The following is a 72089-nucleotide window of genomic DNA, read 5'->3' as shown; positions in this document are numbered from 1 at the left end:
CCGAGGGTACCCATTCCTGTAGCAATGTAAGACGTAACACCGTTCCACTCAAATGTCATACCATGGGATTACACAGCTGAAGTAAGGAGGAAAGGAAAGACCAAGACGGGAGAAGCAATTGCTGCACAGGGTATGACCAGAACAGGTAGGGTTTATACTCCAGAGCACCTAGCTGAGTCCAGTAAGCAAGCCTCGGGACGAACTACTGAAACTTGTCCCGATGATCTTTGGAGGAAAATACAAGCTAAGGAGTATTCGGTCGTTGAACAGTTGAACAAAACACCAGCACAGATCTCCATCCTAGCTTTTCTACAGAGCTCTAATGCACACAAAAATGCCTTGATGAAGATATTGAGCGAAGTTTATGTTCCCAGCAACATAACTGGGGGCGAAATGGCAAATATGGTAGGACAAATACTGGAAAGCCACAAAATCACCTTCCACGAAGATGAACTGCCGCTGGGAGGACTGAGTCACAACATGGCCCTACACATCACCGTGCAATACGAGGATTACTTCGTCACTAGAGTCTTGATCGATGGAGGCTCCAGCCTCAACATCTATCTATTGGTAACTCTTAGAACATTGGGAAAGAGCCTGCTTGAGATCAAAGATGGGCCATCAATGTCAAAGCCTTCGATAGGTCCCAAAGGTCTACTATCGAAGAGATCAGCCTATGCTTGCAAATGGGGCCAACCTGGTTTGACGTTGACTTTCAAGCGATAGATGTCCCAGCATCCTACAATTTGTTGTTGGGACGACCATGGATCTATGCCGCTGGAGCTGTAGCATCGACCCTGCATCAGGCAGTGAAGTTCGAATGGAATCACCAAGAGGTGATCATTCATGGCGATGGCAGCAACCCCATATATAGTCGCCAGACCATCCCAATGATTAGAGGCAGAAGGAGGATAGGCGGAGAAACATACCACCACATTGAAAGAGTCAATGCTGTAGACAAAGATAAATAGTGGGATAACAAGATTGAAAGTATCCTGAATTGGTGTGGATACAAACCTGGAAAGGGACTCGGCAAAAACCTCCAGGGAATCACCAAACCCATCAAGCTGAAGAAATATGGCACTACATTTGGTTTGGGGTATGAGTACACTTGGGAGGAGTTCAATCACTGGTCGCCACTATGGCGCGGTCCCTACTACCCACTAGAGCATTTGATACCTCACCTGGAGCAGACTTTCCAGCCGGCAGATACTATATATGGATCGGAGGAAGATGAAGCATTGGCAGCCGTGAAGAATCTGTTCCTGAGGATGATGATATGGACTGCTATGTTATTTTCGAGGAGGAAGGGGAGGAAGGCCCTTCTATACAAGTTGTGAACCGAGGAGATCGCCTCAGCAATTGGTCAATCAGAACCACCAGGGCCTGGAAAGCTTCGGGGTAGCAAGGCTAAACAAAAGCACCATGCATCACATTTTACTTTTTACTAGTTGGTTTTACTTCCGCAATGTCTTTAATTCTGAAAAGAGCTCTGATACTCAAAACAATTATGAATTTAATTGAAGCATTTCAGTTTATTATATATCTCGCTCTTATTATTTTTCTATCATTCACTTTATTTTACACAGCATTACTATTATTTGTCTTGATGATGAACCAACGATCGTAACTTGCAACGAGACAACGCAACAAACGGATAAGGACCCAGAAGAGGATGATATACTAGAAGAGGTCGTCAGAGGAGTTGAGAATTTTGAAAATAGGCCTAAGTCTAACTTGGACAAAACTGAGGTCGTTAATCTGGGAGATACAAGGAATGACAAAGAAACACGCATCAGTATTCACCTGTCACCATCAGAAAAGAAAGAGTACACGGAGTTCCTAAAGGAATATGAAGACATATTCGCTTGGTCATATGATGATATGACTGGTCTCAGCATATCCATTGTAGCTCACAAACTGCCAACAGATCCAACATGCCCGCCGGTAAAGCAGAAGCTCAGGAAATTCAAACCCGACATGAGTTTGAAAATCAAAGAAGAGGTTACCAAGCAAGTCAAAGCCAAAGTTCTCAGGGTAGTAGAGTATCCGACATGGTTAGCCAACATCGTGCCCGTGCCAAAAAAGGATGGGAACGTTAGAGTCTGTGTTGACTACCGGGATCTTAATCGGGCCAGTCCCAAAGACGACTTCCCCTTGCCTAACATACACATTCTTATCGACAACTGCGCCAAGCATGAGTTGCAATCTTTTGTTGATTGTTTCGTTGGGTATCATCAGATACAGATGGATGAGGAAGATGCAGAGAAAATGACTTTCATCACGCTATGGGGAATGTACTGTTACAAAATGATGCCATTCGGTTTGAAGAACGCTGGTGCTACCTACATGAGAGCCATGACTACCATATTTCATAACATGATACACAAAAAGATCGAGGTATATGTGGATGACATCATCATCAAATCCAAGAAAGCCAGGATCACATGGCAGATCTAAGAAAATTCTTCAACAGAATGAGGAGGTACAATCTGAAACTGAATCCTGCCAAGTGTGCATTCGGGGTTCCTGCTGGAAAGTTATTGGGTTTCATCGTGAGTCGTCGAGGAATAGAATTGGATCCATCAACGGTCAAAGCTATCCAAGAATTGTCGCCGCCAAAGAACAAAAAGGACGTGATGAGTTTCCTGGGAAGACTCAACTATATTAGCCGGTTCATAGCTCAATCCACGGTCATTTGTGAACCTATCTTCAAAATGTTGAAGAAGGATGCTGCTACCAAATGGACTGATGATTGTCAGAAAGCTTTTGACCGAATCAAGTAATACCTATCAACACCGCCGGTCTTGGTTCCGCCTAAGCCAGAAAAACCCATATTGCTTTACCTTGCAGTATTGGATAGAGCATTCGGTTGTATTCTAGGACAACATGATGAAACAGGGAGAAAGGAACAAGCCATCTACTATCTCAGTAAGAAGTTCACATCATATGAGGCCCGGTATTCTCTTTTATAATGCACTTGTTGTGCTCTGACTTGGGTCGCGCAGAAGTTGAGGAATTACTTCTGTGCTTACACTACTTATCTCATATACAGAATGGACCCTCTGAAGTATATCTTCCAGAAGCCCATGCCCACTGGCAAACTCGCCAAGTGGAAGATCCTGCTAAGTGAATTCGACATTGTTTACGTGACCCAGAAATCAATCAAAGGGCAAGCCTTGGCGGACCATCTCGCCGAGAATCCCATGGACGGAGAATACGAGCCCCTAAAAACGTATTTTCCCGATGAAGTGGTATCTTTCATAGGAGAAGATATTGCAGAATCCTATGATGGTTGGAGGTTGTTTTTCGACAGAGCTGCAAATTTCAAAGGAGTTGGCATAGGAGCAGTCCTAGTATTAGAAACCGGCCAGCACTACCCGGTATCCGCCAAGCTCAGGTTCCCTTGCACCAATAATATGGCCGAATATGAAGCCTGCATCTTGGGGCTCAAAATGGCCATTGACATGAACGTTCAGGAGTTGCTAGTGATCGGGGATTCAAACTTGCTCATACATCAAGTTCGAGGAGAGTGGGCAACCAAAAACTCTAAGATACTTCCCTACTTGTATCATATACATGAGTTGAGGAAAAGGTTTACAAAGATAGAATTTCAGCACGTCCCTAGAGTCCAGAACGAGTTTGCTGATGCATTAGCTACTTTGTCGTCCATGATCCAGCATCCAGATACAAATTTCATTAATCCCATCCCAGTAAAGATTCATGATCAGCCAGCTTATTGTGCCCACGTTGAGGAAGAAGCGGATGGAAAACCATGGTTCCATGACATCAAGGAGTATTTGACAACAGGGGAATATCCAAGACTTGCCAACGCTACTCAGAAGCGCACACTTTGTAGGTTATCCAGCAACTTTTTTCACAGTGGAGGAATCCTGTACAGGAGGACTCCCGATTTGGGTCTACTAAGGTGTGTCAAAGCAAAAGAAGCATCCAGGCTATTGGACGAGGTGCATGCAGGGACCTGCGGGCCGCACATGAATGGTTTTGTCTTAGCAAAGAAGATACTCCAAGCAGGGTATTTTTGGATGACTATAGAAACAGACTGTATCTAGTATGTTCGCAAATGCCATCGCTGTCAGATACATGCAGATATGATAAAGGCGCCTCCAAACGAGCTTACTACAACAAGCTCACCATGGCCATTCGCCGCTTGGGAAATGGATGTTATCGGACCTATCGAGCCTGCCGCATCAAATGGGCACAGGTTCATCTTAGTGGCAATCGATCATTTTACCAAATGGGTCGAAGCAGCATCATACAAGGCGATCACTAAAAAGGTTGTGGCGGGTTTCGTCCGCGACCGCATTGTTTGTCGGTTCGGAGTTCCGGAATCAATCATCACCGATAATGGTTCCAATGTCAACAGCGACTTGATGAAAGCAATGTGTGAAACATTCAAGATCAAACACAAGAACTCTACAGCCTACAGGCCTCAGATGAATGGAGTTGTGGAGGCAGCCAACAAGAATATCAAGAAGATACTAAGGAAGATGGTCGAAAGGCACAAACAATGGCATGAGAAATTATCATTCGCCTTAATGGGATACCGTACCACAGTCCGCACATCGACCGGAGCAACTCCCTACATGCTGGTTTATGGTACAGAGGCGGTCATCCTCGCCGAGGTAGAAATTCCCTCCTTAAGGATCATACAAGAAGTAGAGTTGGATGATGCAGAATGGGTAAAAGGTCGCTACGAGCAGTTAGCCCTTATAGATGGGAAAAGGATGAATGCGGTTTGCCACGGTCAGTTGTATCATAATAGAATGTCCAGAGCCTTCAACAAAAAGGTTAAGCCAAGGAAGTTTACACCGGGGCAACTGGAATTGAAGAAAATATTCCCACATTAAGATGAAGCCAAGGGGAAGTTCTCTCCCAATTGGCAAGGTCCGTACATGGTTCATCGGGTTCTAACTGGAGGAGCCCTTATTCTTGCAGAGATGGATGGAGAAGTCTGGCCGAAGCCAATCAATTCAGATACAGTGAAACGATATTATGTGTAACCACTTATGATTTCCTTAATTATGTAATTTGAACTATGCCTGACCTGATTCCCGTTTAAGAGGGGATACGTAGGCAGCCCTAAGGGTTCGGTCATAATTTAATAAAAATTCCATTTTCCCCCGCTATTGGAACTGGGGCAGAATTTTGAGGAGGACCCTCAAAATTCCGAAGTTAATTTTAGTTCATGCATCGCCAGAAGCGCCAGCCTAGCAAACTGGGGCAGAATTTTGAGGAGGACCCTCAAAATTCCAAAGATGTTTTTTAGTCATTTAGCATAGCCGTCAGAAATGTCCGCTCAGCAAACTGGGGCAGAATTTTGAGGAGGACCCTCAAAATTCCGGAGAAAGAGAGGTTGCAATATCTTGAACCACGTCGCAATCGTTGGATCATCTAAAGAAAACTATTTTCGATTATATACGTTATATTTACTAAATCATGCATAGCTATTATCCGAATTGCTGTTGTTTAGCGACGCTACCCCAATGACACACAACGCCAAGAGCCCGAGGAAGATGAACTAACCTTTCCCCTTACAGAACTCATGATTTTCTTCGGATGCAGGCACTCGACTTGCAATATCGTCAGGTATATTTATGTACGCATACTTTCCCTAGAATACAACTTCTCAGAATCATCACTTGCCCGCAATTGCTATCCGTACACAATTTCCCCAGCAGTCATATTGTCGTAATCGGCTATCAGCTAAGAGATCTTACTACTAATCATCCTTTTACATTCTTGCACTGCATAAGGCTACCTTTCTGCCTTTCGAGACTAAGCTTTGTCTCCATCATCATTTGCATAAGGCTACCTTTCTGCCTTCCGAGACTAAGCATTGTCTCCATCTGCATTTCTCTACATTGCATAAGGCTACTTTTCTACCTTTCGAGACTAAGCTCTGTCTCCACTCGCATTTTTTGCATAAGGCTACCTTTCTGCCTTCCGAGACTAAGCCCTGTCTCCATCTGCATTTCGCATAAGGCTACTTTTTTGCCTTTCGAGACTAAGCTCTGTCTCCATCTGCATTTTGCATAAGGCTACCTTTCTGCCTTCCGAGGTTAAGCTCTACCTCCATCTGCATTTCCTGCATTGCATAAGGCTACCTTTCTGCCTTTCGAGACTAAGCTCTGTCTCCATCTGCATTTTGCATAAGGCTACCTTTCTACTTTTCGAGGTTAAGCTCTACCTCCATCTACATTTTGCATAAGGCTACCTTTCTGCCTTTCGAGACTAAGCTCTGTCTCTATCTGCATTCTGCATAAGGCTACCTTTCTGCCTTTCGAGACTAAGCATTGTCTCCATCTGCATTTTGCATAAGGATACTTTTCTGCCTTTCGAGGTTAAGCTCTACCTCCATCATCATCTGCATAAGGCTGCCTTTCTGCCTTCCGAGACTAAGCTCTGTCTCCACCCTGTATGGCTGAAATATCGCCACTTTATTTTCTTGCATGGCTGAAATATCGCCACTTTATTTTCTTGCATGGTTAAAATATAGCCACTTTATTTTCTTGCATGGCTGAAATATCGCCACTTTATTTTCTTGCATCGGCTGAAAGATCGCCACCTTATCTTTCTGGCATCGGCTGAAATATCGCCACCTTTTATTTACGTCTTGCATCGGCTGAAAGATCACCACCTTCTGCATTTTATGGGCTGAAAGATCGCCAAATTGTCCAAAGGCGTCATTGTTCGGAGGTACCATTTGCATAGCCCGAGAACGCCATGCCATGGCCTGAGGACCCCATTTTATCTTTTTCATATCATTATTCAAAGGCGTCATGGTTCAGAGGCACCACTCTCATAGTCCGAGAACATCATTTCATAGCCTGCGAATCCTTTATTATACGCTTCATGGCCCAGGACATTATGGTCTGAGGACGTCATCCTAACCATCCAAAGACAACATTCATGGTCTGATGGGAACTTGCATCACGTTTAAATTTATGCACAATGTATGTTGGTATTATTCATTTGCAGGTACACCGTCTATCAACAGCCATCTCAGCAGGAGCGATCCTGCTCCGGTTCCCGCGGCCTATCGATTCTTCAGAAAACCACTCTTAATCTAAACACGCGTTCGTCCGTTTCAAATATCCATCGGCATATTCCGTCAATGGTCCCTAAACTACATATGGCCTGATTCCTGTAAGACCAGGGATATGTAGGCAGCTCAAGAGCCAGTGCTCGGTCAGAATTCTTTGCAAATCATTTCTTCCGGTCAAAATTGGTCATCTTATCTTTACCCGACAACTCTTTCATCCTTTTTTATACTCAAAATACTTTCAAAATAGCATGTGTATGCATATATAAGCATGCCCAAGTATTTTTGTATTTTTTCCAAATTTTTAGAGATTTTCAAAACCAATTTATTGTCTATTTTAACAGTACAAAATCCAATAATTATTTTCAAAATTATCATTTCGGTGAATAATTTATTTCCATCCTCATATTTACACCAAAATATAATTAACGTGATTTTTGCATATTTTTATAAATTCATTTGATATTTTTTAAGCTAAATTACATAAAATTGCAATTATGGCCTATATTATGATTAATAGCATTTTGCAATCATAAAATCATTTTCAGCATTTTTAGATTAATGTTTATATATTATTAATTATCTCAGTGCTTTTAATTTGTTTTTGAAATCATTTTGCTATTTTTTATAAATGAAAAGGGTAAAACTGGCTATTTAACATGTAGCCTCAGTTCATTTCAATTATAGCCCTATTACATTTCAATTCTAGCCTAAAAGTGACCCAATTTCAAACCCAAATTCGGACGACCCAATTCTTATTTTTACCCGACCCCTTAACCCATTTCAAACCCGTCCAGATTTTCTTTAAATCCTGGTCGTTGATCATTTTGATCAACGGCCCTGATTCGCCCTTTCCTTTTTTAATCCCCTAACCCCTCTAACCCAAACCCCATTTGCACAACGACTCCGGCTCTGAATCCCAAAACTCTCTCAAGTTCCTTCGGAACCCTAGCCTCCTCCTACCTTGTTCCATCGTGTTTTCACCGGAGTCCATGGCTTCTCAGGCCATGGACAGCCTATACTCACCTCCTCCGGCTCTTGCATGCTTGATGCTCGAAGGTTCGAGGCCAGACCTCGAAGGTCTTCACTCAGACCTTCACCGATTCGAAGATTCTGGCCATTTCCGGCCTTGCTCCGGCATACCATGGTGTTTTGAGCCTGATTCTGACCTCTCCGACTCAGATCGGTGACCTTTTCAAAGCTTTTGCTAGGGTTCTTCTGAAACCCTAACCCGTCGAGGTCTTCCCCGATTTTTCTTTTAGATCTATTATGTATCTATGCTCTACTTGAGTGTTCAAACGATTTCCTTAACTTTTCTTTCAAAAATTACTTTCCGAAGCCTCTTTTACCATCTAGGGTTTTCTGAAAATGCGTAAGTGTTTATCTGACTGTCTTCTCCTTTTCTTTTTTATGTATTTGCCTCTGCTGTGTTCTTATGTTTTCCTTCTACCACGTATGTTCCTATACCGTGCTTTCTATATTCCGTTTTTGTATGATCTGCTATTGTGTTTTCTACACTATGTCCTTGTATGCTTTTCTACTATGTTCTACTATTTTCTTCTACCATGTTCTGGTATGTTTCACCTACTGTATTCTCCTATCGTGTTCTTAAGTTCTCTTATTATTTTTTCCTTCTACCGAACTTTGTTTAAGCCTCTTCTAAAAGGATCTTCTTAAGCATGTTTCCTTCTACTGTTCTTATCAGTTTTTTCTCATCATGCTTCGAATTAGTTTCTTTACTCTATTGCTTTGAACTCTTCTATTTTATTTACATGCTATTCATGAGTTCTGTTGCTACGAGAAACATGTTAGAAGTTTCAGTTCTTTTCAGAAACCTCTAAACATGTTTCGATTCAACTGCTGGCCCCCTCATCTTTGGTTTGTGGTTTGCCCAAACTAGGGTTCTTATTTCAAAAAACCCAACCCTTTTAGATCAATTTCGAAGTTTCATATGATTCTGACCTTTTGATAAACTCTTCTAAACTCTGTTACTGGATTTTCCACTGATTTTACAATGGCATGACAATTTTTACTTTCATACATAACGTGTCTGTATGTTCTTTATATGTGATGAACCTTTTTGTAAAAGGGCTTTCCAACTTGTGATTGATTCAGAATCCCTTTTAAGAGGTCTAATTGATTGCTACTGATTTTCCTAATCTTTCCTCTCTTTCTGACTTGGTTCATTGGTAATGTCGAATCCCTGATTCCTTGATTTACTAGGTACTAATTGATTTACTGTGTTCTTGCCTTATTTGGGCTAACCGTATGTTTTAAAATTTTCTTTCCTTAGTTAAGCCCCTATGTATTTACCCCTAATTTCCTACTTTACGCAAGATAATTACTTGATTCTCTTTCCTTAACTGATTGCTGTCCATTAGCGTTTGAGGAAGTTCTTATGTTGATTGATTATAATTGATACATAGTTCCATAATTACTATGATTCTTCCCTTACTCTCTACCTGTTTTCCAAGCTATAAATACTCGACTCTTTTTCTTTTCACCTTAACGGAATACACTTCAGAGCTTCACTTAATTCTCACAACCCCTTCTAAAAGTTTCTGCACTTTGGCTTTCTCAAGACTTCTGCTTTCATTTGTTTTCCTGAAACTGGTACGTCCTAGTTTTGATTCTAGCATCAACCCCAATGTGTTTACTTACAAGTTTTTATGTCTATGCCTACTTTACTGCTTTGTAGAATTCAATTTCTATGATAGTATGCTTATGTCTTGCTATCTATTACTGCAATAAATCCCATTCCCCATACCCCTTTATGTGCTTGAGCAGTGGTTTAAGACATGGAAATACACAAAATTATTGTCCATGGATTAAAACTGGATCCTTTGGATCCTAGGCTCTTTCAATTTCCCATACCACATTCCCTTAGGTATGTTGAGTTGAGGTATAGCCTGGCAGCATCTAAGTTGCTGTCCAGGGCTAAACCTGACCTTCAATAGGTCCTAACTCTCTAATTCTTGGTTGACAGGCTGGTCAGGGGTGTGCCAGCACTCCTAATTGCTGGGCATGACCGCCAGTCTGCCTTAGCATTCCCTAATTCCCCTTGTGAACTTACACCTATTCCTAGAATCTTAAGTTCTGCCCCTCTCTTTTGAGCCTTGCTTTGGGACCTTGAGTTCCCTCTAAACTTGGACATTTGAGGGTTGGCCCTTCCACACTGCACTATAATCTGAATCTACAATATATTTGGGGTGTAAGCACTGCCTGGAGTTCCTGAAACTCCTTGGATCTCTGAAACACCCCAGATAAGAGAAGGCTTTGGAATCTGATCTTTGGAAGTTGGTTTATTTCATATTTCAGACCTGGGGTCTGAATTAGGCTCTCCTTGGTTGGAATCTTTAATTTCTGATATATTCTTTCTTATTCATTTTGGTCTGTAATAATCTTGTAATAAATATTTGGGGTAAGCTAGTGGAAAAGGGTAGGGGACTATGCATGCAAGGGGTAGATACCATGTTCATAGGGATTACTATTTTTCTAAAGTTCTACATTTTATAAATCACTGAAATTCTGCACTCATGTAGATACCATGTTCATAGGGATTACTATTTTTCTAAAGTTCTGCGTTTTATAAATCACTGAAACTCTGCATTCTCATATAGATACCATGTTTATAGGATTTTCTGCATTCTCATATATATGCTATGTCTATAGGGTTTTCTACAATTTCATAACAGATGCCATGCCTGTAAGCCGATTCTAAAATTCTGCATCTTCATACAGACACCATGCCTATAGGACTTTCTGCATTCTGCATCTGTCATTAGGCAAACCTATTATAGGATTTAAATACCTAATCAATTGCATGTAGACAACGTGCCTATAGGATTCCTGCATAAGCAATAATAGTGCTCAAATCAGTAACACCTAGAAAGCATCTATAGGAGTTGTTGATTGAACTTGAATCGTCAACTCGCTCATAAGCCTAAAATTAGTAGCAATAATGTTTAACGCCTGCAGATCTTATGTCCCTGTAGTTGACAATTCTTCTTCTGCAATCAGTTTACTTCTTTATTTCCGAAACTAATAGATATCATGCCTATAGGTTCTGTTTAACGCCTAGGCAAGCCTTAGGGTAAAATTTTATAGTCGCATCAGTTTTGATAATTACAACCAGCAGGCAGGCCTAATTCGGACTTCTTATCTGAAAAATATGTGATAAATTAGCCACCCTTCCTACGTTAAGTTTAATATAGACCAAACCAGTATTTGTAAGTCATGCTAAATAATCTGCTGCTTTGAATGAGGAGGCCGACTTGAGCCTTAAGTGCTATTTGTATCTCTTTTAACTGCTATCTGTTATTGCTTGTCGCCTAGATTTTTATCCCTTTGAAAACTCCGCAAAATCCCCAACTCCTTCCCCTTTAGGATTAGTAGTCCCATATGCCTCCAGGACTGATAGGATTGGGACGGGTAATAGCATGCAATAAGTAACGATGCCATTTCGCGCTTTAACACCTTAACGGGATGGAAGGGTAGATATGGATATGATGACCGATGCGCTAATATCACGTGCGACCCCTCTTCTGAGGAGTGATTGCTGGGTATTGCATTGAATTTATCCATATTAATTATAAACTTAGGATCCCCCTCCCTTTATTTGCTTTCATCTCTTCTTGTAAAACTGTTCAAATCTTGTTTTTCATAAATTTCTGCCCTCTCTACTTACCTTCGAAAATTTTCGACATGATTGCAATGTTATATGCGAATCCTTATTTGAGCCTTGATTGTTTACTTGTAAAGTCACAATTGTAACATGGCCGGGAACCACACCAGTGGATCTCGAGAGGTGCCTAACACCTTCCCCTCGAGATAATTTCTAGCCCTTACCCGAACTCTAGTTTTCCAACTCAAACTCTTCTAAAAAGTGTCCTAATGCACTATAATCATTAGGTGGCGACTCTTCAACTTCCAAATCTAATTCTCGAAAGGGAATAGAGTTGTCTTCCCAATGTCGTATACCCGATTTCTGACCCCACGGTTAGCGAAAAGGGGGCGTCGACACAAGTACCTAAGGGCAGCATGATCGGTGTGCACTATGACCTTGGCCCCCATAAGATACGGTCAGAACATTTCCATTGCAAACACTATGGCCAACAACTCTTTTTCGGTAACCGTGTAGTTCCTTTGAGCCTCATTCATGGTCTTGCTTGCATAGTACACCGGATGAAACATCTTGTTAACCTTTTGACCCAAGACAGCCCCAACCGCAATGTCACTTGCGTCACACATGAGCTCGAAAGGTAAGCTCCAATTTGGTGCGGTAATGATTGGGGTAGTGGTGAACTTAAGCTTGAGAAGCTCAAATGCTTGCATACATCCCTCATCGAATACAAACTTTGCATCCTTTTCTAGTAGCTTGCACAAGGGGTTTACCACCTTTGAAAAATCTTTTATAAACCTCCGGTAGAACCCTACGTGCCCAAGAAAACTCCTCACCCCTTTGACGGAAATGGGGGAGGAAGCGTTGAAATCACCTCTATCTTGGCTTTGTCAACTTCAATTCCACGCTTTGAAATCTTGTGGCCCAATACTATGCCTTCCTCCACCATGAAGTGACATTTTTCCCAATTAAGCACGATATTTGTGTCTTCACATCGGGCTAATATTCTATCCAAATTTCTCAAACACTCTTCAAAGGAATCACCAACCACACTGAAATCATCCATGAAGACCTCTAAGATATTTTCCACCATATCGGTGAAAATAGCCACCATGCATCGTTGGAAGGTCGCCGGAGCATTACACAACTCGAACGACATCCTAGAGAAAGCAAATGTGCTATACAGACAAGTGAATATGGTCTTTTCCTGATCTTCCGGAGCAATCAAGATTTGATTATACCCCGAGTATCCATCCAAAAAGCAATAAAAAGCACGCCCCGCAAGACGATCAAGCATTTGGTCAAGGAATGGCAATGGGAAATGATCCTTTCGGGTCACCTTGTTTAGCTTTCGGTAGTCCATACATACCCTCCATACGGTAACTGTCCGAGTGGGAATAAGTTCATTGTTGTCATTTGTTACCACAGTCATACCACCCTTTTTAGGTACACATTGCACCGGAGAAGTCCATAAGCTATCGGAAATGGGGTACACAACAATGGCATCCAACCACTTGATCACTTCTTTCTTCACCACTTCTTGCATTTCCTCGTTCAATCTTCTTTGATGCTCCAAGGAAGGCTTTGCATCATCCTCCAAGATAATTTTGTGCATACAGAAAGCGGGGCTTATTCTCCGAATGTCAGCCAAAGTCCATCCAATTGCCCTTTTCTGCTTTTGAAGCACCACCAAAGTGGCCTCAACCTGCATGTTAGTTAGGCAAGAATAAAGAATAACTGGTAAAGTGGAATTTGAGCCTAAGAATTCATACCTGAGGTGTGGAGGAAGTGGTTTAAACTCCAACACCGGTGGCTCCTCAATTGATGGTTTTTTGGTGGAGTTGTCCGATTTTCAAGATCCAAAGACAATTTTCTAGGCTCATAAGAATAAGAGCCCATTCCATGTAAAGCATTCACACACTCCACTCGGCTTGCATCCTCATTGACATCAAGATTTAAAAATATGGCTTCCAATGGGTCCTCCACATTGATCATTGCACTGGTGTCATCAATTATCACTGTTGTGACGAGGTCAACAAAAGAGCACACCTCGGTACTGTTGGGCTGCTTCATAGATTTGCACACATGAAAGACCACCTTTTCATCACCCACTCGGAAAGTGAGCTCACCCGCTTCAACATCAACCAATGCCTTCCCCATTGCAAGGAAAGGCATTCCCAAGATAATAGGAACCTCATAGTCCACCTCACAATCCAAAATCATAAAGTCGGTCGGCAATATGTATTTGTCCACTCGGATAAGCACGTCATCAATAATTCCCAAAGGTCACTTCATCGATCGATCCACCATTTGGAGTCTCATTGAAGTTGTCCTAGGTTGCCCAATACCCAAAGTTTTGAAAATCGAGTAGGGCATCAAATTGATACTAGCTCCCAAGTCTCATAGATCCTTGGCAAAATCCGCACTCCCAATGGTGCAGGGAATGGTGAAAGCACCGAGATCTTCAAGCTTTGGGGCCATTGAATGCACTATAGTACTAACTTGGTGAGTCATCTTTATAGTTTCACAATCCATAGAACACTTCTTTGTAACCAAGTCTTTCATGAATTTTGCATAACCCAGCATTTGTTCAAGTGCCTCCACCAACGGTACATTAATAGATAAGCTCTTCATCATATCAATGAACTTTTTAAACTGATTATCATTCTTCTACTTCGCGAGCCTTTGAGGATAAGGTGGAGGTGGCCTTGGTAAAGGAGCCTTGGCTTTTGGCACAACCAGATCCGGCATGTCAATTATGTGTTCCCTAGACGGGTTCACATCATTTTGAGTTTCCACCTAGACTTCTTGAATATCAATCCTCACTTCATTGTTCACATTTTCATCAACCACATCTTCAACTACCAAAGGGACTTCGTCATCTTGCAACTCAACATCATCATCCACGACTTGGTTTTGCTTAGAGGTATTCACATCACCGCCTCTCCCACTTCTTGTTGTAACTGCCATAACATGATTGTTCCTACCCTTTGAATTCACTACCGTATCACTTGGTAGAGCACCCTTCGGGCGAGTATTCAATGACTAAGAGATTTGGCCTAATTGCACCTCCAAGTTTCGGATAGAGGTGTTGTAAGAAGCTAAATGTGCATCAGAATCCGCATTCCTCTTCATCATCTTCTCGAACATCATTTCAATTCTGCCCATATCATTACCCGAAGAACTAGGACCTTGAGATGGAAATAGTGGTGGATTGTTCGGTTGTTGGTATATTGGGGGGGCTTTGAAAGCATTGCCCTCGGTTTCCTTGGTTTCCATTGTTCCATCCTCCTTGATTATTATTGACATCCCAATTATTGTTATTACCATTCCAATTCCCTTGGTTGCCTAGATTGTTGTTCTGATTACCCCAGTTGTTGTTTTGGTTGTTGTTCCCCCAATTGCCACTGTTTTGTTGTTGATTGCCCCAATTGCCTTGAGGTCTCCACTGTTGTTGGTTGGAAGAGTTGCCCCGTTGGCCTTGATAGTTGTTTACATATTGAACCTCTTCACTTTGGTCATCATAACCATCATTTTGAAAACCATCACATGCATCATCAAATTGCTCAGAATTCCCTTGGTTTTGTTGCCTTCTTTGCCTTCTCTTGTTGATAAGCATATTAACACCCTTCATGCATTCACTTGGCGAGGATTTTGCACTTGTTGTAACTGTGCCTTAGCCAATTGATTCATAGTAGTTGTCAACTCCGCTATAGCTTGCCCATGGTCATGTAATTCCTTGTGCAAATGAATAACTGTAGGGTTGGGTTGAGATACATTGGCTCTACTTTGCCATGCAGAAGAAGTGTCAGCCATCTCATCAAGTATATCACATGCCTCATCATATGATAGTTTCATAAAGTTTCCCCCGGCAAGTTGGTTCACTATGCATTGATTTGTTGTATTGATGCCCCGATAGAAAGTTTGTTGGATCATAGCGTCGGTCATCATTATTGGGGCATTCCTTCACCATCATTCTATACCGCTCCCTAATCTCATGCAAAGGTTTCGTGGGCTCTTGCTTGAAAGCCAATATCTCATCTCGTAGTGCCGCCATATGCCCGGGTGAAAAGAATTTAGAAATGAATATATCCGCCAACTCATCCCAAGTTGTGATGGAATGGTTGGGGAGTCTCTCAAGCCAATCAATGCCTTCCCCCGAAGTGAGAATGGGAAAAGTCTCAACCTAAGAGCATCCTAAGACACATTCGTTTGTTTGCTCCCTCAGCATGTATCTACGAACCCCTTGAGATGTTTGTAGGAATTTTGATCCGCAGTGCTCGTGAAGTACCCACGCTGCTCAAGTAAGGTCAACATCATATTGGTTATCTGAAAGATGCCCGCTCGGATTCTAGGTGGGACAATAGCACTTGCATAACCCTGGTTCGGAACTACTCTAGGAGCTACTCTTGGAGGTGGCGGAGGAGGGTCTGGAATATTGTCATTTAGATTAGCATTGGCATTGCGGCCTCTACGTTGTCCTTGAGGTACAAGAGGCAGCTCATCTTGCTCAACATCATCTACCTCCTCCCCTGCAATCACGTTTCCAAGAGGGTCATTAGCGTTGTTCAAATCCATATTTGTACCTGAGTAGTGATACAAACAAGTAAGTAACAAAGAAGGAAAGAAGAACAATACAAAAAACTAACTAAATAGATAGCTAAAACCGTAGCTCCTCGGTAACGGCACCAAAAAGTGATCACCGCCTACTCCACACCACTAAAAAGTAGTGAGAGAGGGTCGCAATATCTTTTACCCAATTTTGGGTCGGGATCAATTTCCACAGAGAGCTAAAAAGGGAGTTGAGTATCTATTTAGGTTGGGATTACGTATTGGTTCCAAATTCACTGCTATTCATTTTTGGGTTTTCTTTTATAATTCTACTATTATCAAACTACAAATTATAATTGCAACTAGATTAAGCTAAGAGTAAAATGCTACAAGTCATTCAAATATTCTAAAAGGCACTAGGGTAGTGACTTTTACCTAGGTAGCCAATTGATGGGTAATTACGTCTAAACCACGATTGACATGATTGGGGAATATGTTATAAACGTTGCTCGATATTACCCACTCTAACACCTCTCGGCAGAAAGAATGATTTTGCCCAATTGACTTTCTCAAGACCAATTGGGTATGCATATTTGCTCAAGCAAATAGGGTTCAAGTCGGGTATTACTCTCTCGAGGTTTAACCCTTTAATTGGGACTATCAATTCTCTTGAGTCCATCCCAATTCCTTGTTGGATCAATTTCGGACACTTAGGCTCTCTTTCTCAAGAAAAGCCCAAGTCAACTTAGCACAAACTAGTGTTTGCAACCACTAATTCAGTAATTAAACCATGAAATTGACCCAAATAGCAAACACCCATAGTCAATCTAGCCCTAAATTGCAACACCCATCAATTACCCACACTAGGGTTGAGCCACAACCCTAGCTAATGGGTCTAGCTACTCATACTTGAAGAGAAAAATAGAGAAATAGATGAAGATGAACACATATTAATTAATTGCTAAGCTAAATACAAAAAATCAATGATAAAAAGTAAGTAAAAACGCCCAAAATGGCTACAAGATATGTTCCCACGAGCGCAGCAGCTATTCTAAAATGTCTGATGCCCTAAAAATGGAAAAAGATTCTATTTATACTAAGCTAGAAAAACTGGATAAAAATGCCCCTGCGGGGTCAGTGCGGCCGCACTAGGCTCTTGAACTTGAAAACTTGGCTCTCTGAACTCAGGCTCCGTGGACTGCACAGAATGGACCGCGGTCATGGAGGCTTCTAGTGCGGTCCGCACAAACTGGACCGCGGATCGCACAGGCTTGAAAGCTCCAACTTCACCCTTTCTGAACCTTGGCTCTGCGGACCGCACAGAATGGTAGTGCGGCCACATTGCCTTCAGTGCAGACTACACAAAACCTTCTGCGGCCGCACTGCCTTAATGCCTGAAGTACCAGCTCTCTGAACCTCCCTATTGCTGACCACACAAAGTGTAGTGCGGCCGCACTAGGCCTGTTTTTCCTGAGTTTGTCTTGTCTTTAGTACTTGTGCCAGTTTCACTCCTTTTGAGCTGCTCTTTGACATCTTGTCACTTTATTGATCAAACTTGTAATCAAGCACAACTTATGAGCCTTTTGGGACTATTTTGTTTGAATTTATAAACAAAGCATAAGCAAGAAGGAGTATAAAATGCGCCAAAATCCCTAGTTATCAATCATCACCGTTTCTTCCTTGGTTAGAGGAAGATGTCTTGTTAAATACCCCATGAGCACTTCCTTCCACTTAGTGTGCCCTTGTTGTAGACTTTGTGGCCTTTGCTTTGTGGAGAGTATCCCAGAAGGATTTCTTCATTTGCCTTTTGCATTGAACTTCCCAAGCTGGTCCTTCCAGTTATCGAGAGCATGGCATTTTCTAGTCAAGAAGGTATTTTCTTCCATTTGGCAGTCCATGCCGCATTTTCCAATTTCGTTCTTTTATTTAGAAATACCATCTTGTTGTGGAGTCCTTGGTGTAGAGAAGTTGTGCGTGATCCCCTATTTTTTGCTTTCACTTGAATCTTTTGACAAGAGCCATTAACACGTCGAGAGTCTCCTCCTTTGCTTTGTGAACCCATGTCCAGGTGACTCTTGAGTTTGGCAGACCACACACCAGGTCCTTCTGAGGTACTTTATTCGGAGGTGAGAGGGTTGCATACACCAATCTCTCATGCCAAAATTTCCGACTTCACCCATCTCATACCACCAGTTTTTGGAGATTCATAGTCGACCGAGTGGATGTTCCCGTTTCCTTTGTCCACTGAGACCACTTGGTCAGTTATCAGATTGGTACATGTACTTTAGGCCATTCACATAGTACACGTTCACAACTGAGTGCAAAAAAAACTTTCCAACTGAGAATGTACCCTCTCCTTTCTTTTTAAGGATACATTTCCTTCCTGCGGGGCTTTTAGTGAGAAGAATTTCATGATGTGTTTCAGTCATGTGCTTTGAGCATCCACAGTCCATAGTCCATCGCAGTCCGCTTCCTCTCACTGTTCCCTGCTCATGCAAATCAAAGGTTAGACTTAGGAATCCAAACTAGTTTGGGTCCCTTGTTATGATAGAAAGTATGAATAAGGGCTTTCCTAGTCCATGCAGGCAACATCCGCTTCTTGCGAGCGGTAACTGGTCCCTTGTTAGTAGTCACTTTATCAGTAAACACCTTGTTTTTCTGAAAAGACTGAACCCTGGCCTGACAATTTTCTTTAAAATGCATGTTGTTCCCACAGTGGGTACATAGCCAGTTATCAGGTACATTGACATACTTGCTGTGAGGGTTGTAAGGAGTTTTCTCCCTTTGGAACCCGATGCCCTGCCTGTTTCCACTATTGTTAAGATACATGGCAGTGACAACATCTGAGGACCAGGTCCACTTCAGGGATTCTCAAGATCAGTTCTTACTTTCTCAAATTCAGCTTGAAGTTGTTGATTCTTCTCGAGTTCACTACATAGACTAGTTTTCACAACAGTTAATTCCTTTTCAAGCATGATGTGTGTCTCACTCGCTACTTCCTTTCATTTCCCAAGACTCACATTCCTATGTTCTCTATTGAGTTCCTCAATGGTTTCCTCTAGATCGGTGCATATCACTAAAAGGTTATCCCTCTCTTCTTCAGTAGTTGCAATTTTTCCTTCTAAGGTGTGTCTCTCATTGCTAAGACCTTCTATTGTTTCTTTTAGATCAACAACTACTACCATCAGGCGGTCTCTCTCATTTTCCACACTAGTTACTCTTTCATTCAAGGCTTCATTTTATTTTTCAAGATTAGATATGGTCTCATTTAGGTCCACTACGCAGACCACCAGATCATCTCTAGATTGTTCGGCCTCTCCTAATTCTATGGTCAGGATCTCCTTATCATTAACAAGGCTGTAATAGGCATCAATTAGGACATTAGCTAACGACCTTAGCTTCTTAGAAGAGTAGGATTTCAGATTTCTCTGAACATCCCTGAAGTTTACCTCATCGTCTTCATCTTCTTCATTATCATCAGACTGAGCCATCATCGCGAACAGTGAATCATACTTCGTTGCTTCAGTTTCCACTGCCATCATGGAACTATTTTCTGCATCTGGTTCCGTTTCGGATTCACTAGAGGAGTCTCCCCAAGTAGCAAGAGCCTTCTTAACAATATTGTCAGCAGTACCTTTTCGATTGAATCGTTTGTTTGGAACCAGGTTCCTTTTTGCTGCTTTGTCAAGATTTTGCTTGTATTGCTCCTGTTTCGCGAGTGGGCAGTCTTTGATGAAATGCCCTGACTTTCCACATCTGTGAGAGAGATTGTTGTTCCTTGCTTTACTTGAACTGCCCCACTTTGGTATACCACCATTTCATCGAACCATCTTTTGAAATCTCTTAGTAAGATAGGCCATGTCACTATCTTCATCACTTGAGTCACTGCTTTCAGCTTTGAGTACCAGGTTCTTTTCCTTCTTAGGCTCTCTTCCTTCACTGTCTTTCTTTCTTTTCATGTCGCATGTCTTCAGATTACCAATCAACTCATCCATGGTCAGATTTTGTAGATCTTTAGCTTCAGTGATGACATTTACCTTACTTTCCCAAGAACCAGGTAGAACACTGAGGATTTTCCTTACAAGCTTGTTTCTGGGAATGACATCTCCAAGTGAATGAAGCTCATTTATGATGGAGGTGAATCTTGTGTGCATATCTTGTATAGATTTTTCATCCTTCATCCTAAAGAGCTCATATTCCGTGGTGAGCATGTCAATCTTGGACTGTTTGACCTGAGTAGTTCCTTCGTGTGTTGTTTGCAACGCTTCCTATATTTATTTGGCAGTGTCACAAGCTGAGACTCTGTTGTACTCATCAGGTCCTATGCCACACATCAAGATTTTTTTGGCACGATAGTTCTTTTCTACAGCTTTTCTGTCAATGTCGCTATACTCTTTTCTGCCTTTCGGCACCATTGGTCCTGTTTCTTCAAGCTTCTTCATAGGGACATATGGACCATCACAAATAATGTCCCACAGTTTTGAGTCTTCTGCCATCATAAAATCATGCATGTGGGTCTTCCAACCAACCATAGTACTGACCGTTGAATTTGGGAGGTCTGTAGGTTGATTGTCCTTCCTCAAAGTTGGGTGGAGCATCCATTGAGATCTTTTCTAGGTATTAACCTTTTAGAAAGAACCCGCTTTGATACCAATTGATAGTTTATATGAGTCCACCAAATTGTAGAGTACCTGGTCCTATATGAGATAATGCTAAGAAATCTTATGGAAACTGAAAGTAAAGAAGACAAGGGATTTTTACGTGGAAAAATCCCACACAAGGGGATCAAAAAACCACGACCTGATCTTGTAGCTTGCAATCTCCCTATTACAAGCCACTTTGCAATAACTCTATTACAAAGACTTCAACTGACTTGTGATGCTATCACCACAAGCCACTTTATAACTTTCCTAGTTACAAAGGCTTTAAACTTATGACTATTCCTAGTCACAACATAAACTCGGAAGTTTATGGATTTTTGTTTTTTTCCTAAGACAAAGCTTCTAAAAAAGCAAACTAGGAAATACAATGAAGAACAAATGACAAGATTACAACTCAACTATGGATGTACATAAACTCAATAACAAACTAATCCTTAGTGGAGTTGTCTTCTTGTTCTTGACACACCAGTGACTTCAATGCCGGATAAACACTGTTATGCTTGGGAGAATATCACTGAATGCACAAAAGATGTTGTGCCTTGCACCAGGATGTTATATCACAAAAGACATCACAATAGATAGTGGTGTCAATTCTTGGTACACGCTTCTTCCCAATGAGAAGTGACTGTTGTACTGTCTGCACAGCCACTTCTGTGCAGTTGCGTTCCAGCTGGATAGTTGACTTGTACTTCTGTCAGAGAACACTAACGGACCAGGTCCTAGTTGTGTTCCTCTTCTGTAACAGTTGCGAGATGGTCAGTTTATGCTGCTACGTTTCAGCTGTACAGTTGACCTATACTTCTGTCAGAGAACCCTAAGGGACCAGGTCCCTGTTGTGTTCCTCTTTATAACGATTGCGAACAGTCACTGGCTTGTACTTGTGTCGGAGAACCCTAAGGGACAAGGTCACCAGGTCCCTGTTGTGTTCCTCCATGTGGTCGTTCATTTATTTGCTGATTTTCAGACTTGGACCAGGTCAGTTGAAATGTATACCATGTGGGCCAGGTTCTCTATCTGGTTCTTTACAACAAGTTTGTTAGATCATCAAAACATAAGAAGCATCAGGCAAAGACATTGAAAACCTATCACCTAGGTTTTGATAAAAATGATATTTAACCACGAAAATGATTATGGAATTGGGGAGAAATTATATATTTGAGTTCGTGAGGTTATGGATAACATTTCTCTTCAAAAATTTGCGGAATCCGGGCACATGGGCCCCAAGGTGAATTTTAAGAATCTTCCAATTTGGGTTGGGTAATTACTCTAATAGTTAAATTATGAACTTGTGAGTGTATATTGATTAATTTATATAATATTTGGCTAGTTTCGGATTTTTTGACACCAAGTTGAGACATTAGAGTGAATTCATAGGCCGGAAAGTGAGCTTTGAGATGAGATAAATCTCTTGCCTAACCTTGTAAGAGGGAATTTACCCTATAGGTGTTTCACTACTAGAAATTCGGGAAAAACCGTCCAAAAAGACCGACTAAAGTTGGCCGGTAATGGACAATAACCGTCCAAAACGCGACCATTTACGTGTGGACAGTATTTTAAAGGTCGGAAGGGCATACCGACCAAAGTTAGTCAAAAATTACAGACCAAACTTTGGTCGGTTAATTGAATTCCAAAAAAAATTGCCAGAAACACCGACCAATTTTTTTCGGTATTTTAATTATGCAATTAAAAAATGCACCATCTGGGAATCGAACCAGGGTCTGTACTGTAGCGGGATACTATTCTACTACTAGACCATTGATGCATTTTATTTTAATACAGTCTTTTATTTTATTTATACTCTTTAATTATATTTTCGCTCGAAAATAACCAACCAAAGTTGGTCAGTTTTATTAAAAATTAAAATTACCGACCAAAGTTGGATAGTTTTTTAAAATGACCGGCCGAATTAACCGACTGATTTTGGTCGGTTTTTTAATATCAATTTTAATTTATTTTAAAAGAAAAACCGACCAAAGTTGGTCGGTTTCTTGAAAAATAAATTTTGCGGGACTCAAAAATAGGTTCCCGCATTTTTGCACCAAAGAAAATACCAAAGTTGGTCGGTTTCGTAAAAAAAAATTAAAAATATTTTTTTTGAAAAATCGACCAACTTTGGTCGGTTTTTTGGCTGGTTTTTTTACTGACCAACCTTGATCGGTTTTTGCCGAATTTTTAATAGTGTTTTCAATTACTATTTGCTTCTAATTGTGGCGGCTATGTACGCACGAGGTGACGAGAGTCCGTTTGTAGATACTAATCATGCTTAAATCTGGGTAGTTTTAGGACACAAATCATGAAATACTTGTATTGTTTGCACTCTACTTGTTAATTTAAGTGCCTAAATTATATTGAAACTTGATAAAGGATTCGTAAAGACCGAATTTTACTTTCTTTGAGTTTTGGCGGGTTACTTGACCGTTAATTGAAATTGTGCCCCCTTGTATACTAGTTTTGCAATATGTTTTAAATCGGATGTTCATAGAGTATTCTCTCTTCTTGTGGAGTGGGTCGAACGCCTCGGCAGTATAATAGATGCATCTATGGTTCGTGCCGCTCGACCCTCGGCAATGTACACATTATTCTGGATTGGGACATACGACCTCGGCATAAATCGTGCGTGAATATGCTTGGAGCCCGATTACACTTGATATCATATTATGACTTGAGAGGTTATAATTTATTTATTGGCCCGAAATTGTTGGAGTTAGTATGTGTTAGTTCAGTTAAAGAATCATTTATTCACTGCTCACTATTGTGTTATTATCATTATTCGCATATTCCTTGCCTATTTAGAATTTTTGTATTTTATATCTTGGCCCATAGTAAGTGTCGATGTTGGTTTCACGTCATTACTTCTTCGAGGTTAGACTGGATACTTGCTGGGTATATGTTGTTAATGTACTCACGCTACACTTCTGCAATAATCATGCAGGATCTGAAGCGGGTGCATCTGACAGTCATCCAGGCGCGCACCCCCGTTACGCTGAGGCATAGTGGTGAGCTATTTTCTGAGCCGTTCTGCAGCACTCGCAATCTCTCTTTTGTATTTACTTTTTGTCTATCTTATTTCAGACAGTAGCATAGGTGTTTTGTATATTCTATCAGTTGCTCATACACTTGTGAAAACGGGTCTTGAAAACATGCTAGTAGATACTTTATGGCTTTTGAGTATTTATTCTACCATATTTGCTCTTTTATTAGCTTACGCGTTACTTTATTAAATTTTTCCACTTCTCATTTACTTAATAAATAAAAATCAACTATTTTGAATTTATTAAAAAGAATAAATATGTGGCTAGTTTACCGTTGGCTTGTCTAGTGGCAATATTAAGCATCATCACGGCCTATAAGGAAAATTGGATCGTGACATGTTCAAACAACCTACAATGAAAATATCACCATATAAAGGTAAACACTTCTATCAAGGAAATAATGTATGTTCTCTATCAACGTTAACGTGTCTTAGGAAGAGTCAAATATATAATACTTGTCGTCCGAGTTATTTGGATACTACTTGAATCTTCTATGTTTTGTATTTTTTCAATTTACTTGTCACATAATTTCTACTTTGATTGCCCTGCTTAATAATGTTATACAATTGAAAGCCAAGAGACTGAGCAAATTTACTATATGAAAGATTTGAGTTCTAGAATTTAGCCACTTATATAATTCCTGGCATATGAGCAATCAACAAAATATCTTCACTAGTCAAAATTGTCCAATCTAAGAAAGGCATCAGTCAACCCCATTGAATTGTCCGTTTAAAGAATCCTAATTAGATTTATTAATAATCTTATCTTGACGTGTGATAATTAGTTTGTCTTTCAGCAGTCATATATGGATTAACAGTTACCAACTCTATTAATTCTATGACGATATTAGACCAGGCAAAATTAATGACGTTCAATGATCTCAATAATTTTGATAGAATTAATCATACTTCTGTAAAGCATCAAAACACCATTCTGATTCCCCATTTAGTTTCAGGTTTCTGACTAGATATATTGCACCATTAATGTTGATCTAGAAGCTTTCACATAAGTGGGAGGTGGTGCTTGTTAGCCTCTAGGGCGACTCAATAAAATTAATGGTCTAAAGCCAAATTTTAATAGAGATTTTTGCTTTTTTTATATATTAGAATTCATATATGTATACACACGCATATGCAAAAGATATAGTGTTGCCATTTTTTTCATACTTGTTATTAATAGTATAATCTATATTATTATAAAAGTGAGAAGCCCTTAACTAAAAAGTTAAATTACTAAAATACCCTTTTTAATAATCTAATTACCTTACTTAAAAATTAAAATAAAACTTCTCATTTGAATTAGGAAATGACTGTTGGATTTTTTCAAAATAAAACAAAGGAAATAATTTGAAAAAAAAAAAAACTGAAAAGTTGGGAAAAGACAAAGATAACTAAAGAAACGGTCCAAGTATGCGATTAAAAGATATGGTGAAGGCTGAATTTATTTGCTACAGAGGCCTGACTAATTTTCTAATCAAAGAAACTAAGAACTGCTGAAAATTATATTGTTTCCGTACAACATGATAAAAATACAAAGATTCGGAATCAAGGATAGAATAATTTTCAGAGAAGGAAAATCTGAAATTTTTCTCCTCTTTTTTCTATACTAGTATTAGTGTACGTGTGTTGCACGTGTGCATCACGTCAATCATTATTAAACATATACAAGAAGAAAATATCTTATGTTGTTGTATTCACCTAACATCTCTTCATAAATGCTACGTTCATAATTTTATTATATAGCAGATAATTAATTCTTATTAATTTAAAAAGGCAAGTAATGAATATAAGGAAATAATAAAGATTTCAATATTAATTGTAAATTTTGGACAATCGTTTAACAAAATTAAGAGCGTACTCTTCCAGTTGATATAGAACAAAGTATAAAAACTTTATGCTAATTACAATCATGTAATGAATCAATTAGTTTTTTACTTTTCTGGAAAATAAGGAAAACAATATTTACTTTTAATTTATCAAGATTCTAAAATAGATATTTATGTAGAGAATGAAGTTAAGCTACTTTTATAACAAAAGAGTTTAAAAGTTTAAAATTGTATCACGCTCTTTACTTTCATTCCTTGTCCTTTTCTCGAATTGATTTCAATCATATTTTGTCGATAATAAATATTTTGTATTGGAATTTTATACTTCTATAATATTATAATTAAATAAATATTATTTCTGAAACTTTTAGTTTAAATCATCTCAAATTTTGAATATTGAAATGTATTTATATTTTTGTGGAATAAAATTTTTATTTTCAATGTGTTCAAATAAAAAAGTTTATATAAGATGAAATATTAATTAATATTTAAGTATTAAACGTTAGAAGATCCTACATATTTGTTCAAATAATAATAAGCAAGTTGATATTTTAGCTAAGAAAAACTTTATTTTTAAAGTGTTCAAATGAGAAACGAATTTATAAAACTAAAATTTAAGTGATTCTTGCGTATAATTTAAATAAGAAACAATCTGCTAAGCTATATTTTATTTTCATTTTAAAACCTTAAATATTGAAAAAAATACTATTTTTTTCAAATGTAAAATCAAATCTAATTGCAAGTACGTAGACAGATTAATGAATTTTACATGATTTGTTCTTAGTAGAGTTTTGCATCTTAACCTAAATTATATTCCATACATTAACTCTATCGTAAAATTTATTTGTTGATTAATCCCTAGAGCAATTGCTCATGCATTTGTAAGTCTATTTATCTGCACGTATTTTATCAAATTAGTATGTTTTCCTCTTTTCACATGTATGTTTCAATCTTTCTTTTACGGAAGTCTTTTTAGAATTTTTATAATGTATGAAAATCAAGTTATTCAAAAATTAATTTTAAAATAAGATTAGAATTTTATACCTAGTTCAAATAAAGAAAATTTAATAAATATAATTTTAGTTGATTTTAAAATCCTAAATATTAAAAAAATAACTTAAATTACTATTTTGTCTAATATGAACTTATATTTTTTAAGGTTAAAAAAGGCGAACGATATATTGCTATGGACCTTCGTACTTTTAATAATGTAAATGTAGATGTTGTTGAAGATAAAGCTAAGAAAATTATCTTCTATCTTATTGTGATTTTTTTTGTCATCTACCATGTAAATAAAGGAAGCGACCATTTTTAATAAGCAAAAGCTTAGAATGGTTCTTTCATCCTAAATCTCAACGGAATAAAGAGTGAATACATGCAAGTATGAATTGATTATCTTGAAATTCAGGAAAGCTAAAAAGAACTACTAACAAATCTATATCTATATATAAATATAATTGAGGGAAAAAAAATGACTTGGCACCTCTCTTTGGCCAAGGATTATATTTACCTTTTTCTCCTTTTTTTTTTACTTTTCCCCCCTCATTTTTTCATTTATTTTATTTTTAATAGTCTAATATGTCATTAATTTCTTTCCTCTTAATTACTATTTATACTCTTTTCAGAAACGCTTGTGCTATCCTAACGTCTCCTCTCCTTCTTATTAGTTTCATTCTCCTTCCTCATTTAAACATGCATTTATTTTCTTCCTTCACTCACATTTTAATGTGGTTGTCTTTTAATTAGTAATTAATCATCTTTATATATTACTCCCCAGCACCCACTTCTCCCTCTATACTTTTTATTTTCACTCACTTTCTTTGTCCTCATTTCCATGATTGCATATGTCTTAAAAATTGTTATAGTTTTATAGGATAGCACTCTTAATTGCACAGATTTTCAAAAATATATCCTAACATTCTTGATTTTTCAGGTCCAGAAGACATATCTGTAGTTTTAAGTTTTGGCGCATGTTGGTTATGTGTAATTTTTTCTTTTTAATTGGTCAGTTTTAACGTCAATCTCTCTTTTGTGGCAATATCCTAACATATTTTGTTATTTTTGATTCAGGAGAGATATTTACAGCATGAAATCTTGGCGGATGTTGGTCATGTATAATCTTTCTTTTTCAATTGGTTATATTTAATGATAATCTCACCTTTCTAAAGACTGTGCATGGGTATTTATATGGAATAGTGTAGTTTGCAGATTTATATATTCAGATGTTTGTTACAAAGGCAAATTAGGAGAACAAAAAATGAGTTTATCTTACTGATGGCAGAAAACGTAAGTTAGAGGGAGAAAAAGAAGAAAATAAGGAAGAGAAACAAAAGGGAAAAAAAGAAAAGAAAAAATTCTTACATTTCTTTCTTCTTTGTAATGTGTCAAAAAATTGGATTTGTGTCTTCCTTCTGCTTTTCCATGCTTTTAATTTCCTCCCTCTTTCTTATTCTTTTAATCATAAATACAAGAAATTTTGAAAAATATCAATATAGAAACTGCGCATGTATATTTATATGGAATAGTGTAGTTTGCACAATTATTTATATGTCTGTTACAAAAATAAATTAGGAGAACAAAAAAGGAGTTTATCTTAGTGAGGGAGGAAAACATAACTTAGAGGGAGAAAAAGAAGAAAAGAAGGAAAGAGAAATAAAAGGGAAAAATGAAAGAAAAGAATCGTACATTTCTTTCTTCTTTTTACGTAGTGTGTCAAAAAAATTGGATTTGTAACTTCTTCTTCGTTTTCATGTTTTTAATTTCCTCCCTTTATCTTATTCTCTTTTTTTTTTTGGTTTATCATAAACAACAAAAAACTTTATAAAGTACCAATATAGTGGGTGTGTGTATATGTATGTACTGTAATTTTCTCAAATTATAGAATTAAAATTATAAAGGACTTTTTTATATTCATTAATTTATTTTGTGGCAGCAAATTCACAAGTAGCTTATATAAAAAGAGTATTTAAAGGAAAAGTAAGATGCAAACAACAACTTAATAGAAGCATTAAAGAGTTATTTATGTCAAATATTCCTAAGAATATTTGTGGGATGTGGCGGTGCTTATTTACAGTAGACCAAAGAATTTTTACTTACTCAGTATATAAAATTACCATAACAAAAATCAAAAGGGAGTTCCCACTATCATAACAATTAATAATTCTCAATTCATCAGTGGAAAAAATAGAAAAAAAATAATACCTTTGATCAAAAGATAACTCGTTGTTTAGTCTTTATAGAGTTCTAGTTGCACATACACATATGGACCAATGTGAAGAAAACAGATTCCTTGATCCTTGTCTTACGACTTTTGCGAAGGTTAAACAAATTAGAGTATTCTTTATTCTTGATGCATAGAGAATAAAATCACAAGTTTAACATCTTTCTGAATGAACACATCCTTTCGACTTCCACATATGTGATTGAAAACCCAAAAAAAAAAAAGCAGACGTTCCTATTTCTTCCCTTTAATGTACCGACTTAAATTAGATAATTCCTAATCAAATAAGGTAGTTAAATTTTAATTAATTATAGAGCTCTAAATATTACTGACTTTCTATACTATAAAAATTCAAATAAGGAAAGATTTAGAACAAGGAATATAATTAATTTCAAATCTTAAATATTAGTAAAATAATTAAATTACAATTTTGTCCAATGTAAAATTAGTTTTTAAAGGGTAAAAAAGACGAACGACATTTCGCTAATGGAATTCGTGCTTTTAATATAATATAGATATAGATATAGATTGTTGCATTATTTTCTAAATAAACATAAGTGTCAAGTATGATTTGTTCTGCTTGTTGAGTTCGCTGAAGTTCTGTGATTTGAAGTACCGCTATCACAGAATAGTTATTTCGTTCTATTCTGGGAGGAATTAATCCGTATACCTTGAGCAACACTGAGGGAATTAAATTGCTTAAGGACACACTGTGCATTCAATGGAGGAGTCCATCGTACATAAAATATTTTTTCTTGGATATGTAAGTTACTTTCCTCCATATTCAACGTACGGCGCATTTTTTTCTCATGTCAGTAACTTTTTATTGTTATCATTATCAAATACTAGTGAATTTGATCACGCCTCGCGCAGTTATAAAGATAGTAATTTGAAATAATATTTTTATAAACTTAGCAGAGATAGAATAAATAATAATTTTCTTGTATATGCATATAATTTTAAATTCTTTTATATTGATTAAATAAAAAAGGTAATATTTTTACTGAAATTAGAATATTTTACTGCATATTTCATTATAAAACCTCTTTTCTAAAATAAAAAGAATTTTTAAGAAACTTTTTCACTTTTAAATATAAGTATGTATTATTTTCTTATTCAAATTGAAGAAACTAAAAATGAAAACTAAAAATATAAAGAAAGCAAAAAAAAATTCATGTAACCAACTTATTATTGGTTATATACACTTACATCTTCCAATTTCACAAACAAAAAAAATGTCAAGTGAAGTACATATTCATGTACTACAGAAAAACGAAATCCACAACACACAAATGTGTGCAACAGTGACTCAAGTCTCAAACACAAGGCAGATGAAGATAACAACTCCATAGTAAGCAAAAAGTTACTACAATTTTCAGAGTAAACCCCCAGACTCTCACGAAGGGCTCATTAACACGAATTTTCATATCAATGGCAACAAAGATTTTTAGCAGAAACACAACTCAGTTTACAGTATAATATCCTTTTGGACCATCCTTAACCTTAAGAAAACAAATAATAATGAATTAATAATGGAAAACAGTTTCTAGCAAGCTAAAATTCAGAGGTCATAAAGGTATTCCAATAAATCATTCTCCACAAAATAATTTTTTTTTTCAACTGCACAACTATTCTAGGCTTGATTTACTTCTGTTTTCATAGAAAAATTACAAGCTAACATATGTCAAATTAGAAATTGGAATAACTATGTATATATTGCACAGAGGAGGAAAAAATATGTTAAAAATATCTATCTTATATATTTTACCTTTCATATGAAAAGTTTTCACCAGAATGTCGTTTGCATACTCCCATCATCCAAAATATAATATTTTCTTCAAACAACACCTTCACCTAGACAAAAAAAAAAAAAAAAAATCACAATACTATTAATAAGGTGACATGAGAAGCCAAACGATAAGGTGATAGAAATTGAAGAAGATAAAGAGTTTAAATCAAGAGAATAAAATATGTTAAGAAGAAATAAAAAATGCTAGAATTGGAAAGTGAAAAGATCAAATAGAATATCAAAAGAATGGCCAACTCCCCTTGTCTTGTTTGGCTCTTATAAATACAAAGTAAAGAATACATTGGAGTGGGAGAAGAGAGTAATTAGAGTAATTAAGGTGGGGATTGAGAGAGTAAACAGAATCCTTGGGCAAAGAGAGGTGTCAACTCATCTTCTATTTTCCCAACTTTATAGATAGATAGATAGATAGATTTTTCCCATGTGATAAATTGAAGAACTTAATAAGATGAAGTTATTATAGGGAGGGAGTTATAAGAACATGTTTATTGGTGGACCGTGGACTATATCCAAGAATAGATGATATAAGTGATCCTTAATTTAAAAAACAACTACAAAAGAAAAAATCGTTGTAATATAAAAGTGAATCGATTAACAAGCTATTTATTATTTTTTAGTGCAAAAAACATTACCATTTTAAGTGAAAATAAAATAGTAAAAAGAAATCTAATACAGTCAAATCTCTCTATAACTGTCTCGTTTGTTCCCTTTTTTGGATGTTATAGTGAAGCGCTATTATAGATGACATATATTATAACATAACATAAAAATCGGTTCTGAGTAAAACTTGACTCTTATAACTATTGGTTATTATATAAAGATGTTATATAGTGGTCTTACTGTATATGAAAGAAAAAAATACAATAAAATAAAAATCTCTAAATAGAATATTTTTATAAATACACAAATAGAGTACTTTTGTAACTACTCTTTTTTCATTTTGGTGAAAGCTTTCTTTCTATGTCCAAGCACAGAACTATGCATCCAGATTTCATTTTCCGACACTGCTTTTTTCTTTTCTAATATCTTGGAAATAATTCTTATAATATTTCAAATAGATTAAAGATATAGGATAATTTGCATATTGTGCATTTTCTCATGAGGGGCAAAAAGACATCCTTGTAAGTTACCTGATCGTTTTAGTATTTAAGAATGAGATAGCTTTCCTAGACAATTCAGAAAACCTAAATCTTCATGGACTATTTGTTCTTGCTAAATCGAAAAAAGAAGCTTGATAATTTATAAAATTGAAGCAATGAAATATAAAGCTTGAATAAATTTTAAGTTGAGTATATGGATTCAGAGTGATTGAAGACTTATCCGATAGTATTTACCAACAATCATTATTTTTTTGTACTTAAACTTTTGTCTTCAACTTTTTCTTTATAACTCAAACATAATTTTCAAAATTATATTTATGTGATCTTTGAAAATAATTATATTTATTCAGAAGGGATACACACGCAATGTGTATGCCGAGAAACTAGTCTTCTTAAGTAACATAAAGCCTTCAACTTCACATAATAACATTATTATTTATATTAGTAAAGAGTAATTTTTAAAAAAAAAAGATACTAGACATGTATTTACAATATATTTCCTTTGATATTATAGTAGAAAAAATAATATGAAAATTTAAGTAGTTTAATTCAAAGTTCTAACACATTTTTACTGTTAAAGAGGAGACATTCTTTCTTTCTTTCTTTTTTACAAAATTTTTATACTTTTTTATTTTTTCTGTAAACTTTAATATTGTCTAAAGTAAAATAAAATAATAATACCCACTTTTAAAAATTTTTGGTGCATCAAAATTTTAATGGACTAAATCAAAGCTTTATTAACCTCCCCTTGAGCCATTCATCCACCCTTGCCATTTTCATCAAATTTTACAGTCTTAATTAAGATAAAATAATATTGACAAGAACATTAAAGGCGTTGAATATATCATGCAATTATAAAATGTGAATTAAACTGGTTGAACAACATGTATTTGGGGCAGTGATCTCAACGGAACTAGTAGCCTAAAAATAAATATATTAAAAGACCCTTAAATTTCTTTCATAAAATTCGAAAGACAAAAAAACTACGTAGCTTTGATCTAGTGGTGAGAATGCAACACATAACATGTGAGTTAAATGCACGTCACGGTATTGAACTCTCCTCTATACAAAAATATGATATTTCTGCGAAAATGATAAAGGGATAAGCTCATTATTTATCGAGTTTTGAACCTTGCCTCAAGGATTTCTTAGCTAAAAAAAACACAAATGAACTTACTTTCTGATGTATGAATCAACCAAATGTGACAAAAAAAGAAGTTAATTTAGAGAATTTGGTTGAAATTAAAGTAAAACAAGAAGGAAAAAAAGCTACACGTAAAGGAAGAAAAATAGAATTGATGAGAAGGTAAATACAATATTTAATTTAATGAGAGAAAGAATTTATCATATTAACTCACTCAACCCTAACTATACCAAATTTAAAATATTAAAATTTGAAATCTTTTAAATATAAATCTTTTATTTATTAATAACTATACTTCATATTTTTGAGCCTTAAGTATTTTTGGGCCTAAAGCAAAGGCTTCACCTGCCTTACCCTAGAGCCGCCCTTGGTTAGCCAACTATATCAAAATCTTTCAACAGCAGCTCGCCCGAAAATGCTACATCAATATCGGCATACAGTTTAACCACATTTGACGGTGTTTCAGTGTGATGTGGACATACAGCATCTCCACCTATCATGTTGACGGTGTTTCAGTGTGATCTGGATTATCTAGCATCTCCACCATTGGAGCAAACTGCAGAAGTGGAACGACTTATTCAGCGTGAAGAACCAAAACAAAAAAGGAAAAAGAGAAAACTAGCATCTGACTTTTACAAACCTCATCATCTTCTTCAAGGTACATTCCATCAACTGCACTGTTCTGCTGGAAGTCCCATCCAAGAGTCTGCTCAAGCAGCTCTCTCAGTTTTCTAGTCTATCATTCAAACAAGAAAAACACTCCATTTGTCAACTTCAGATAGGCAATTAAAAAGGAAAGCTCCTTTACTTGCATTTCGAGTAGTTGTTCAATAAATTTGGAATTGCATGTCTAAAGGAACAAGGTGGATTATACTTGGTGCTTCCCATGAGATAGTACTAAAGTACTTGAGCATCGAAGTGCACAAGAGATTTTTATAGAATACTAAATGCACATGGACAGAACACATAACTTTGGCATAAATACAACAATCTAAAGGGAAAGGGACAAAAAGAAATACGATTATCCTTCCTGACAAGGGCGGCTCAATGAAATCGGAGGCCTAAAGCCAAAATTTAAGAAGATGTGAGGAAATATTTAGATAACCAAGAAAAAATTATATGGTCTTAACAAATTTTCTTTCAGGTTTTAAGTTCTCTTTTAAGTATTCCACAGTATAACATTGTCCAATATTTTAAAATTTCGAATTAAATTATTTAAATATTCATATCTACTAATAAAATATTTGATAACTAGAATTAATGTAGTGTATTGAAATAAAATGTTAATGTTTTGTTAATTTAAAAAAAACTTTACTAATATAAATAAGTATAAGTAATAGAAAAAGTTTGGGGGGCCTCTGACTCTTGGGGGCCTAAAGCATAAGCTTTAGTGGCCTTACCCTAGAGCCACCCATGCTTCCTGATGATGAAATTGAGTTGTGAAGTTGACATCCTGTTTGTCAATTCTACAAATAATTATAAGGTTCACAACTTTCAATCTAGATCCGCTTAAGAAATATACCAAATTCATCAGTTGATTTCACTGGAGACCTATGTTGCTTGGATCCTCCAAAAATGCACACCCCGGAGTCGGATCCTCCAAAAATGCATTACTGTTGGAGGATCCAACACAAACGCAGTGGCATTTTTGGAGGATCCAAGCAACATCGCTAGAGACATGGTCAAAGTGACAAGGACAGAAGTAACTCTCATTCAAGTTGAAAGTAATCTATATAAAAAGCATCGCCTTCTCCAAGTTAGCTTCTCATGCTCTAGATGCTTTTAAGTGCTCTCACCAGATCTTTATTCATCATAAATAAATCCCTACTTCAACTACAAGAATCACAGAAAAAGTATGTTAGATGTGATTAACAACCTAGGTGATGATTCTTCAGCCAGTTCTCAGATTTGCAAAAGGGTAGGGTTAAGGCATCACCCTTTTGCTCCTTCCATAAAATCCATATATTTGTTTTGCAAAAGACACTAGTAGAAACTACAATGCAACAGTCCATAATAAAGAATGCTTCTGACTCTATTCACAGGCACTTGATCACTAAAAGAAAATCTGAATTTATTTCAAAGAATCAAAAGGGATCAGTCACTGGAGGCATACCCAAGTCAGCAGGTCTCCATCAACCATGGGGGCATCAAGCACCAATGAGAAGAAATCCTGAAATCAATGGATTAAAGATGGCTCAACCAAACTATCATAATCACGAGATATGTGATCCCAAGTAAAACCATCCACAGCCATATTACTAGGTAGTGTAAGTGCTTGACCAGTCATAGTGAAACATTACAAGCAACCAAGGGTGTAAGCTAGTGGTTAATGAAGTAAACTAAAAGCATGAGTGACCAGGGTTCAAGTCCCAGCAGAGGCATAAACCGCTAGGTGACGAGTACTCAATGGAATAGTTGAGGTGAGGAAGCAGGCACAGATATCCCCCATTAAAAAAACAACACTTACAAGATGTGTCAAAGAGTTTTACTTGAACGAAGAATGTTATTGTCCAAAGAAACCAGAGATTTGACCTTGAGATGCTTTACCTACACTTTAGTAGATACACTGATAGGTGAACTGGATTCTTACCTTACAAAGGTGACACAGGAAGTTATCAGCAGACAATAAAGACTCATCCAACAATGTCATTGCACCTTTCTCTGCCCTGCCAGTATCCTTACTATCCTTTTGAAATCCAACTTTCAACTGATAATATATTGCTTTCACAAACTGATGATAAATAAAGATTGCATTAGTCAGTATCTAAGAGTCTAAAAGGATGAAAAACTCAAAATAAACAGAAGGCATCTTTTTCATACTGGCACGTATGCAATATGGAGCTGCATGGAAAACTAACAATGTACACCATCAATTCCATTTTCAATGGGATTTAATCAAATATCATAAAGACAAATTAAACACTACCACTATTCCCGATCTTCACCTGATGTACTAGAGAAAGTAGGGTACCATAATTTACACATTAAATGTAAAACGACGTTGTTATTGATGCTACATACAAAGTTTAACACGATACAACCACAGGTCCACTATGTTCATTTGCCCAACTTCACACCAAGAAGTATAGTACCATACCGCTGTCCATGTTTATTCTTGTTCATTAACAAGAGCAAGAAAAATCACATAAACCCCGCATTGCTTAAAATGCCTCTACAAAACTACAATAAGATCTCTCTAACAATAAAGGAATTCCTTATAAAGTGAACTAAGAAAAAACCTCATAGGCATTGCATTTCTCGCTTTGAACATGCATATTAAATTATACACTTTCTCATTTTTACCTTATGTTGGACAGAGTTGTTGAAATGCAATGATAAAATAGGTGAAACCTTAAACTGATTATTCCATAGGCCCAGGCTTCCCGCCTCAGAGCTGGAAGGTACATACCTTTCTATATGACAGCATGCACAGAAATGACATTTAAGAATTACCTTGGTGAAGAGCTGAGTCCTTGTGTGTAGAGGCTGCAAAGATATAAATGGTTAAACTAGACATGAATTTGAAAGAAGACCTACGACCACGATGTAGGTTGTTTAAGCAATTCACATAAACTGGGCATGAAGATAAATTATAGTCAAAAATAACTTAGACTTTTATCTGAAAGCGTAATTGAGTATCCACATTGATCACAAGAAACAAAAAGAGGGGTGGGGGTGGGGGGAAGGAGTCGATAGATACTGTTTCTACAGAAACACAACTTTATTTGCGCAAATAATAGCTAAAAGATCAAGTTCAGTGGTATATTTTGCTGACTATAATAAATAGGAATATCAGATGCAAGAAGTTCAGCACTACTTTGCACACTTATAGTATCATAACCTTTATATACCCAGAATATGACTTTGCAGAAGGACCTCCCATTGAAGAAGATAGTCATTAATAGCTCAGCAAATCAAGATGTTACAAATCACCTATTGATACTAAAAGGGAATTCTCAACATCGGAATCCAAAATCTTTCTGGTCTTGTTTCAGGATATCAAGGGAAGTGTGAAATTTTGGAACTACAGTGTTCTATATTCTATCAAAAAATACACCATAATCTTAAGTTACAATTAAGAAACCAAAAGAGCTCATTGTTAAATTACAGGAATCGAAGTTTACCATGAAAAAGTAGAAGTCCAAGTAATCTCACATATTTTCTTCCCTTATAGGATCACATGACTACCTTCAGCAACTTGAACATTCTCAAATCATGTTTTTGTGGGAGAAGTGGACCTTATCCAAACTTCTATTGCAGTTGGCGGATGATAAGCGATTAAAACGGCTATATGTTCATATTCTTTCAAAAGAATTGAAAGGACAAGTGAACAATCTTGTAAAACTCAATTGTATTTAGGCCGTATTAGTAGCATGATTCCCACCATACAGAAATTAGGGAATCAACTACACAAGCTTCTATCATAAAATACCAACAAAAAAGAAAAAGGAAGGGATGATCCATCACCTCTAGTCTTTCCTAATTGTAACAGGCAAATCTTCCTTTATGCAATGGTAGTGATGTTTTTTTCCCCACATGATAGAGATGTAAAGTTAAGCTTTAAAGCCTCTTATAGGCTCTAGTGTCCCATTTCCTTCCCAACCTTTTTTTGTCAAATGAGAACAAGATGGTAAACTTGAATTGTATTATTTAGGTCCATACTGCATCCAGAAATGGAAGTACAGACGAAGATCTCGCTAGCCACATACATGCTGAGGGATTGACGCATACTTACAGCTTCTGTACAGCCAAGTAATAGGCTGACTAAAAGCTTCCACTGCAGAAAAGCTTCAAGTGACTGTCCCATCTGTAAATTGCTCACACATTAAACTTCAAGAACTGTCCTCTTAATTAAGTTGGTTTATCACATAAATAATATAAGAACAACGAAAAGGTGAAACCGCTGGTTGATACCAGAAATGCAACAAAGGCAAATTGTAACTCTCCCAGAAGCGAATCGTCTGAACCACCATGTTGCTTCATCAGAATAGTCTCCAATATTTGTGTCTGCATTGAAGGAAAAAGCTAAAGTTCTTCTCAAAAGCAAAAGGAAAAAATAGAAATACTGTCATTTTACAGAAATAATGCAGATTTGAGACAAATACCTTGTCAAGATTCATGCTAGTAAGCTCTGGTCCTGAAGCTCCCTTTTGCTTGATAACACGAGGAATTGAGGTGTAATAACAACCTTTACTAGGCGATTTCTCAACAGGCTTCGAGAACTTGCTACTCTTCAACTGTTCAGCCAAGACTTTCTCCATGGCTGTCTTAGGAACATTCTCAACCACCTCAGATTCAGAAATAACTGTGATTTCTCCTCCAATAGGTTCTGCCAAATGATAGAACTGTTGAAGCATATTGCAAAGAGAACAAGACAGAGCAATGACCCCACACACAAAAACACATACTCAGAGGTAGAAGTAAGAATAGCTGCTGTCAGCCTAGCCAAAAATTGAATTGCGAAGAGTGACTCACATTTTGATTTCCTCAGGCAGAGATGAAGAACCCCCACAGGTTCTATAGCCATTATCTATGACATGAAACACACTAGCTGAAGCAGTTCTACTCGTCTGGTCAAAGAATCCAAAGGATCACAATATTGTTGTTTATTTTAATATGAATTCAACTAAGTAGCGGATCTCACATTAGCAAGGAATGGGAAATCGCATCCCACAATTAATGGAATTAATAATGGTATACCATTACCAATGGGATCCCTAGGCGCATAACTAATGGGATCCCTAGGCGCATAACTAATGGGATTACGTGTCATCACAAATCAGGCTCCATCATATTGCACAAAAACACAAGGGCTGAGAGACATTGCTCTCACGCATTCCCAAAGTTAATACCTGTCTATCTAGCTTACGCTGCAAGAGTCTTATTTATCTGGTACATATTTTTAATTTCCATTTTTTTGATGGGATTATTTATCCAATTGATACAAGGGTTATTCATGGGATGAGTGGCACCATCAACAAAGTACAAACTCTCCTTTTACTCATATGCCCATGAATCAACTCTTTTCTATATGTCTGGTCTGGAACGAACCCTCATTCAAAGACTTGATTTTTTCTAAGACTTGATTGTTATAACAACTCTCAAACTCATCTTTCTGTTTTTCCTACAATCAATCTTTTTCATTCTTTAACTTGAAAACAACACACATTAGATTCTGCAGCATCCTATGATCAATCATGATGCGATTTGAGATGAGAACAAGAAAACAAAAATTACAAGTTCAAGAAATCGTGAAAACCACCATACAATTATTCAATAAAAAAGGAAAAATAAGCATATGAGAAAAAATTACCCATCCACTAAGCAGAAAAGGCAACTTGACTTTTCTGCTTGTAAATGAATAATGTTTTTGTTGATTTGAGAAAATCTTGTTTTGGAGCATTGATCTACACCAACCAACACCCTCAACTTAACAAAATTGAGAAGCAAAATACTCTGAACATATTAATATGCTGATAAGTGATAACTCAAGGAAGCTGTTAACCTTCATAAAAAACTCAAGGAAGCTGTAAAGCTGACCAGAGTGCAAACAGAAGTTTTGAAGCTCCATTTCAGCTTATTGGGTTTATATTCCGCATTAATATGCATATCTTTTTTACAATCAACTCAACCAAGGTTTCAACATCTTTCGCGCAGATGCTCCCCTCAGTTCTCATTGTCAAAACGTTAAGAGACAAAGTAAAAGCAGTGTACTCACCAATACTTTCAATGGTATTCTTCGTAATATAGTTAGATAAGCGCTTCCAATCTCCATACCGTTCCAATGCATAAGGGCCAAGTTGTCTGTCAAACTCCAAATTTTTCACCGCTTGAGCATATCTCTCTTCCTTCAATAAACGGGAAATAATCATTGTTTGGCAAGAAACAAGTCTTCTGAAGCAATAAACATCCACACCATAGATACGATACGAATAACGTTGCATTAAATGAAAACCAGTGCCATGATAGGATTACGTCACTGAGAACTAACAATTAACCACTACATGGAAACTCATAGTTCAACAGTGCAGTAGACAAGCTGAAGCTCAACAGGCTGAGAGCTCATATGTAGCAAAGACCTGGAGGAATTATGGCCCGACACATCTAAGGACATGTAACAAAAATAGAAGAGCTCAACTTGCACTCATAGCAACAACTTTTTGCACTTATCAGTCAAACGAGTCAGTAATTAGTCCCTTGGAAGATTAATGAATTGTTCTCTAATTATCAATGTGAGAAGGCACGGGAGAAAATATGATATATATTGATATTGTGTGTAATGCAATACAAGAGGTGCTATTTATAGATACTCTATACAAAGGGGATACTACTCCTATTCCAATGTGGGACAATTACATAGCTATCTCTAACACTCCCTCTCAAGCAGGAGCATATAAATCATATGTACCGAGCTTGTTACATATATAATCAATGCGAGGACCAGCGAGGGACTTGGTGAAAATATCTGCAAGTTGATCATTCGATCTCACAAACTTCGTAGTAATATCTCCTGAAAGTATTTTTTCTCTGACGAAGTGACAATCAATCTCAATGTGTTTAGTTCTCTCATGAAACACCGGATTTGATGCAATATGAAGTGCAGCTTGATTATCGCACACAAGTTCCATCCGACTGATTTCACCAAATTTCAACTCCTTGAGCAATTGTTTGATCCAGACTAGTTCACATGTTGCCATAGCCATTGCTCGATATTATGCTTCTGCACTAGACCGAGCAACTACATTCTGTTTCTTACTTTTCCAGGACACCAAATTTCCTCCTACTAAAACACAATATCCAGACGTAGAACGTCTATCAGAAGGTGATCCTGCCCAATCAGCATCTGAGTACTCAAAGATCTGCTCATGACCTCGATTCTCAAACAGTAATCCTTTGCCTGGAGCCGATTTTATATACCGGATAATGCGGACAACTGCATCCCAATGACTATCACAGGGAGAATTCATAAACTGACTTACAACACTCACATGATAAGAAATGTCAGGTCTAGTCACTGTGAGATAATTTAATTTACCAACCAGCCGCCTATAGCTTGCAGGGTCACTAAGCGGCTCCCCCTGTCCAGGCAGAAGTTTAGAATTTGGATCCATCGGCGTGTCAACAGGTCTGCAACCTGTCATCCCTGTTTCCTCAAGAATGTCTAAAACATATTTCCTTTGAGAAATAACAATCCCTGAGCTAGATTGAGCAACCTCAATACCTAAAAAGTACTTCAATTTGCCTAGATCCTTAGTTTGAAAGTGCTGGAAGAGATGCTGCTTCAGATTAGTAATACCATCCTAATCATTACCCGTAATAACAATATCATCAACATAGACTACCAGATAAATACATAGACTTGAAGCAGAGTGCCGATAAAACACAGAGTGATCAGCTTCACTACGAGTCATGCCAAACTCCTGGATAACCGTGCTGAACTTACCAAACCAGGCTCGAGGAGACTGCTTTAGACCATAAAGTGACCGACGCAAGCGACATACAAGGCCACGAGACTCCCCTTGAGCAACAAAACTAGGTGGTTGCTCCATATAAACCTTATCCTCAAGATCACCGTGAAGAAAGACATTCTTAATGTCCAACTGATAGAGGGGCCAATGACGAACCGCAACCATGGATAGAAAAAGGCGAACTGATGCCACTTTAGCCACTGGAGAGAAGGTATCACTGTAATCTAGCCCAAATATCTGAGTGTATCCTTTGGCAACAAGACGTGCCTTAAGTCGATCAATCTGGCCATCGGGACCAACTTTGACTGCATAAACCCAACGACAACCAACGGTAGATTTGCCTGAAGGAAGAGGAAAAAACTCTCATGTACCACTTGTATGTAAAGCAGACATCTCGTCACTCATAGCCTGTCGCCATCCTGGATGAGACAATGTTTCACCTGTAGACTTAGGGATGGAAACCGAGGACAATGAAGATATAAAAGCATAATGGGGAGATGACAGACGATGATAACTCAAACCAACATAATGAGGATCAGGGTTTAGTGTGGTCCGTATACCTTTCCGAAGTGCAATCAGTGTACTAGGAGCAGGATCCGCAGTAGGAGCCGTGTCAGGTGCAGGACGAGAACCAAATGGGCCTGATGTAGGGCGCGAACGACGATGATAAGTCAAGAGTGGTGTTCCTGTAGCTGAGGAACTAGGAGGGACAACACTGGACTCCTCAAAAGTTGATATGGGTGAAACCTCTGTGGTCAAAGGTGGAGGAAGATTACTAAACTCCTCAAAAGTCGGTATAGGTAAGACCTCAGATATGTCATGGTGGTCCGCAGAAGTGACGTCAGTTGTGAAGAAAGGTTTAGACTCAAAAAATGTGACGTTAGCTGACATAAGGTACCTGCAAAGATCAGGTGAATAACAATGATATCCCTTCTGAACATGAGAATAACCAAGGAAGGCACACTTGAGAGCACGAGGAGCTAACTTATCTTTCCCCGGGGCTAAGTTATGAACAAAACATGTGCTCCCAAAAACCCGAGGTGGAAGAGGGTATAAGGCTGACTGGAGAAACAATATTGAATGTAGAATCTGATCCTTGATGGGAGATGAAGGCATCCTATTAATCAAATAACAAGCGGTGAGAACTACATCGCCCCAAAAATGCAGCGGAACACGAGACTCAATTAGAAGTGTGTGAGCAGTCTCAATAAGGTGCCTATTCTTTTTGCAACCCCATTTTGCTGAGGGGTCAAGATGTCTGATGAATAATTCCATGAGAAGACATAAACTGCTGAAACTGAGAAGATACATATTCTAAGGCATTATCACTACGAAAAATGCGGATAGAGACACCAAATTGGTTTTTGATTTCAGCACAAAAACTCTAGAATATAGAGAATAACTCAGAACGATCTTTCATTAAGAAAAGCCAAGTACATCTTGAGTAATCATCAATAAAGCTAACAAAATAATGAAATCCCAAGGTTGAACTGACTCTACTAGGACCCCATATATCAGAATGAACCAATGAGAAAACAGACTCTGCATGACTCTCAACACTACGCGTAAAGGAAGCTCGGGTATGTTTCCCAAGCTGACACGACTCACAATCTAATCTAGACAAACTAGATAAACTAGGCACCATCTTTTGAAGTTTGGATAAACTCGGATATCCTAAACGTCTGTGGATTAGATCTGGAGGATCTGTAACTAGACATGTTGTGGAAGGACTTAGCGAGTTAAGGTAGTAAAGACCTTCTGATTCACGACCTGTACCAATTGTCCGTCCCGTACTGCGGTCCTGCATAATAAAAGAATCATCAATAAAATATATACCACAATTGAGGACACGAGTCAAATGACTAACAGATGCAAGACTAAAAGGACAACCAGGAACATAAAGAATGGAATCTAGGGTGAGAGAAGACAATGGGTTGGCTTGTCCAACTCCTTATGCCTTAGTTTGACATCCATTGGCTAAAGTAACAGTAGGAAGAGACTGTGAATATACAATATTCGACAAAAGTGATTTATTACCAGAGAAGTGATCAGAAGCGCCTGATTCCATGACCCATGGTCCAAGAGTACTAGACTGGGAAACAAAAGCAAAAGAATTACCAGTAACAGGAGTATCAGTCTGGGCAACTGAGGCTACTTGTGGAGATGTCTGCTTACTTGCTCGATACTGAAGGAGCTCATTATATTCTTCTTTAGATACAGAAAAGCCCTGGCTACCTGTAATCTCGCTCTGCGCAACGTAGGCATTTTTGGGTGGACGGCCATGTAGGGAATAACACATTTCACGAGTGTGTCCAAGTTTGTGACAATAAGAACACTTGGGTTTAGATCTCCCAAAATGACCTCCTCCTCGTCTATTCTCCATAGCTTGAGATGCCCGAACATCCACTGTCTGGGATGCAAGAACAGAGGAATCAAGTAGTTGTGATGAAATCACTGGGTGACTTGGTGCTGCAGCAAGGCAAAGTAATCGAGAGAATAATTCATCAACTGTGGGGACAGTCGGACTCGCCAAAATATGGTCTCGTACTGAATCAAGATCATGAGGAAGTCCAGCGAGTGTAAGAACTAGAAACATTTTCTGTCGCTGCTCTTGTTGTTTTGACACACTAGCAGAAACTGGCATCAATATCTCAAATTCCTCCATGACTGCCTGTACCTGACCCAAGTAAGTAGACATATCTAATTCTTGCTTCTTTAAGTTTGTCATCTGTGATATCACATCATAGAAGCGAGATATGTCATTAGTGTATAAGGTACGAGCCTTTGCCCAAACCAAATAACATGTCTGGAATGGTCGAAACAAAGGCATTAACTTAGAATCAATAGAACGCCATAAGATGCTACATAATTGAGCATCAATTTTTGCCCAAAGCGCTATCGCCTTTTCATCTCCTTCGCTAGACTGTTTAATTAGATGATCTTGCACACCTTAACCTTTACACCACAACTCGACAGATGAAGCCCAAGCTAAGTAGTTTGAATCTCCCATTAAAGGTTCCGAGGTAATCATAACATTAGAGTTTCCAGAACTCATGCTTTTAGACCCAAAAACATCCATTCCCAAAGATATCTTGTAAATTATTACCAAATAAGAGAAATAATCAACTGTAATCCACTGAAAATAAAGTAAGGAACACTGAACCAGAATAGGAAACTACTGTAGCAGTTGGAAAGTTACTATAGCTGCCGAAAAATATTCAAAGTGGTTGGAATGAAATAAAAAACAATAGGGGTAGGATCGGAATTACCAGAAGACCCAACTGTTCTGAAGGAACTTTTTCAAAAAAATGGCCGGAAGTTCACTTTTGAAATCACTATTCACGCCGGAAAAATATAAAAGTGGTCAGAATTTGGTGTAACCTGAATAGGTAAGCTCGGAATTGCAAGGGGAACAATCTGTCCTGAAGAGTCGTCGCCAAAAAATGGCCGAAAGGTGGCCCACGCGACGTCGGAACTTCGCCGGAAAATTTTCTTTGGACAGCTACAGTACCGCCGGAGATTTTCACTGGGATTTGGTCGCCGGACAGTGACTACTCTTGTGGTAGTGTTGGATTTTTTTGCACAACACTGACCGAGACAAAGCAGACGCAAAACAACTTTGAAAGTCGCCGGAAAAAGGGTTCCGGTGACTGATTTCACTTCCCGGAATCGCTGAAATTTATGCACAACGATAAATCTCTCACGATAGCTCTGATACCATGTGAGAAGGCACGGGAGAAAATATGATACATATTGATATTGTATGTAATGCAATACAAGAGGTGCTATTTATAGCTACTCTATACAAAGGGATACTATTCCTATTCCAATGTGGGACAATGAATTGTTCTCTTATCATCAATAGAACATGTCAGAAAAGGATGGGTGTATGAAAGATATAAATTTATATGCAAGTGATAATATATGTTCATCATTGTTCATTTAATTGAGTTGGATGAACTAATGGACAACCTGCTTGCTAAGACTAATAGAGGTAAGAGACCAGCAAACCCTTCCAACTCGTCTACAAGATTTCGCACGAGGTAGAATGGGAAAGTAAGACTTCTCATTTCTGAAGGTCATTTCTTTAATATAGATAGTAGTGGTCTCTTCATGAATTTATTTGCTTTCATAATCATGGAAACAATTCCAACAGCAGCATCTATCAAGGAAAATAACCATGGGACAATTCCACGAACATCTAAAATGGTAGTCAAGAAAAGAAGATACGATTGGCCTTACTCCACCTTATTAGCTAGCATGTTCTAGGCCAGCTTAGAGAAGTAACGAAAATTCTTCGAAGAACTTACCTCTTCTTCGGATAATTTGACAAAGCGCTCATCCTTTGAATCCCATTTCCTAACAATTACCTGCTAAATTACCACGGGAAGATAGAGATCGAGTTTCCAAACATACTTTGACATAAAAGAAAAGAAGAAACGTATAGTACATCAATGGAAAATGAACAACTGTTCAAACATTGAAAGAAAGCAAAACCAGAAAAAGAAGCAAGAGATTAGCATATAAGGAATCTATGATAATATAACTATATCCGTGCCTATGGTCTGGCAACATAAAACTGTACAAACTCTATCTCGCTATCAACACTGAAAGAACTCGAACAACTATGGACATAAATGGATCAACATAAAAATGCAGAAGTGGAAAATGAGATGTTTTGTTAACCTCTGAAGGGCTGGCATCAACGAAAAAACCAACTATTGGTGAGAACTCATTTCCTTCTCTGCACTCACAAGAAGAAAGGCAACATTAGTTGTTACTAATCATATTGTTTCCTAAGGAGAGAAAGGAACCCCACAAAAAGAGCAGCAAAGAACAACACAGTACAAAAATTATAAGGTTTGGCAACAGAAACGGATTCTTACAGCAGAAATGAATACTATTAAGTACTTGAAAACCACAGTTCATGACAACTCTAGAAGCTTTAGTTCCTAAAATTCAAGGAGACAAAAAGCTAACCTGTTGGATGAACTGTAGTAGATGAAATGGACGCCAGGAGGAATCATCTTCACGCCTTTGAAATTAGGCCCAGTGGAAAACATCTGCAAATGAAAAAACAAATAAAAAAACTACTCCAAATGAAAACCAAATCGATCAAATTGTCACAAAACACGCACACACACACACCCCAAAAATCACTACATACGTGGGTATCAACACCGATGAGGGTGTTCTGAGGGACATCGAGAAGTAACATAGTAGCACCCTGCTTCACAAACTCTAGCGCTGCTTCAGGTTCCATTTTTTAGCTCTGTTTCCTCCCCAAGCTATTTTGGCAGAAACTCTCCTTTCTCTGTGGAACTGGCTTCCCGCGAGACCAGGTTCGAGAAACGTCTTTAAATGTGCCGCCGATGTTTAGCCAAAATTGCAGGTTCTGCTCCTCAATTTTAATTGTTAGGCCATCCTGACTCCTGAGATTAACAATTACAATGACTCCCCTTTTATTTTCCAAGGAATTCTAATTAGCCCTATCATGCTAAGGAAATATTTAAAAATATTTTAACTTTAAAATTCTTATTTTATTTTAAATTTATTTACCACAAATTTCAAAATTCTTACATTCTATAATTTCTTTGGGAGTCGTTCTAATAAGACTTTTTGTAAATGCTTTTCTTAGTGGTGTTATAATAGTAAGAGCGATAATAAACACTTCATGCAAACCATGGTTCAATTCCTTTTTTCTTTTTTCATATAGTAAATGAGGATTGAAATTATAGAGGAGTAATTTATTAGAGTATACATATACATACATATATATTCATCAATTAAAGTATTATTTTTTACTTGACAATTACTCTTAGAATTTTTATTCTGAAAGTAAGTCTAATCATCTTGTCAAATTGATTGTTACGATTTCAAAAACATATCAAGTTAAGGCAATACTTATTATTTTTCTCAAATTCTCCTGTCTCCTGTCTTAAGAGTGGTTTTTAGTCACCGTCAATTACTTCTTATAAAGATTTTGTATTTTTTTGCTATAAACTTCAATAGTATTGTCTGAGCGAAAATAAATAAAATCTACTATAAATTTTGAATCCTCAATATTTTGGGACCTAAAGCAAAGGCTTTACTATCTCCTCCCACCCCCACCCCACCCCATCTTATTGAGCTGCCCATGCCCGTCGGATTGTCCTTTCTCCTTGAATTTCTTCCATCTATACTCTTTGGTGGATGGAGATATGAATTAGGGGTGGGCATATATCGGGTAAAACTGATAATCCGAAGAGTTAATTATTTATTAGGTTATTGGGTTAATGGTTCGATAACGGGTTAAATTTTTTTTATTGGGTTATCGGTTTGGGCTCGATTTGGCAATTCTGTTATTGAGTAAAACCGATAACACAATAAGGATTAACTAATTTAATAGTTTACCCTTAAGTATATACATACTAGGTTTCATAATTCATAGTACACTCTTTGATTTCCCTAATTCTTTCTTAGTTTCTCCGCCTCACACCCTCACCAGTCAGCCCGTCAAGACTTAGGCCGGCGTCAGTCGCATTTCTCATCTTCTTTCTTTCATTCTTCAGTCGTATCTTCACTTCATTTCTCAGATCCATCAGATTCTTCAGTCGCATCTTCACTTCACTCTTCAGTCGCATTTCTCAGCTGCATTCTTCAGCTTCATCTTGATTCTTCGTGTAAGTTTTTAGTTGCTTCATCTTCATTTTTTTCTTAGTTTGTTTGAAAGCATTCTGGCTCCAAATTTTTCTTAGTTTGTTTGAAAGCTGAAGTGAAATTTGTCGTGTGCTTTAATTGTTAAGCTGTTACAAAGTTATCTTGTGTCAGTTGTTATAAAATTTGTATTTCATAACTAATAAACTTTTTAATCTATATACATAATTCTGTACTAGAGTAAACAAGTAGATATCAATGTACAAAGAATTACTGCTAGTCATTTGAACAAAGAAGATCTTAAGACCACTGATTTTACCGAAACTGTTTTATACATTGCAAATCTTATAAAACTGTTTTAGCAAAACAGTTTTATACTGAAACTATTTTATATATTGCGAAACAGTTTTATACATTGCATGTTTTAGTTGTTTTATCTTATCGGGTTATCAGGTAAACCGATAACCGAACCGATAATAATCGATAACCGATTAACCGATAATCAATATCTTATCCATTTGGTTATCGGGTTATGATATTTGTAAACCGATAACCGATAGGCAAAACCGATAATATTCATAACCGAACCGAACCGACCGATGCCCACCACTAATATGAATACCTCAACAACAAGAGAGAAATGCGCCCACTTTTATTTTTAGTGTATAAATGAAAGTATTTCATTCCAATGACAATTCTAATAGCAATAAATAGACGAGACGACAACACAAACATCTCATATGTATCTTTTGGCTCTATATTTAACTTCTGGGTTGCGGATGTTATCTTGGCTCTGAATCAACCGAATCTCCAAACTGCTTGACTGGCAGTCATAGCCAGCCTTTTGATAATCTGCTAGTGTCCTCAATAAAAGTGCCTGCCTCAAGCAACAAAAATAAGTTGATTTAAGCAAAATGGCAAGCAACTGGTAATCATCATAGCGTGAACATTCTTAACACTTGAGCGTGCATTGGGTACATTGTACCCATATTTTGATAAAATAGGTTCGGGTGCATAACAAAGGATTTACATCATTTTGTTCTAGGCACAAGTCAAGGCAAGCAGCTGCTTTAACCAAAAAGTATAACAGCAACCTCTATACATAAATTTTTGTTAAGTTTATCCGACTGGAAGCTCATAGCTGCTATACAATTCCTGGCCTTAATGAAGTGCTATAGCCCTATAAATTTAGCACAGTTAAATGAAGCAAATATCCCAAAATCATGACAATGCAATCACACTAGTCATGAATGTCATCATAATAACCAATTTAACGGAGTCATTCAGTCTCCACGTTCAAAAATTGTTATGAGTGGGTCTTCACAAACAACAGGGAAGCACAGAAGTACCTGTAAGCTTGAGACAGCAAGCTCTGCCGCTTTGTCAAGGTCGTTAGGGTATTTCTGTATGGGATAGAGCAATTAAGATCAGAAACATAAGTTGTGGGAAATAAAGCTCAAAAGCTTATTTTTAAGTTGTTTAAACAGTACATTGCTCCATCCCAGCAATAACGCAGTCATTAGATCCCCTGTTCCCTGCAAGCATGTAGTGTATATTGAATGAGTATCCAAGGGGTCATATGTATAGAGGAACTGTTGCGGGTGAATGAGCATCAACATTAGAAAGCAAAAAGAACTTCTGGCATTTCTATACTGCTGTAAATGTGCACACACCAGCCAGCTTGATCGGCCTGGTACCATTTAATAAACCCATGTACATTTAATAAACAGGAATAATCAGGTGTTGACACAAGCACAATGAGAAGTATTTGGTAATTGGATACATAGCTGCTGATGCAAGTTCTCTCTGTGCGCGATCTGCATAAGAGCTCCCATCAACCAAAAAAGAGAACAAGAAGCATTGAAACTCCTAAAAGATTAAAGAATGCTTGGAAAAATTAAAGTTTGCTAAAGCTTCCGCCATATCTAGGATTTCTGATAAATTAAGATGTTGCAACTATTGAGCTATTTTTTATTTATTTTTAAAATTTTGATAGGAAAGTAACTGTTGAGTTATAATTGCCCCACATGGATTTTGCAAGTGCTTCCACAGGATTTATAAAGATTTTGGGCAACTCTACCCATTGCTTTGAAGTTTTAGACTGGCTACTCATATCTTTCACATTGTGTCAGTGCCAACTTTAGCAAGCCCGTTTTCACACCCACGATACGAATTAAGATTGCATGTGAACCCCATGACAGGGTTACGCATGGGGGAGTGCATTGAGTTTCTAATTGTCTCTCACGGATAGAGTTCTGGATTCCGTTGTTGTTACTGCTCCACTGTATCATTTCATCTTCTTGAGTCGAGGGTCTACCGAAAACAGCCTCTCTACTCCTCTGGAGTAGGGGTAAGGTGTGCGTACACACTACCCTCCCCAGACTGGGACTTGTGGGATTTATTGGGTTGTTGTTGTTGTTGTTGTTGTTGTTGTTGTCTAATGGATAGAGTAATTAATGGCTTCCAAAATAGTTTTTGGGTAGGACGCTCAGACTTTATCAATCGGTAACAAGTGTTGTTTCAATTGTTTCTCTGTGGAACTCACTCTAACAACCGAAAGCGAGAAGCTCATTGATGATATTACTTGTGATCACTGTAGGATTATTTCTCTCTATGAGCAGCAAAAAGGAAAAGGATAATCAGTTTAACCTCTATCAACTATTCCAACAAAGCACCGATTTACGTGATTCAAAACTTTCAAGGAAAAAAAGAAGCAACAATTTTTCCCTCAAAAGTCAAACTTGTTTAATTATATAGCTTTGAGACGCATACCGTGAAATATGCAGGAATTTTCGGTATCACAATCTTAAATTGCTCCGGAGATTGACCCTGTCACATTAGATATTCGTATCAGATACATATTTTAGCCAAATAACAATTTCAGTGTCCGAGTCATCCCAAAATAACTATAAAAATAGACATAGAATGACGATGCTCCAATTGCAGTTGACTAACTGTTTCATAGAAGCAATGGTAGGGACAAAATAACTGCATCACAATCTAAAGACAGTTCACATGCAAAAACCATTTGAAATTTGCAGGACACGTCTTAAAGAGGAAGAAATGCAGACCAGTGGACAAAACCAAATTCAAACATGAAATATTCTCCCTCGGTCCCATTTTAATCTATTAGTTTTACTATACCAGCCATCTATTTCGTATTTCGTATTTCGTATTCTGTATTTCATATCTCTTATATTGCTGTTATTTTATTATGCATTTTTATGGTACTAATATATCGGCCCCTGTTGCTTTTTTGAGCCGAGGGTCTCCTGGAAACAGCCTCTCTACCCTTTGGGGTAGGGGTAAGGTCTGCGTACATATTACCCTCCCCAGACCCCACTTGTGGGATTTATACTGGGTCGTTGTTGTAGAAGGTATTACTAGTAAGGAGAAAAGATTGGTGTATTTTTATTTTTTTTTGAAATAAAAGTTGATGCATGTGCTTTTAGTAATTATTGGGGAAACAATGTGGAACCAAATCAGCTTTGGTGTTGGAAAATAAAATAGAGGATATTGAGAAAAATTAATGAGGGACCACAACACTTTTGCTTTAAAAGAAAACTAAATAAGTTCCTTTTAAGGAAAGTGGATACTATTTCTGGATAGAACATATGAAAGTAGGAATATATTCTTGGAAAGTGCATGATATCAAGAACGTATCTCACAACGTAGGATTTGGTAGACCGAAATCCACTTAACACCAAATGAGCCAATCATGTCATTTACCTTTTCTTTCTGGTGACTGCCAATAAGGAGAAGATTGCCATCAATGTTTATGCTAGTAATAACAACCTGACATAGAGCATAAAAGGCCTGAATGATGTAATTTACATACAAAAAATGTCTACAGCCATGAAATTTACATATATTATCTTTTAAACAAAAAAAGGGGGAATAATTTTTCCTATCTTTTTTCCTTGATATTCCAGTAATTTTCTTGATATACAGAATGTTTTAGCACGACACTAACAGTGGGATAATCATCAACAAGTGAACTAATGGAGGAGTGATGCAGAAAATAGAACTATACAATCAATCAAATACTCCTCAATTCCAAACTAGTTGGAATTGTCTTATATGTATCCTCTATATCTATTACACTTTATTCAGGCCCATTCATCCCCCAAATAGAACTACACATGCACACATTCAGATTCACTTGAGTTAAGGTGAATGGCTATGACTAGTGTTTCCAAATAATAAAGGACTACAAAATGTATAACAATAGAGCTTACCAAACCTACAGAGCTAATTATTCCTTTTTTTCTCTTTTAGAACCAATTTCTAATTGTATCTTACCCCAAAATGTTTTTTGCTCAAACTTCAACTTCCCTTTTCTTTCATGTTCAAGTTATTACTATGAGAACAATATTAGATTAGAAATAGTTTTTAAATGAGTGAGAACTGAGCAAGAGCTCCAAGAAAAACTGGTAGAGCCACAAGCATGAGCATCAGCCCTTAAGGATCATTAAACTTCTCCCAGGTGAGGCCACGTTCCCCCTCCTACCATGTGAGAGCAAAAGAAAAAGGAAGAATTGAGATTACGCATAAAGGAAAAATAACTCAAGAGGAACTGCAAAGTGAATCCATCCTCCACAAAAAGGCTAAGTAAAATAGAATATGAAGAAAAGACATACTGGGTACTTAAAAAGTGATGATCGAATTCTGCAGGAGGCATTTTACCACTCATGGAAAGACTGAGAAACAGGTAAGAGGATAGGGGGAGCGGAAGTTATTCTCAGTGATCAAAATTAACATGCTTCAGAAAAGAAAAAGTTCCAATCGTCGCTTGTAAGTTGCTGAGAAGCAAGAGCGAGATTAACCTAAAGAGCCCCTCTAAATTGTCAGCCAAGAGATATAAAGAGTGTAAATCTTCATCCCGATTGAAGTTATGAGCCTAATTGCACTATCTAGTCCCATGGAGTGCTCCAATAATCCAAGATAAAACATAAATTACTGGGTTAATTGATTCTCATTTGCAGGGATCATTAAGGTTGTTAAGGAGACACGGCAAGCAGGAAAAGTAATTGCAATTAAGATTGTTAAATATGACTGAATCTAGGAATATTATATTTGCGAGTATAAGTATGTCAAGGTACCTTTGATGGTCCAGCAGCATGCAGAATGTTGCAAGCTTCTTGCCCATCTTTTTCAGAAGTGATACTGTCAAAAGAAAAAACCTCTAAGGTAGAATTATTGCAAGAAAAGAAAAAAGTACACAAAATTATGTCTTTCTTTTCTATTTTGAGTTTTCTCAATTTTCAATAAAATTTCGAAATTTTTAGAACTAACAATGGTCAATTGAAACTAGTAAGAGTCATGATAAATATGAATATATGATATTAGTCAGTGGAGAGGCTCAAACTATATGACAAGATTAAGAAGAAAAACAAAATAAATGCTAGTGTTATGCTTCTATTTTATTCAAAAAAAAAAATAAAAAAAAATAGAAGCATAACACTATAATTTATTTTGTTATGCTTCTATTTTATATATCATTTTTTTATAAGGTAAGCTTCTATAAATCATGCGCTGATCAACAAAAGAATAGATCACATAAACAAGCTTCAAGTTTAAGGATTGAAAATTTAAACAGAACTTCAGAACACCTCAGGCATCCCTTAAAAGATGGAGTTGGTTTAATGCTTAAGAGGATCAACCATCAAACCTAGACAACAACAACAACAATAACAACAACCCAGGAAAATCCCACAAATGGGGTCTGGGGAGGGTAGTATGTACGCAGACCTTACCCCTACCCCTGGCTGTTTCCGAAAGACCCTCGGCTCAAGATAATAAGAAAAACCAGAAAAACAAAAGGGGAGAATATTAGTTTCACCATAGATATCATAGGAAAAATAGGAACCTAAAATGCATAAGAAAAATACAAGACAGAAATGATGGCTAGTAAATGATCTAGCACCGAAAAGAGAAAATATTAAGACACGACAATGCCCCTAGTAATTTTCGATTAAAACCTTACCAGACTAGGCTCACAATGTGCAAAGTAACGCAAGACTCAACTAGCTCCTAGCCTACAACTGTAATACTCGACCTCCACAAATTTCTATCAAGTGTCATGTCCTCGGAAATCTGAAGTCTCGCCATATCCTGCCTGATCACTTCTCCCCAATACTTCTTAGGCCGCCCTCTACCTCTTCTCGTGCCCTCCACAACCAGTCGCTCACACCTCCTCACTGGAGCATCTGGGCTTCTCCTCATTACATGCCCGAACCACTGAGCCGCGCTTCTCGCATCTTGTCATCAATGGGAGCCACGTGCACCTTCTCCCGAATATCATCATTTCTAATCTTGTCCATCCTGGTGTGCCCGCACATCCACCTCAACATTCTCATTTCAGCTACTTTCATCTTTTGGATATGTAAGATCTTAACAAGCCAACACTCTGCCCCATACATCATGGCCGGTCTAACCACCGCTTTATAGAACTTACCTTTGAGTATTGTTGGCACTCTTTTGTCACACAAAACTCCGGATGCTAACCTCCACTTCATCCATCCTACCCCAATACGGTGTGCGACATCTTCATCAATCTCCCCTCCCCCATGGATAACTGACCCAAGGTACTTGAAGCCTCCTCTACTTGGGATAACCTGTGATTCAAGCCTCACATCCACGCCCACTTCCCCCGGCTCAGTGCTGAAAATACACTCCAAGTATTTCGTCTTCGTTCTACTCAGCTTGAAACCTTTAGACTCAAGAGTATGTCTCCAAACTTCCAGTTTCTCGTTAACACTGGTTCGTGACTCATCGATCAGAACTATGTTATCGGCAAATAGCATGCACTATGGCACCTCCCCCTGTATATGGTTAGTTAACGCATCCATCACCTGGGCGAATAAGAATGGACTGAGCACAGAGCCTTGGTGTAACCCCATTTCAACCGGAAAGTGCTCAGAGTCGCCTCTTACCGTCCTAACCCGAGTCTTAGCCCCATCATACATGTCCCTAATCGCCATAATATAGGGAATCGGCACACCTTTTGCCTCCAAGCATCTCCATAAAACTTCTCTAGGAACCTTGTCATACGCTTTCTCCAAGTCAATAAACACCATGTGCAGATCCTTCTTTCTCTCTCTGTACAATTCCACCAACCTCCTAACAAGGTCTATAGCTTCTGTGGTTGAACGACCCGGCATGAACCCGAACTGGTTGTCTGATATAGACACTATCATCCCCACCCTTGCTTCAACGACCCTCTCCCATACTTTCATGGTATGACTCAGTAATTTGATACCCCTATAATTATTACAACTCTGGATATCACCTTTGTTCTTGTACAATGGGACCACCGTACTCCACCTCCACTCGTCTGGCATCCTCTTTGCCTTGAAAATAACATTAAACAACCCAGTCAACCACTCTAAACCTGCTCTCCCTACACCCTTCCAAAATTCCACTGGAATCTCGTCTGGTCCGGTTGCTCTTCCCCTACTCATCCTACTCATAGCCCCCACGACCTCCTCAACCTTGATACGCCTGCAGTGCCCGAAGTCCCGGTGACTCACGGAATGCTCCAATTCGCCTAGCACAATATCCCGATCCCCTTTTTCATTCAGAAGTCTGTGGAAGTAAGTTTGCCATCTCCTCTTAATCTGGGCATCTTCCACCAGTATCCTACCATCCTCGTCCTTGATGCATCTCACTTGGTCCAAATCTCGAGCCTTCCTCTCTCTCAACTTGGACAGCCGAAATAACTTCTTCTCCCCGCCCTTTTCCCTCATTTCCTCGTACATACGGCTATAAGCTGCATTCTTCGCCTCTGTGACCGACAGTTTAGCTTCTTTCCTAGCTACCTTATATCTCTTCATGCACGCTCGCCTCTCCTCCTCACCTATGCTCCCCACTAACTTCAGGTATGTCGCCTTCTTCGCTTCCACTTTAACTTGGACCACTTCATTCCACCACCAGTCACCTTTATGCCTACCAGATACACCAGTCGAGACCCCTAACACCTCTCTCGCAGACGCCCTTATACAGTCTGATGTTGCTGACCACATAGTGTTTGCGTCCCCACTGCTCCTCCAAGCTCCCATAGCCAACAACCGACACTCCAACTCTTGGGCTTTATCCTTAGTCAAGGCTCCCCACCTGATTCTCGTGATCCCCCAGCAGACCGTTTCCTCCTCGATAACCTAATACCAACGTCTATCACCAAGAGTCTATGTTGAGTCGCGAGTGCCTCGCTCGGAATCACCTTGCAATCCTTACACAAACCGCTGTCACACCTCCTGAGGAGAAGATAGTCAATCTGAGTCTTCGCTACCCCATTTTGAAAAGTAACCAAATGCTCCCTCCTCTTCGGAAATCTAGAGTTCGCAATCACCAACCCAAAAGCCTTAGCGAAGTCCAACAGCGTGGTACCTCCTCCGTTCCTCTCCCCAAAGCCAAATCCTCCATGCACCTCGCCATAACCACTTGCGCTTGCCCCAGATAGATATTTCAACAAAAGAGGAACCCTTAATACTTTACATACCTCCCATAATAGCTTGTTATGCTAAGCTTCTAAAATTAGCTTATTTTGAAAAGTGTTTTCCTCAAAAGTGCTTTTCAAAAAAGTACTTTTGTTGAGAAGAAGTTTGTGTATGACTAATTAATTTGAAAAGCACTTTTGAGCAGCAATTAGTGTTTGGCCAAGCTTTTAAAAAGTGTTTCTAAGTGTATTTTTTTCAAACGTGCTTTTCAAAAAAGTGCTTTTGGGAAGAAGCTACTTTTTTCTGCTTCTACTCGAAAGCATTTTTTTCCTTCTAAAAGCTTGGCCAAATACCTTAACTTGGGGAAAAACGCACTTTTGGAATAAAAAAAACACCTTTGGCCAAACAGGCTAACTCTATAACAACCAAAAAAAAAAAAACTCAAAAGAAATGTCATAACACTTGAGTCAAGTTTACCATCGTAACGACTACATAAAAATAACTATCTCTTCATTATATCAGGTGAAATCCCCTGGAAATGATTTTTTCCTCTATGGATAAGTAACATACACTGGAAATATTACCTGGACCCAGTCAACTGCTCTGCTTCAAACTGGTTAGGTGTCAACATTGAAGCAACAGGGACAACCTACTTAATGAAACACATCAAGAGAGTGAAAAACTTAAACAACTGCATTAAATACTCCAGAGCAAACAAAGTACTCAATCACTAATTCATAATCTGAAGCCACCCTCACGCTCCAATCTAAATGCATGTGTGTAATCGGATCCAATTCGGCATGTCTAATTAAAAAATCAAGAAAAAAGAGTAGATTTTTTAACATCCATAACGAGGGATTATGGTGGCCAGCTGGTTGTCTAACACTCTAACTGAACTTCCACCTTGTTGGTGGGGGTTCGATTCCTCACCTTCTAATCCTTCCCCTCCCCTCTATGTATAACAAAAAATTAGAAAAAATACATAACTCTTGCTAGGGGTGTGCATTTGATTTATCGATTCGATTTTGACCCTTATCGATAATTACTTATCGATTATCGATTTGTACATATGCTGATTGTTATCGTTTCAATAAGGTTTCGATTTTTTCGATTTCGATTTATCGATTTTTGGGGGTTATCGATTCGGTTATCGATTATACCAATAAGAAAATTTGCGGGATTCCACGGAAAATATATCGCTATAAACACGCCTAACTAATATGGACAAAAAGAAGCTAAAATAAGACGAACACCGTTTATAACATAAAAATTGTGTCAACAAGCACATGCAATGAATTAAAGTAAGGGATCAAATGTATGACACCAACACTCCAACGGTATAAAAAAAATAAAAATATATCATCACGGCTAATTCTATTTTCCATTAATTTGAACTTCATTCCCTTGAGCTTTAAATATGATCATTTCTTAAATGTGGTAGATGAAATAATAGGGTTAGGGACTTAGGGTAAAGGAAAGGGTATTATAGAATAAGGGTAAAAAAAAAAAAAATTAGTATAATTTATCGGTTTATCGATAAACCGATAACCGAAGAGGACAAAATCGAAATCGAAATCGATAACTCGATAAGGAAAATTTCGAAATCGAAATCGATAAATCGATAAACCGATAACAAATAATCGATTCGATTTATCGATAAACCGATTCGAATGCACATCCCTAACTCTTGCCATCACCGCTCACCAACCACAATGCAAGTAGGTAAATTCTAAAACGATATGGGTGACATGACTTACAAAAATCTATAAACACAAAATACTGCCATAAAAATAAATTTACAAAAAAAAAAAGACGCTCGGTGCCTATCAAAAGAAGAGAGTCATAAAATATTAAGGGCAATATAAATCACAAGATACAAATGGACAGTTCAGTGCAAAAACATATATTAAATAAAAAGGCCTCAGTGACTTATCACAACAACTAGCTAGGAGAACACTAATCAGTAAAATGTTTAAGTCCTCATCCATTTCTAACACTGATTAAATCAGCACAATGCTTATGAATGTATCTTTCTGAATGCAAGTGATGCTTTGTTCGTGGTGAATTGTTAAAGGAAATTAATAAGAAAATACCTTCTCACGGTATACTGCCACCAGTTCTGGAGGGACATATGGCTTACCTTCATCACCCATAACAGGATCACAAACTGACAAACACAACATAATTACACAAAGAGCTAAGAGAGAGAAAACATAAGAGATATGTATGCATCTACATACACCAGAAAGAGATGCAATTTGGTACAACAGCCTAGTAGTAGCTAGCTAAGACAACATTGGACAACCTCACCAGCAATTACTGCATTGAAATTCACCTTCTCCAAAATTAAGGAAACACTTGACTACATGAAGAGTACTGTAAATTCAGTAAGTTTGAGAGATTATATCTTCCAAAATGCCGCAGAATAAATTGCTCTTGGGGATATACTCACCATATGTAAGTTTGGGGTTGACGGACCGAAGCTTATCGACGACTTTCAGTACTGTGTTCAAGAAGGAGACTGAACCAATATAACCTACAAGTGCTAGTCAATATTAGCATCAGAGGCCAACAAAGCATTCCCGACAAAGAGGAGAACATTAAAAGGGAAGGAAATGAGAAAAAGAAAAGAAAAATTCTGTCAATAGAAAAGGAACAAATTAAAAAGCACTCTGAATTCTTATAATTGCAAACAAATGCAGCACAAAACACAAGACAGATGACTGGATTGGCACAAGACATAACACGCAATTAATCTGATGCAAGCCTCTTTTTTTTTGGAGAAATAATCTTATGCAAGTTAACGGAAACTCTTTTGTAGTTTCATTTCATTTGCTGTAGGAGCTATAGCATGAAGGACAGAATACAGGTTTAACTGGTAAATATGAAGCCTGTTGACATTCTTTATCAAAAAACAAAGGGACTGTTGACATTGTAAGTTCTCTATTAGTCTTCTACCTTGCACTGTGAACAACTACAACTCTGCTATCACAGCTTTCAAACATAAGCATGAATGCACATCAAGAAAAATATTATGCAACAGGATTATTCACTCATTGAAATAAATAAAATTTAAAATACCTGTCAGTAGATGAGTATAATATAATAGATCATTGGCCTCAAGACCTTCTACTAACTCCCACAGTTGTTCTCCATTTAAAACCTGGCCCTTAAAGGTTGGATATCCTGCAGAGTTCTCAAGCTGATTAACCACAACATAGTCTAGTTATTATAATTTTACAGGCTAACAGATGACCTCGCACCGTATTTCAGGCCTCAGATTCTTTGAATGAAGTGATATAAGCAGCTTGCCTGTGTGATTTGAGAACTGAACAGAATTGATTTGGTCTACATCATAGCCCAACAGTTGGAGAGGGAATACTGCTGACTTGTTGCCCACGTATCCCTAAATAAAAAGCAAAAAATGAAAAATAAACCTCTGCATCAATTATTGTTATACACAATAAATTGTGAAGAACACCAAAAGAGTATCAATAATCCCACATCATAGTCAATAGTTAATAGATGAAGGTTTCTATTCTTCTGTGCGCATAATTTTCAATTTTATCAAATCAATCACCGTGCAGGTGGTTAACAATCTTGCAAGATATGCAACTAAATGTCTGTCAAAGTCAGACTTCTAGGATGACCAAATGACTCCTAAAGAGATAAAGCGTTAAACAAGCTGACATCTGAACAAGAGGAAAATCAAACACGTTCTGCGAATTGCTTATCCAGTACTTGAGAAATAAGTAACATTTAAAAGAAACACCAACATGTTACTCATCACTAAAAAAATGAAATGGAAAGTGTTTCCATCTCTTCCATTTCAAATGATCTTTTTATTTGGCCACACTTCACTGTGGAAGAGATATGGGTGTACCATTTCAGAATTTAGGTGAAGTTGTGCTACACAACCAATTGTATTCAGATTCTGGCAGTTCAGGGAAAGTGAATACCTAGTGAAAATGAAAGAAAAAAAACTACCAGCTTAGGTGCATTTTAATTAAAGGAGTCTCAATTAAACACCTAATGAACTAAAATCCTATTCATAGAAACCTTTAGGTGGAAGCTTATGAAAAAAGAGATTTGGGTTAATTACAATAATCTGTCAAACCTAATAGTGGATAACATAACCCATATTGAAGCAATGTAACTTTAAATTAGTTCAAAAGGAAGGGACCGAACAAAATTAAGTGATCAACTCAACTAGAGGTTATCAGGATGCACAAATATGGGCTTCGTGCAATGCAAAATGATACTCGTGCAAGAAAAGCTTCAGTGGTCAGAGCCATTTCAGGGAATTAAAAATCCAGTTATTGAACAAGCAGGTAATTATACAAACAACGTGGGAGCTTGTAGACCATTCAACCTACATAAAGAGCTGATATCTGGCATTGATCTACAAAGTATATACCTAGTCGTTGAGAATTGAATTTATGTTGAGCAATACCCTAATTGGGATTGAGGGGCGCTTAAGTCATGAAAAAACATGAGTACCTGAACAGTATGAGACTGAATGCTGAGGACACGACCGGTATCCGAGGGCAGTGCTAACGCGAGGATCGGTGGTGGAGCCATCTGCAATTGCTTTGAGCACCTGGGTCTGCAAAATTTACTTCAATTACTCTCCACAAAAATCACGCACACTAGTAGATAAAGATACTCAGTTTCTTGAGGAAAAGAACTTCACCTGAAATTCGAGAAGCTTCGGATTGTGTTGAATCCAATGCGAGCAATGAGCGGAGAAACAAACATAAATAAAGGACTAAACTTTGAAAATTCAATATTGTTGTATTAATCTAAAGCACCTTGCAATAATTATTATTTAGAAGTTTTGAATTAAATTATTGAGACTTGGAGATTTGATGTTAAGTCAATCTTCGTGGCGTTTGAGTTTTGACTGCCTCGGTTAGGTGCATGTGAATATGATTTGGTGCTATCAGTGATCACTAACGATCAAAATTTTGACCCGAGATATTTTAGGGTTCCGCCACCAGTTATTCCTCTCAGTTTGGGTTGCATAGTGAAATGTCATTCTGTCCTTATTTTAATATTTTAAAATATTGTTTTTAATTATTTTCTAATACTTAGAATTAGCCATTTAATTATTTTTCTAATATTTAAGACTTCAAGCTTAATTAAAAGTTTATATATAAGTCTTTCCTTATTCAAACTATATACAAACTTCTATCTTTAAGAATTTGGAATTAAGAAAGATAGTTATATAAATTCTTTCCACCTAAAATTTAATACTTTTAACACCAAAGATTTAAACAATAATTCTAAGCTAAATAATAAAAGATGATTTGAGTTATGTCTTCTCTTATCAGATATTAGAAATTTTGACCATTTTGCTTCAATGTCGTATTAATTTAAAATATAAGAATTAAAATAAATTAAAAAATAAATTTAATTTAAAGAATTTATTTAATGACAAATAAAAGAAAAGTGGACAATACTTTACAACCGGAAGGAGCAATTTTTCGTAATATATTTTGATTAAATTAAGTAACATAATATCTTATTTATTGCAAACATACTATATTATTCTTAATTTCTTAATAATTATACAAAGTTAAATCAAGGTATTATAGTAGTTGAAACTCCGTGTATGATGATATTCTTTTCAGTTATTTTCTTACTTCTATTAAATTAAAATTAAGAAATTCAATTTATAAGGAACAATTGGGATCATTTAGTTATTTTTATAAGTAAAAGATAAAAATAATTGGAGTCATTGACTTATTTTTCTAATATTTAGAACTTTCAAATTAATAAAACTTTATTTATTAGATTTTTTTCTCATAAAAGAGAACGTTAATCAACAACATTATCCGTGAACTAAGTGAGATCTAATGAGTTGAACTCAAGTATTGTCACTAGAATGTTACCAATAAATAATCTTTTATTAATCAAATCAAAAATATCTTAAAATATGTATGCAGATAAAGGTAAATATTTTAAATACTATTACAGTGATTTGTATGAATATATATCAAAATCTACATGAAACATTAATAGACCTTTTTGAGAATTATACTACGCCATGATTTTATGTTATATAAAACAATAATAAGCACTATTTTTCTACCTTAAGTTTTTTAAAAATCATTTTATCTTTTCTATAAACAAATTCAGTTGAGTTTAAATAGTACTCTTCTAATTAAATTCTTGGTATGATAACTAAAGCTAACAATAGATTTCACTCTATATAAATAGTTTAACTATTTTTTTTAATATGTAAGACTTTGATATCAACTAAAATATTTGTTTTGTTAAATCTTTTCTTATTTGAACTACATATACTAGGACTTTAAAATCAAATTAAATTTTATTTTATATAGGAAGATCATGTTAACATTAGTTTATTTCTTACATAGCATACGGTTTGTTTGATTTAGTGTTTTTCCACTGTATTGTCCAGCGGTGAGCAAAATCCAAGGATGCCACGATTTTCACTATGGGTACTAGTAGAAATTTCTTAGAAAATAATTTTGTTATGCTCAATTAATAAGTGTAAAATAAGAAAATTCATGATCAGTACAAGTGAATTTTTGCCGAATGATGTTTCCTACTACCCATTCGAGTCTCAAAGAGAACTGATTTATCTCTTAACCAATTGACAACGCGGAAGAAAGCGTAAGAAGGTAACCAAAACAAAAATATACCTAATTAAATAACACTATAACAAAGAATAAAAATAATAAATATATAAAAAATTAATCAGTTATAATTTTATAACAAAAAACAAAAACTCCTAAACCTAAAAGGAGTTCTTATAAGGGCACAAAAGTTTTCGACTTTGATTTTTCCGTATTCATTTCTTTTACAAATTATTATATTAAATAACTCAAATAAGGAAGGATTTGATACATAAAATTTAATTGATTTAGATCTACGAATTATCTCATGGATTCTTTTTTACTATTTGAAGATAGAATTCTTATTATATAAGTTATAATTACATTTAACTATATAAAACTTTGGGATTAGCTAATATTAAGAATTTAAATTAATAAAAACTAAATGTTTTCCTTTAATGTTGAAATTAATAATTAAATTTTTGATGTTGATACCTAATTTTTTTCTCATATTTTACAAAGCATCCCATATACCTTCAAAATATCATTTTGCACTATTACCCAATTTATAAGGGTCATTTAAGTATTTTCTATAATTTTAAAGCTTTAAAATTAATTTTCTTGCATTTAAATTATTCAAATATTTATTAATTATCCTTCAAATTATTTTGGGGTGATTTGATTAGCCAAATTTATTTTTTATACTCACACATATATTTTATAATATTTTACTTAATTTTTTATAATTACAGTTGCATTTTTGTGCTATTTACACATTTTTGAAATAATAGCCTATGTGTAACGATCTGGCCGGTCATTTTGAGAGTTGTAGCTCCGTTCCCTTATTTTCTGCTCCTTTTGTATTCTACAGTTGTTATATGACTTACTGGGTTAGTTGGTTCGAGTCCGGAGTGATTTCAGAGTGAATTGAGACACTTAGTCTTTTAATTGAAAGCTTAAGTTGGAAAAATTAATCGGATGTTGACTTATATATAAACGACCTCGAATTTAAATTTTGATGGTTCTGTTAGCTCTGTTAGGTGATTTTGGACTTGAGAGCGCGTTCGGATTGTGATTTTGAGGTCCGTAGTAGAATTAGGCTTGAAATGGCGAAAGTTAGAATTTTTGAAAGTTTGACCGGGGGTGGGCTTTTTGATATCGGGGTCGGATTGGATTTTCAGAAGTTGGAGTAGGTTTGTGGTGTCATTTGTGACTTGTGTGCAAAATTTGAGGTCAATCGGACGTGACTTGATAGGTTTCGACGTCGTTTGAAGAACTTGTAAATTTCAAAGTTCATTTGGCTTGAATTAGGGTGTGATTCATGTTTTTATGTTGTTTGAGGTGATTTGAAGGTTCGACTAAGTTTGTATCGTGATTTAGGACTTAATGGTATGTTTGGTTGAGGTCCTGGGGGACTCGGGTTGATTCGGGTGGTTAACGGACTTGGAGTTTGATTTGAGAAGCAGCTGAAGTTTTGTTGCTGGTGGTGTAATCGCACATGCGGAGTGGGAACCGCAGGTGCGAGCCCGCGGAAATGGGGCAAGAGCCGCAGAAGCGGCCAAGGGAGAGGTGAGCTGAGATCGCAGGTGCGAAGATGTTCATGCACCTGTGTGGTAGCAAAAGCGAGCAGAAGGGCGCAGATGCGGCTGGTTCCGCAGGTGCGATGGCATTTCCCGCACAAGCTATATGCGCAGATGAGGTCCAGCGCTCGCAGAAGCAGAGGCATCTTGTTAAGTGGATTCCGCAGAAGCGGAGATTTAACCGCATAAGCAGTTCCGCAGGTGCGAATAAGTGGCCGCATATGCGAAAGGCCTTGGCAGAATGTTTAAAAACGAGGGTTCGCGACTTTGGCTTCATTTCAACATTTTGAACTCGGTCTTAGGCGGTTTTGGAGAGGATTTTCGAGGGGGTTCTTGAGGTAAGCTTCTTGTACTCGTTTTTGATCAATAATCTTGTTTTCCCATTATTTTTCCCACCTAGATTTTATGGTTTTGAGGTTAAATTTGGGGGTTTGAGGTTAGGGATTTGAATAGTGGATTTGGGAGTTTTAGGTGATGATTTGGTATTGGATTTTGATAAAAATTGTATGGTTGGACTCGTGAGTGAATGTGCTTTCGGTTTTGTAATTTTTTTTGGATTTCAAGCCGATTTCGGATGTTGGCTATAATTTCATATTTTTTTGTGGAATTAATTCATTTAGACTATATTGATTGTATTGTACTGCTTCTGGCTAGATTCGGGACGTTTGGAGACCGATTTGAGAGACAAAGGCATGTTGGAGTAGAGTTTTGCCCCGATTGAGGTAAGTAACACTTTCAAACTTGGTTCTAAGGGTTCGAAACCCCAAATTATGTGTTATGTGATTGGTATTGAGCTGATGCACATGCCAAGTGACGGGCGTACACCGTGAGAATTGTGACATGGTCGGTTCCATGGCACTGTATAGTGGTCATACCTTGTTGATATCCATATTTTCATCATGTGATAAAGTAATTGAGTTGTCGATCATGCTAGATATCATGTTTAGGCTTTATGCCGGTACTGTTGGGACCCATAGTGGTCGTTTCATGCTGTCATCTTACTGATTTCATTGATATTTCATGCTTAGTCATATTCATTCATTTCAAATCATATCTTTGTCTCAGTTGTTATTTATTGATACATCATATCATTATTTTCGGGCTAGTTTCATGACATGGTGAGCCCGTGAGTGAGACTGGAGAGATTGATGATTGAGTGAGGCCGAGAGCCTGATTATGAGTGACAGTTATGGGATCGGGTTGCACGTCGCAATGGTTTTACTGATTGATGATAGCGCTTGGGCTGAAGAAGCCCTTCCAGAGTCTGTACACACCCCCAGTGAGCGTGGTTGATATTATTGAGGGATGGATCTTCCCTGGATATGGATCTTGTCCGAAGCATTATATACCTGGAGATGGATCTTCTCCACGGGTTGGAATGGCCCTACTCGGTACTGGGTGACTGATGGTCAGTAATGTAAATATTTCGGGATGGATCTTCCCTGGGCCGTATGGGCCATATACAGTACCGAGTGATTGAACATTTGAGAGCGTGAGAACATGAGGATGTCAGCATGGTGTATCACATACAACATATGCATTGGTATGTAGAAGTAGCGGAGTTATACTCTTCATATCATTTAGATTTGATCTACTTTACTGTTTCGAGCTATCTATTGAACTTTAAAGCATGCCTACATTTCTACACTGTTATTTTTATATTGAACTGTGCGGTTGAGTTCGTCACTACCTTTCAGTCCAAAGGTTGGATTTGTTACTTATTGAGTTGGTTGTACTCACGCTACACCCTGCACCTATGCAGATCCAGGTGCTTCCACTTGCGACAGCTGCTGATTTAGGAGTCAGGATCTCGGAGTACACTATAGAGTTAGTTGCATGGTGTTAGCAGTCCTTCACTCTTCTCCATTATCTTTATCTGTATTTCAGTTCTTATTCCTTAGACATTGTAATAGGTTGTATTCCGTTGTAGATGCTTATGTACTCGGTGACACCCCGGTTTCGGGATAGATTGTATCGTTTTTTGGATTACTTCTATTTCAAAAAGGTTTTTCTTAAATATTATTTGCTTCTGTCTTTATTTTTACTGTGTTGAGATGTTGAGTAGTAGCTTGCCTAGTACCACGATAGGCGTTATCACATCGGTTGGTTTTGGATCGTGACAAGTTGGTATCAGAGCCTAGGTTACATAGGTCTCACTAGTCATGAGCAGGTTTAGTAGAGTCTTGCGGATCGGTACGGAGACATTTGTACTTATCTTCGAGAGGCTGTCGAACCCTTAGGAAACTTCACATTCTTGAATTCTGGTCGTGTGAATCTATTGATTATGGTAACTAAACTTTTGTTACTCTATTCTCTCATATATGGTGAGGACACGTATTATTGGGCAGGATGGACAGCCACCAGTACCATCAGTCAGGGACCCGAGAGGCCGAGGTCACGATAGAGGCTATGGTAGGGGAAGAGATATAGCTTGTACAACAGCTAGGGCAACACCTGCACATCCACCAGTTGCCTCAGTTTAGGAGCATGTTCCAGTTATGGATGAGCCTGTGGGTCCAGCTCAGGAACCACCCCTGCCCATCATGATTCTAGGCCTTTAGGAGGCCTTAGCTCAGATTCTAACCGTGTGCACCAGTCTTCCTCAGACGGTCTTTTTTCCGGCTGCAACAACCACTTCTCAGGCTGGGGGAGGTACCAGACTCCCATCACCCGTCCACCCGAGTAGGTGATGCGGGGACTCCAGACACCGGGGGCACTACCAGCCCAGCCGGTGGTTGCTGCTCAGGCCCATGTGGTTCCTGTTATGACTGATGATGAGCAGCTAAGACTAGAGAGGTTTGGTAGACTCCAGCCTCCATCTTTCAGCGAGATAGATTTGGAGGATGCTTAGGTTTTCTTGGACAAGTGTTAGATGATTCTTCGTACATTAGGTATTCTAGGGATCAATGGGGTCTCGTTCACTACTTTTCAATTTTTTGGGGCTGCCTTCAACTGGTTGGAGGCTTATGAGAGGCGTAGGTCGGTCGGTGCAGCTCCACTTACATGGCAGGAGTTCTCCATTCTCTTCTTGGAGAAGTATGTGCTGCAGTCTCGTAGAGAGGAGCTACGCATGTAGTTTGAGCAGTTACGTCAGGATGATATGACCGTGACGTAGTACGAGATGAGGTTTTTTGAGTTGGCCCGTCATGCAGTTTGGTTGGTCCCCACTGATAGGGAGAGGATCCAGGGGTTCATTGATGGCCTCACATTTTAGTTGCAGGTGCTTATAACTAGAGAGAGGGTGTCTGGTGCTACCTTCGATGAGGTTGTTGACATTGCTCGATAGATAGAGTTGGTTCACAGTTAGGAGCGGGTTGAGAGGGAGGCCAAGAGGTCTCGTGGATTAGGTGGTTTTAGTGGTATTTCTTTTGGAGGTCAATTCTACCACGGTAGGGGTCGTCCCTATAGGCATACTCAGACGGCTTATCTAGTTCACCGTAGTGCATTATCTGGCCATGGTTCACACAGTTCTCAGCAGGGTCACTCATCTCTCAATTCCCTTCCAACTCAGAGTTTGTCTTCTGCACCATCAGCTCAGAGTTCATCCATGTCGGGTCCTTCTAGTAGTTATCTCGGTCCTCGAGGCTCCCTTCAGTCCCCACCGCCATTCACATGGAGAGGCTACTTTGAGTGTGGAGATTTGGGTCATATCAAGAGGCATTGTCCCAGCCTCTCAAGAGGTTCAACTCAGTAGAGGAGTCAGCATACGACTTCAGCACCCGTTACTTCACCACCCACCCACCCAGCTTGGGGTGGAGCTCAGTTAGCTAGGGGTCGCCCTAGAGAGGGACATCGATCAGGTGGCAGTCATGCCCGATTTTATGCACTCCCTTCCAGACCATATGTTATTGCTTTAGACATAGTGATCACATGTATTGTCTTAGTATGTCACTGAGATGCTTCTGTATTACTTGACCCTAGTTTCACCTATTCATATGTATCATCGTATTTTGCTCATTATCGGGATATTCCCTATGAATCTTTAGTTTCATCTGTTCATATATCTACGTCGGTGGACGATACTATTATTATGGACTGTGTGTACTGGTCGTGTGTAGTGACTATTGGGGGATTGGAGACTAGAGTTGATCTCTTGCTACTTAGTATGGTTGAATTTGACGTGATCTTGGGTATGGATTGGTTGTTACCATGTCATGCTATTTTGGATTGTCACGCTAAGACTGTGACATTGGCGATGCCCAGGTTGCCACGGATTGAGTGGCGAGGTTCTTTAGACTATGTTCCTAGTAGAGTGATTTCATACTTGAAGGCCCAGTAGATGGTTGGGAAGAGTTGTTTATCTTATTTGGCCTTTGTAAGGGATGTTAGTGCTAAGACCCCTACAATTGATTCTATTTCGGTAGTGCGAGAATTTTTGGATGTGTTTCCTGTAGATTTGTCGGGCATGCCATCCGACAGGGATATTGACTTGGTGCCGGGCACTCAGTCCAGTTCTATTCCTCCATACCGCATGGCACCGAGTAAGTTGAAGGAGTTGAAGGAGCAACTTCAGGAAATCCTTGATAAGGGGTTTATTGGGCCTAGTGTGTCACCTTGGGGAGCACCGGTTCTATTTGTGAAGAAGAAAAATGGCACTATGAGGATGTGCATTGAGTATAGGTAGTTGAACAAAGTCACAATCAAGAATAAGTATCATTTGCCGCGTATTGATGATCTATTTGACCAGCTTCAAAGAGCAGGGTGTTCTCCAAGATTGATTTGAGGTTAGGGTATCACTAGTTGAAGATTCGGGACTCGAATATTCTTAAGACAGCTTTTAGGACCCGTTATGGTCATTATGAGTTCCTTGTGATGTCTTTTGGGCTGACCAATTTACCAACAATGTTCATGCATACGATGAATAGTGTATTTCGGCCCTATCTCGACTCGTTTGTTATTGTGTTCATTGACGATATCCTGGTGTACTCTTGTAGCAAGGAGGAGCATGCCCAGCATTTGAGGGTTGTGTTGCAGTGGTTGAGGGAGGAGAAACTTTATACCAAGTTCTCTAAGTATGAGTTCTTGCTTAGTTCAATAGCGTTCTTGGGGCACGTGGTGTCAAGTGAGGGTATTCAGGTGGATCCAAAGAAGATAGAGGCAATTCAGAGTTGGCCCATACCATCCTCAGCTACGGAGATTCGGAGCTTTCTTGGTTTGTCTAGTTATTACCATCGTTTCGTACAGGGTTTCTCATTTATTGTGTCATCCTTGACTAAATTGACCCAGAAGGGTACTCCTTTCAGGTGGTCGGATGAGTGTGAGGAGAGCTTTCAGAAGCTCAAGACTGCTTTGACCATCTCATTATTGCGTCATCCTTGACCAAATTGACCTAGAAGGGTGCTCCTTTCAGGTGGTCATATGAGTGTGATGAGAGCTTTCAGAAGCTCAAGACTACGTTGACCAGAGCTCCAGTTCTGGTTCTACCATCAACTTCTGGTTCTTATACAATATATTGGGATGCTTCTCGGATCGGTATTGGGTGTGTTTTGATGCGGGAGGGTAGAGTGATTGTTTATGCTTCGCACTAGTTGAAGCCTCATGAGAAGAACTACCTTGTTCATGATTTGGAGTTAGCTACCATTGTTCATGTGTTGAAGATTTGGAGGCACTCTCTATAGTGTGCCTTATGAGGTATTTACAGATCATCGGAGACTCCAACACTTGTTCAAACAAAAGGGTTTAAATTTGAGGCAGCGGAGATGGTTAGAGCTACTAAAGGACTATGATATAGTGAGAGACCTCTTGAAGTTGATGTTTAGGCCTTGGCCAACCAGTTCGTGAGATTATATGTTTCGGAGCCCAGTCGGGTTCTAGTTTGTGTGGTTTCTCGGTCTTCCTTATTTGATTGCATCAGAGAGTGCCAGTACGATAATCCTCATTTTCTTGTCCTCAAGGACAAGGTTCAGCACGATGATGCCAAAGATGTTACTATTGGAGATGATGGGGTGTTGAGGATTCAGGGTCGGATATGTGTGCCCAATGTAGATGAGCTACGAGAGTTGATTCTTGAGGAGGCCCACAGCTCACGGTATTCCATTCATTCGGGTGTCCTGAAGATGTACTGGGATTTGAGACAACACTATTGGTGAAGGAGAATGAAGAAGGATATAGTTGGGTTTGTAGTTTAGTGTCTCAACTGTCAGCACGTAAAATATGAGTATCAGATATCAGGAGCATTTCTTCAGAGGATAGAGATTCCAGACTAGAAGTGGGAGCGGATCACCATGGATTTCATAATTGGGCTCCCACGAACTTCGAGGAGGTTCTATGCTATTTGGGTGATTGTGGATCGGCTGACCAAGTCTGCGCACTTCATTTTAGTGGGTACTACTTATTCTTCCGATTCGTTGGCCGAGATTCACATCTAAGAGATTGTTCGCCTTCATGGTGTGTTAGTTTTAATCATTTCAAATAGAGGCACGCAGTTTACATTGCAATTTTAGAGATCCGTGCAGTGAGAGTTGGGCACTCAGGTTGAGTTGAGCACATCATTTCACCCTCAGACGAACAGATAATCCGAGTGCACAATTTAGATATTGGAGGACATGCTACGCGCCTATGTCATTGATTTTGGGGTTTTATGGGACCAGTTTTTGCCACTCGTAGAGTTTGCTTACAACAACAACAATCACTCGAGCATTCAGACGGCTCCATATGAGGCTTTATATGGGAGGCGATGTAGATCTGCGGTGGATTGGTTTGAGCCGGGTGAGGCTTGGCTATTGGGTACTAACTTGGTTCAGGATGCTTTGGACAAGGTTAAATTGATTCAGGAGAGGCTTTGCATGGTGCATTCTAAATAGAAGAGTTATGCCGACAAGAAGGTCCGTGATGTGTCTTACATGGTTGGGAAGAAGGTTCTGCTGAAGGTTTTACCCATGAAGGGTGTTATGAGGTTCGGGAAGAAGGTTAAGTTGAGCCCTCGGTTCATTGGGCCTTTTGAGGTACTTTAGAGGGTTGGGGAGGTGGCTTACAAGCTTACCTTGCCACCTAGTTTGTCGATTGTGCATCTAGTATTTCATGTTTCTATGCTCTGGAAGTACATCGACGATTCGTCTCATATTTTAGATTTCAGCATGATTCAATTGGATGGTGATTTGACTTATGATATGGAGCTGGTGGCCATTTTGGATCAGCTGGTTCGAAAGTTGAGGTCAAAAGATATAACTTCAGTGAAGGTGTAGTGGAGAGGTCAGCCCGTGGAGGAGGATACTTGGGAGACTGAGCGTGAGATACGGAGTAGATATCCATACCTATTTGAGACTCCAGGTATGTTTCTAGACCCGTTCGAGGACGAACGTTTGTTTAAGAGGTGGAGGATGTAACGACCCGGCCGGTCGTTTTGAGAGTTATAGC

The 72089-nt window shown here is 37.9% G+C and overlaps 3 protein-coding genes across 4 annotated transcripts; all 3 read right to left on the bottom strand.

The window, feature by feature from the left end:
• Nucleotides 1–33159: 33159 nt before the first annotated feature.
• On the bottom strand, nt 33160–46977 carry LOC107793749 (uncharacterized). Of its 2 annotated transcripts, XM_016616171.2 has the most exons (13): nt 46663–46977; nt 46476–46558; nt 46182–46239; nt 45806–45865; nt 39746–39875; nt 38133–38356; nt 37942–38034; nt 37763–37834; nt 36481–36513; nt 35618–35758; nt 35141–35197; nt 33668–33763; nt 33160–33583 (listed from the first exon to the last, which is right to left on the bottom strand). In XM_016616171.2, the coding sequence occupies exons 1-13, from the start codon at nt 46756–46758 to the stop codon at nt 33524–33526; spliced, it is 1203 nt and encodes a 400-aa protein (XP_016471657.1). In that variant the 5' UTR covers nt 46759–46977; the 3' UTR covers nt 33160–33523. The 2 variants fall into 2 exon arrangements, with proteins under 2 accessions (XP_016471657.1, XP_016471658.1); XM_016616172.2 differs by lacking the exon at nt 45806–45865 and having other exon boundaries at nt 46663–46976.
• Nucleotides 39784–44586, bottom strand: LOC142179495 (uncharacterized). The gene is made up of 3 exons (XM_075249836.1): nt 43614–44586; nt 43251–43296; nt 39784–39871 (listed from the first exon to the last, which is right to left on the bottom strand). Exons 1-2 carry the CDS (start codon nt 44323–44325, stop codon nt 43259–43261), a joined length of 750 nt encoding a protein of 249 aa, XP_075105937.1. The 5' UTR covers nt 44326–44586; the 3' UTR covers nt 39784–39871; nt 43251–43258.
• A 1786-nt stretch (nt 46978–48763) lies between the features above and the next one.
• On the bottom strand, nt 48764–61594 carry LOC107793750 (pyridoxal kinase). Its single transcript, XM_016616173.2, has 13 exons — nt 61263–61594; nt 61070–61175; nt 59882–59975; nt 59651–59755; nt 59022–59105; nt 58663–58736; nt 57154–57218; nt 53234–53297; nt 51861–51926; nt 50904–50960; nt 49622–49666; nt 49481–49534; nt 48764–49008 (listed from the first exon to the last, which is right to left on the bottom strand). The coding sequence occupies exons 1-13, from the start codon at nt 61325–61327 to the stop codon at nt 48868–48870; spliced, it is 1020 nt and encodes a 339-aa protein (XP_016471659.1). The 5' UTR covers nt 61328–61594; the 3' UTR covers nt 48764–48867.
• Between the last annotated feature and the right edge of the window lie 10495 nt (nt 61595–72089).

The sequence above is a fragment of the Nicotiana tabacum genome, chromosome 3 (genome assembly GCF_000715075.1).
Source record: "Nicotiana tabacum cultivar K326 chromosome 3, ASM71507v2, whole genome shotgun sequence".
NCBI lineage: Eukaryota > Viridiplantae > Streptophyta > Magnoliopsida > Solanales > Solanaceae > Nicotiana > Nicotiana tabacum.
This window is presented reverse-complemented; position numbering and strand designations above follow the sequence as displayed.

Coding starts and splice junctions, on each gene's coding strand:
- LOC142179495 (XM_075249836.1), bottom strand. CDS start 44,325: ATGCCTTTGTTTCGACCATTCCAGACATGTTATTTGGTTTGGGCAAAG. Junction 43,297..43,613: donor GACTGATACTCCTGTTACTG/GTAATTCTTTTG, acceptor TTTATTATGCAG/GACCGCAGTACGGGACGGAC.
- LOC107793749 (XM_016616171.2), bottom strand. CDS start 46,758: ATGGAACCTGAAGCAGCGCTAGAGTTTGTGAAGCAGGGTGCTACTATG. Junction 45,866..46,181: donor TTGATGCCAGCCCTTCAGAG/GTTAACAAAACA, acceptor GTAATTTAGCAG/GTAATTGTTAGGAAATGGGA. Junction 35,759..36,480: donor GGACTCAGCTCTTCACCAAG/GTAATTCTTAAA, acceptor ATTTATCATCAG/TTTGTGAAAGCAATATATTA.
- LOC107793750 (XM_016616173.2), bottom strand. CDS start 61,327: ATGTTTGTTTCTCCGCTCATTGCTCGCATTGGATTCAACACAATCCGA. Junction 58,737..59,021: donor CAACCCCAAACTTACATATG/GTGAGTATATCC, acceptor TGTGTTTGTCAG/TTTGTGATCCTGTTATGGGT. Junction 49,667..50,903: donor AAATTCCTGCATATTTCACG/GTATGCGTCTCA, acceptor ACATGCTTGCAG/GGAACAGGGGATCTAATGAC.